The sequence below is a fragment of the Panicum virgatum genome, chromosome 5K, assembly GCF_016808335.1.
Source record: "Panicum virgatum strain AP13 chromosome 5K, P.virgatum_v5, whole genome shotgun sequence".
Classification (NCBI taxonomy): Eukaryota; Viridiplantae; Streptophyta; class Magnoliopsida; order Poales; family Poaceae; genus Panicum; species Panicum virgatum.
The window spans coordinates 39035354-39105740 of record NC_053140.1 but is presented as its reverse complement, the minus strand read 5'-3'; the positions used below and the strand labels follow the sequence as shown (position 1 = coordinate 39105740).

Sequence of the window (70387 nt, the reverse complement as noted above, 5' to 3'; positions counted from 1 at the left end):
GGGTGTTGTGCAAACTATGCAAACTCTAACGGAGGCCACAGGATCCCCATCTGTCCAGGGCCCTTGGATGGGGATCCCGTGGCTTCCATTGGAGTTTGCATAGTTTGCACAACACCCTTGGTTTCCATAGGATACGCTGCCTTAATTAAAACCCCACAGTTTGGGACTTACCACATGTCTCAAGGCCATGCCTTAATAGCCCCATTAATACTAGTCATCCTGGCATTCAAATTTTGTCCCATAAAACATGTCATTCCACCTTTTAGACAATACTATGGGCCCACAATTCATAGGGAATTCATCTACACAGTCCCGTGATTTCCGTCGCACGGCTTCCCCTTCCAACTACCGCTCAATCTGGCTGCAACAAATCGACATGCACATGTGCTTGGCGCTAGAAAAAAGGGCCGCAGTGCATGGCGCCAGAAAAATTACTAATGACGCAGCGGCGGCTGCATGCAGCCATGCCGATCTCCTCCAAATGATAGGGGCTACTTGGTCATTTTACTCCCTCACTAATATGTCTGAAATTTTCCAGGGTGACTAGTATTCTGGGACGGAGGGAGTATTTGCTATCAGCCTTCATATAGCATCATCCTATTATCCTTCAAGCATACGAGGGTAGCCGCAACGGGCGTTAGTGTCTCTCTGTAAGATTTCCACGTCACTTCCTGAGCTACGTGGAGGGGAGAGAAATGAGGAGAGAGAAACGGTTGTTGTTGAGTCCGATAAGAGCCGTTACACGTGTTGGGGATCGGACGAACCGAAACCAAACAGAAAAGGTAAAGAGTGGCCAAAGCTCAACATAGTAACCTCAAGTAAGCAAAGGGACAAGAGAGCAAGTGATCAAAAGTCCTCATCTCCACCCCATGAGGTGCTATTTATAGGGAGGAGGAGGTGGTTGTTTATATTTATTCTATTGGCAGGGTCAAATATTACAAGAAAGTTCCTGAAATTTACAAACTAGTCTCTGGACCTCACAAACAAGCCCTTAAATCACTATTTGAGGCCTCTTTCGTACACAAAGGTGTGCTTACCCCTGCAAACTTAAGGCGCACCCCCAACAATACGACTTCCCACACCAAGCGGGTCCCGCCGTATGTGCCCGTTTCCTCTCTCAGCTCCAGCAACAAGGACCGAGCGTCCACCGGAGCTCGGCTGGGCCGTGAGGGACTCTCGTTCGTCGTTGGCGCCGGTCGGAGCTTGGTCGTGCCACACAGGGCACCTCCAAAAGCATTCGTCGGAGCTCGGCCGCGCCGTGCGCAGCTCCGCGGCGCTGCTAGTGTTCTCGGGGCTTGGCCCCACACCACGAGTCAACATGTACCACCAGCGCAGCGGCGGGAAGGGTGTGCTGTGGCTGTCATGGTGGGGCGAATTGGCGTGTTACAGGGGTTGAGCGGGCGGTCACCACCGCCACCGGCTATAGGGAGCACACGTACGGGGAAGGATGGCCGGCGGCGGCGCAGGGAAGCATGCGGTGCCGGTGTGGCTGCCTGCGACAGCTGGCATCTATACGGAGCTTGAGCAATGGAAATTGGAATAGTTAATGATTGTTGCTAGATGGGGAAGATAAGTATCACACCTGGGACCCATAGCATATTGAGTGTTGTGCTTTAGAGTGGGCATAATTAACTAAGAATCGAACCGAATTATCCGAAACTGAAAAATTCGGTCCCTAGTTCTTATTAACCGAAATAATCTCGATTTATTTGGTTCTGGGCCTCAAGTAACCAGAAAAACCGAAATACCCGAAATATACATGAAGGCCCAACAAACAATACAATGATTAGTCCAACCTAGCCCAAAACCATCCATATCCTACTTATATAACCAGCCATTCCCAGTTCCCCACCAGCCACCAGCTCCCTCTCGATCCTCCACTCCTAACCCTAGCCGCCGCCTTCCCATCCCCACCTGAACGCTTAGTGGAGCAACGGCCCACGCGACTGCGCGAGCAGCAGCGTCCACGGCGCGAGGAACGCCAGCTCGCGCGCATGCAGGAGTTGGCGGCGGCGGAGCATCAGGTCCGCGCGGTCAGGGGCGAAGCCCAATAGTGGCCCGTGGGTGCCCAGGCACCCCCCAGAATTCTTGAAATCCTTTATAGTACGTAGATCTCGGCCCTATTGGCACCCCTCCGGCCCAACACGAGGCACCCCCCATGCCCTCCATCCTCAAGCCCAGAAAGTCAAAGGCCCATTGCCATCTCACGCTACGCCAACACGTTAGCTTTCGACGGAACACTCACACCGCAGCCCTCGCGCCCGCGAAGCCACGACTCTGTGCCTCCCCGTTGCCCGCCCTTTTGTTTTCTCTAGTTGAAACGATCGAGCCTACCATCGCCTCGCTTGCCAGACGCCATCGCCCATCGCCCATCGCCCAGACGCTTGTGATTCCACGACTCGAGTGACCACGCGCCCACGCCGCCGCCGGCCGCCCCTGTGTCCCTGTCTCCCGGCGTCTGTGGCCCGTCTCGAACTCTCGATCTCGTCGTCTGCTCTCTGTTTAACTGACGGTGTCTGGCGTCTCCAGTGACCATCTCCCTAGATTGTGAAAGGCGACGTCAGTTAAGCACCTCTTCCGATGTCAGTTAAGCAGAGACCATCAGAGGCATCTCAAGAACCGTCGTCTCACCTCTCTGTTCGCACAATAGATTTCCCTTTGCAAAAGGTTGGAGACAAAGAGAAGCAAAGAAGATTTATTAGAGAATGGTTTGATGAGTTTGGCCCTTGGCTTGAATATAGTGAGAAAAAACATAAAGCATATTTGTTCGCTAAATAATTGACCTATTTGTTCTTTTTTTCCTTTAGGTTGGATCATATATTTTGCTATATGGAAATTCTTTTGTTAATGTTTCGGGCTTTTGGCTAAAGTGATCAATGTCGTGTTTCTTTATTTATTTTGCCTATCTAATGGGGAAGTCGTTGGCGAAGTCACAAGGCCCTCCACTTTTCATTATAAAACCGATAAACCAGAAAAAGATGGCTATATATGGCGACTGTTGGTAAGTGTTGTTACCATATACTCTACCTATTTGTGTATGTATAATATATTGACTGGTGACTAAAATGATATTTGCCATTATTGAAGTTCAATTTTGATGTTAAAAATTGCGGATCAACAAATTGCCTCCCTGCAGCGGCTGGCGAGGCCGGATCTTGGCACCCTCCGGCGGCCAGCGAGCAGCAGCGACTCCGACTCTTCGAGCGACGGATCCTGGCTTCGCGGGTGGTTGGCAAGGCGCAGACGGCTCCAAGAAGTTGGAACAGCGCACGACGACTCCAAGATCCACACTTGGATTTATGATTTCTGTGTTTTTTCATGATTTTTGGATGGATTTATATGATTTTTATCTTTGGACATTCATGAGCTCTGTAAATTTAACGGGTAGTTCGGTCATGACCGAAAATCGAACCGAACTAACCAAACTTGAATTCCTCAGTTCTGGATTTTCTAAAAACTGATCAGTTTCGAGTTTCAAGTAACCGAACTTTGTGAAAAAATCGAAGAACCGATTGGTTAGGCTCGGTTTAACTGAATGCCCAGGCTGAGTTGTGCCTTAAAGATGGATTACTGGATCATTCGTTGCTTATGTGATGAGAGTTGGCAGTACATGGAGGTAGTATAGAGAGTTACTGTCGATAATTGTTGAGGGTGCCCTAACAGCTTGAAGTGAAGGAGCAAAGCCGCCCTAGCTAGAACATGTGGCCATAGTATACCCAAACGTCAAGAGTTGGATGACCAGGTACGGTACCAATTAAATATTCTCTGGATGCTTATCGAAATCCACAGTTGTACGGGTAGCTTACTTAGAAAAATAATGTAACCCTATGATCAATAATAGGCTATATATAGTTGTGGCGTAAATATTTTTAATTTTTAAGGCAATTCCCTTTATATCATTATAAAAGTTCTCTATTTCCTATATACCACTGAAACAATTGTTGCTCCTACCCTATCATCAACATAACTTTCTATCTGGACTCCCGTGCCATCGCCGTCTATATTTGCTTGATGGCAACAAATGGCTAGGAAAATTGACTATTTTACCCTTTAGTTCAGCCATAGCGTAAAATCGGATTTCTTAAAACCTGGTGGCTCCTACTCGCACCACCGCAACTCACGGAGCTCCGATCAACAAAGGTAGATGAGAACCAGCACCCACAAGAGCACATCAGGTACCATGCTGTGGCCCCCTACCTTATCTGTTTCCCCTCCTCACATGCATCGGTTTCCGTATGATGTATATATCCTAACATAAATTGCTCTATTCCACAAAATAATTATTCAAAATAAATTTTGATTGCACCATTGTATTTTTTTCATTGAGACCTTCAAAATAAAACCATACTTAACTATTTTTATAGCATATTTTAATTTATTTCAAAACAACTTTTTACCTGCCCAGCACAACAAAGCATTTCTAAGGTATGGCGCATTTCCCCAGCACCATGTAGTCTAGAATGGTTTGCTGCTGGCTAGGCACTCAGAAAAACCAGGGCACAGTAAAAGCTAGGATTGAGCTGAATGAGCGGTTCTTTGTGGCCAATGGATCATATACTACTATTGGCCCATATTGTTAGATCTAGAGGCTACTCCTATATATTTGCAATGAGCTGGTCAGCTCAGAGAGCAACGCAACAACCGCATTAGTGCCACACAGCTATAGGGATGGTAGCATATACGGCGTGGCTCCATCTATGTGCAGCGTGCTCATCCCTCCGTTCCAAACGGCAAGCAAACGATGCATCTGTTCCTGGAACATGTAGCCGGCAGAAAAAGGAAGAGACAAGAGGCCGATGGATAGTGTCATGAGTCCCTGGGCAGGCAATTGTGTCATCCTCGTGACTGCAAGCTATGTTACCTATTACCCCTATTTAGCATCTTGGTACTTTACTTTTATTTGAGTTAGTATTCTATAAGCTATCTACTAAAATATTTAGTAGCTACTAATGATGATCACCAAATGACATATGGTTTGATAGAACCTACGGGCTCCATGTGCCGTAGTCTCGTATAGATATTGTTAAGATATTTGCAGGAGATATTATTATAAGTTTGTCATTCACAGAAAATTATCTTAGCATTTCTTCAATTGCACAATACTTATATTTATATAAATAGTAAAAAAAATTTTGTTGATAGGTAGTTACCGCCTTCGGCGCAACGACTCGGAGCTGCTCGTTTTGGCGGCAGTAGCTGCTATATACTCCCTCCGTTCCGAAATATAGATCGTTTTGACTTTTCTAGATTCATATATTTTGCTATGTATCTAGACATATGTTATATCTAGGTGCATAGCAAATACTATGAATCTAGAAAAGTCAAAACGACCTATATTTTAGAACGGAGGGAGTATACCAAAAGTGGTGGCTCTAGCTAGCTTGTTCGCTCATGCATGCGGCAGCGACAACAGCCATGCAGCTGCCTTCGTTGGCGGCGGCCGTGGCGAAAATTGAGGAGCAGTACGTCGGCGGCGGCGATGGCACAGCCGCCACGCATGTTCTATACCTGTGCAGGTTGTCGCCGCACGAAGCTAGCTGGCTTGGCTAGTTTGCGCGCTACGGCGCTAGCTTGTTAATTATACACACACACCGTACACACGTGTACGTACGTGTAATGATTTTATCAACGTATGCCTGGCGGCTTAGCTAGCTCTGATCTACAATTGGTTGACCTCCAAATTTCTTGGCGTGTTCAGAAACTTATGCCGCCGACCCTCCAGCTAGCTTCATCAACTGCAAACATCCGCTCGTGCATTTGAATGATCTTTGATTTTCTCGCTTGTTTGAAAAATAATGCAGAAAATACAGAGGAACAGATAGTAGAGACTTCTTAATACTAGCTATGATGTGTACTTAATTGTACCAATCAATACTGACGAACTTGGACGCAGAAAAACGAAAAAAAAAACACTCATCATATGGAAAAAGGGAGCATGCCGTAATCGGGAACATTTTTGGAAACTATACATATATATGTAAGGGAAAAAAAGAGATATATATAGATACGGCCGGGTCAATTTTAGTTAAGTCTATGCATCACTGATTTAATTTGAAGAAATGTAGCTGCATCATTGTCGGTACCCTGAAACAGTGATACTCACTCATACTGCAGCAAGGCAGGACTCGCGTAGTCATCCGTAACTACGCCATGAGGGGCGGAGCAGCCAGGCCCCACGGGTCAGGCTCTTTCCTCACCGGGCCAACGGCCCCGGACCCGCTCCCCGCTCTGGGACGGGTCCGGTGACGCCACGTGTCCCTGAGGAGGGGAAGCTCCGAGCCAACAGCCGAGGGCCGGAACCCCCCCATAGGGGTCCGGGACCTCCTCGCGCCCGTCCGGACCTCCCACGTGCGTAGAACCAGCATACCGCCGGGGCGGGGTCCGGAGGCGCCACGTGTCCTGCAGGCTGGAAGACTCGCCCACCCACCGCATTCAATGCGGGTGGTTGAGGCGTGCTCTGCCGCCGCCGCACGCGGGGCAGCCTTTGTCAGGTCTCACTGTAGACCGCGTATTACCGAGGTATACAGTGCAGCCGCCTGCGCCGCATCCGCGCAGAGCCCGTCTGCCGCATTAATTGGATACGACGGTACGACACTTTTCCATCATACCGCCTACGCTGCAAGCTACACGGCCCGTTCAGCTATGCTGCAGGCAACGCCGCAAGCTACACCCTGGCGCCGTTTCGACAAGACAGGGCATGGATATGCTGGACGGAGGAATCCCGCGGGCAGGCAAGGAAATCCAGGAATGAGATCTCCTTCGCCTGCAACGCCATAATGTATGAACAGTATGTTATTTTATACTACATCGATTGGGCCCACCTGTCGGGGACTCAACGGCCATGTACGTGCCTGGCACTGGCGCATCCGCCGCCGTCGCGTCGGGTGTTGCTGCTCCTGGCGTTGGCGCATCCGCCGCCACCGCGCTAGGCGCCATCAGGTTAGCGGAAGCCGCCGCACCCGAGCTCCCCGCACCCGCCGTCGCCGCCGAGGCCCCGGTCGCCTAGACCCCCGCTGACGGGCTAGCGGCGGTGGAAGAGCTGCCTGGGCGAGAGGCCCTAACAAACAAAGAGAAGAAGCCTTCAGCAAAAAGCGAAGCACCGAGAATAAGGGGAGTGAACGGAAGAACACTTACCCCGAAGCGCCGGGTCTCCAGCGCCCACGGAGGCTCGGCGACTGTTTCTGCTGTTACTGCTGCTCCCGAGGTAGCGGCGGAGGCGCACCTCGCGGCTGTTGCTGCTGCTGCTCCCGAGGCGGCGGCGTAGGCGCAACCCGTGGCCGCTGCTGCTGCTGTTGCTGCCGGGGGGTGGCATCTCCCGGCGGTGGTGGTGGCGGCACGGCTACTCCGGGGGTCCCGCGAGGGCCGGGGGCCCAGGAGCTACCCTGGCCCGCGTCCTCAGCGGTCCTCTGACGCTTTGCAGCGGGCTCCATAATAGGGGTCCCGTCGCCGCAGTGCATCCGTGCAGAGCCCGACTGCTGCATTAATTGGATACGACAGCACGACACTTTTCCATCATACCGCCTACGCCGCAAGCTACACGGCCCGTTCAGCTATGCTGCAGGCAACGCCGCAAGCTACACTCTGGCGCCGTTTCGACAAGACAGGGCATGGATATGCTGGACGGAGGAATCCTGCGGGCAGGCATGGAAATCCAGGAATGAGGTCTCCTTCACCTGTAACGCCATAATGTATGAACAGTATGTTATTTTGTACTACATCGATTGGGCCCACCTGTCGGGGACCCAACGGCCATGTACGCGCCTCCCTTGAGATATAAAAGGGAGGCGCTCGCTGCACACACAAGACTCTTCGGACACACACAAGCTCTCTCAGACTCTCTCCCGAGACTGAGGGAACACACGCAATACAACATATAATGGACGTAGGGTATTACGCTCCGGCGGCCCGAACCACTCTAAACCGGCTGTGTTCATCGTGTTCTTCCAGGGAGATCGAACTAGTCCTAGCTAACCCCCGAGTACTCACCCTCTGGGCTTAGGTGGATGCATTACGCCACCCGGCTGTGGTTTACCACATCACAACATTTGGCGCGCCAGGTAGGAGACATTTAGCTGGGTTTAGTTCATCTCTTGCTCGTCTCCATGGTTTGGGTGGCTGAACACTCCCACCACCACGACGACGTGGAGATGATGGAGGGTGTGGCGTCATCCGCGTCACACGCCTCTCGCCTTCCTGCTCCAGGGGCAACCGTGCCCGTGGAGCAGCCACCGTCGGAGGCGGCGCGCGCTGCACGTCGGCAAGAGTCAGGGCGCCCGTCAAGGGCCCCCTCATAAGCTGCGAGTGGCGGAGCGCTGGCGGCAGCTAGGGAGTTGCTTCGCAACCCTCCGGCTGCTGCAGCCTCGCCAGACGCCCTGAGGCAGTGGTGGGACCACGTTGACCATCTCCTCCATCTGGCTCAGGCCTCCCCCAGTTTTGCAAGGACTGGGCAATGACCTCCGCCTGGCAATGCGGTGGTACCCTACCACCGGCGCCAGGGTGGTGCGTCGGTGTCCGTGCGCTCCCCCACGGTGAGGGGTGCACGAACAGAAGACCTGCGGGCGGAGCTCAACCGCAGGCGTGCGGGTGAGGATGCCCGCATCTCTGTGGAGAGGGCACGAGAACGCCGCCTCAATATTGAGGGCCGCAACCTCAACACCAACTTGGACGCAGAGGTACCCAAGCCTCCGGTGAACGCTCGGATTCAGGTGGGTACCCCGGTGGCTGGGGTGGGCTGCGCTGCGCTGGCGGATGACCTCTGCGCGGTGGCATGGCCGTCCAAGTTCCGCCCACACCTGCCGGAGAAGTACGACGGTACCACTAATCCGTCGGAATTCCTGCAGGTGCACGTTACCGCCATCACAGCAGCTGGTGGTAACGACGTCGGCATGGCAAGCTACTTTCATGTAGCCTTGACTGGGCCAGCCCGGACTTGGCTCATGAACCTCACTCCTGGGACGATTCAGTCCTGGGAGGAGCTCTGTGCGAGGTTCACTGCGAACTTCGCCAGCGCGTACCAGCAGCATGGTGTGGAGGCTCACCTCCACGCCGTGAGGCAGAAACTCGGAGAGACGCTCCGGGCATTCATCTCGCGCTTCACCAAGGTACGGGGTACCATTCCTCATATCTCTGACGCATCTATTATCACTGCTTTCCGCCAGGGGGTACGTGATGAGAAGATGCTCGAGAAGCTGGCGACGCACGAGGTGGAAAGCGTTACCACGCTTTTCTCCCTAGCAGACAAGTGTGCCAGGGTCGCTGAGGGCCACGCATGGCACTCAGCCCCCTAAGACGGAGACGCCAAGGCTGGTGGCTCCGGGGCTACCGCCCAGGCGGTGGCAAGAAAAAGAAGAACAAGAACCGGAGTCGCGGGGAGCCACATGCCGGCGGTCCAATCGCTGTAGCAGCAGCTGTGGGCCAGAATGCGCATGGCAAACGCCCGCGCCCTCAAGGTGGCAGCGGAGGTTCATGCCCAGTGCATCCCATCGCTCGCCACAGCGCCTCTGACTGCCGCGAGATCCAGAAACTCGCGAAGCGGGTCAGTGGGCGGCGTGAGCAGTCCTCCAAGGACGGCTCACCCCCTCCTCGCCAGCGGTCTGGCAAGGAGAAAGCCTCTGACAGCGAGACCGCTGCCGGGGAAAAGGAGCTGGGGTACCAATCCCCCGCTAGGGAGCTGAAGGGCGTTTACCGCCACGACAACTCCAACTCCGACAACGAGGAGCGCCGTAAGAAGCTGTACGTAATGTACGGCGGAAGCTGGGAGCTTGTCTCCCAGCGGGACGTGAAGACCCTTCACCGAGAGGTCCTTTCGGTGAAGCCGGGGGTCCCGAAGGCGGCGCCGCACTATAGGTGGATGAACACCACCATCTCTTTCGGGCCATCTGACTGCCCGGAGAACATTGCCGGGGCTGGTGTACTACCTCTAGTCACCGCCCCTGTCATAGCCAACATCAGGCTCTATCACATGCTGATAGACGGTGGGGTTGGCCTCAACCTCATCAGCTATGCAGCGTTCAAGCAGCTACAGATCCCGGAGTCCAAGCTGACTCCCTCTCGCCCATTCTCTGGAGTGAGCCCACATCCAGTGTTCCCTCTGGGGAGCATCACTCTGCCGGTCATGTTCGGGACCGAGGAGAACTTCCGCACGGAGAGCGTTCAGTTCGATGTTGTAGAGGTGAACCTCCCGTTCAATGCCATCATTGGCCGGCCGACACTCTACCGCTTCATGGCCATTGCCCATTACGAGTATTTGGTCCTGAAGATGCCTTCCCCTGCCGGTGTCCTCACCGTGCGGGGTGACCGCACCGCTGCCGTTGCAACAGTTGAGAGACTGCATGCTCTGGCGGCAGAGGCTGCACGTTCCGAGGAGGACCCATCCACCTAGCGAGCCAGGGCGCCCGCAAAGGCACCTAAGATTCAGCCATCTGATCCGGACGACGTTTCCATGAAGATGGTGCAGATCGGAGCGAACTCCTCCAGGACCACCCGCATCGCGGGAAACCTGGAGGAGAAATAGGAAGACACGCTTATCACTTTCCTCCGGGCAAATGTAGACGTGTTCGCCTGGGAAACGTCACAGATGCCCGGGATCCCCAGGGAAGTGATCGAGCACAATATGAGGATCTACCCCGATGCCACGCCGGTACGCCAGAAGCCTCGGAAACAGTCCGTGGAGCGGCAGAACTTCATCCGTGAAGAAGTCCGCAAGCTGCTGCATGCTGGCTTCATCAAGGAGGTCCACCACCCCGAGTGGTTGGCCAACCCGGTCGTCATCCCAAAGGCCAACGGGAAGCTTCGGATGTGCATCGACTACACCAGCCTCAACAAGGCATGTCCTAGAGGCCCCTATCCACTTCCACGTATCGATCAGATCGTGGATTCCACCTCCGGGTGCGACCTTTTGTCTTTCCTAGATGCATACTCTGGTTTCCACCAGATTCAGATATCTAGAGAGGATAGGAAACATACTGCTTTTGTAACAGTGGATGGACTTTATTGCTATATTGTCATGCCATATGGTCTGAGGAATGCCTTACCCACGTTTGTATGAGCTATGAACAAAACTTTATGTAATCTAATTAGAGATATTGTTGAGGTGTATGTTGATGACATTGTGGTCAAGACTAAGGTAGGGTCAACACTAGTTGAGGACCTGTCCCTCGTCTTCAACCGGCTGCGCGCCACGCGCACGAAGCTGAATCCCGAGAAGTGCATCTTCGGCGTCTCGGCAGGGAAGCTGCTGGGTTTCCTGGTCTCACATCGAGGCATCGAGGCAAACCCAGCCAAGATCAAGGCAATCGAAGCGATGAGGCCTCCTGGCCGCATCAAGGTTGTCCAGAAGCTTACTGGATCTCTGGCCGCTCTTAGCCGCTTCATATCGAGGCTGGCTGAGAGGGCCATCCCCTTCTTCAAGCTATTAAGGAGGTCCGGTCCATTCTCTTAGACTGAAGAGGCTGAACAAGCCTTCCAGGAGCTGAAGCAGCATCTGACCTCACTACCAGTATTGGTGGCTCCAGAGCCAGGTGAGATGTTGTTTTTGTATCTTGCTGCGTCAACAGAGGCGGTCAGCATGGTGCTGGTCGCCGAAAGGACGGAGCAAGCTCGCCTGGGGGACACCAGGGTCTCCCCGGCCAAGGATGGTGAGCTGGACCCCGGACATGGGGGTCCGGCAGTCACTCCTCTGTCTGAAGGTCCGGACCCTAGACAAGGGGGTCTGGAGGAGCCTCGTCCCAGTGGGAACCCAGAACCGCTGGGGGCCCAAGGACAAAACGTGGTGGATAAGGGCGAACCGGACCCGGTCACCAGGGTCCGGACCATCCAGAAGCCAGTTTACTATGTCAGCGAAGTCCTCCATGAGGTAAAGGCCATGTATCTTGAGACGCATAAGCTTATCTATGCCATACTTATTGCGTCCAGGAAACTGCGCCACTACTTTTAGGCACACCGAGTTGTCGTAGTGACCTCTTACCCGCTAAGAGCGATCCTGCACAACTCCAACACCACAGGCAACATCGCCAAGTGGGCAGCAGAGTTGGCTGAGTTCCAGCTGGACTTCCAACCCCGCCATGCAGTCAAGAGCCAAATCCTGGCTGATTTCATAGCAGAATGGACCCCTTCCCCAAGCAATTCTAGGGGTCCGGACCTCAACGCCGGATCCCCGGAGTCGGAAGTCAGGACACCAGTCTTCACCGAGCCCCACTGGACACTCTTCTTCGACGGGTCCGTCCGCAAGCAGTGGGCCGGAGCTGGTGTGGTCCTCATCGACCCAAACGGAAATTAGCTGAAGTACATGGTGCACCTTGAGTTCAAGGCCACCAACAACATGGCGGAGTACGAAGCTCTGATCTTTGGCCTGACACAAACCGTGTCTCTGGGGGTCCGGTAGCTTCTAGTGAAGGGGGATTCTCAGCTAATCATCAAGCAGGTCCGAGGGAATTACAGCTGCAACAATCCCCAGCTCGCGGCATACCTCATCCACGTGAGGAAGCTCGAGAAGGACTTCGACGCCTTGGAACTGCAACATGTTCCCCGCGAACTCAACTCAGTAGCAGATGATCTCTCCGTGAGAGCATCTACCTGGGCATCTGTGCCCGAGGGTGTCTTTGAAAGATGGTTGCTGAGACCTACCGCCCAACCTGCCGAACTGGGTGAAGGGGATCAAGCTAGCACCTCGAAGCTAGCGGTCCCGGCGGCATTCCACCTGTGGTGCCCGCCCTGGGTTGTGTGCCCTGTTGAGGATCCTGGAGACCTCACAGAGCCACTCTCACCTGTTCAGGGAGCTCCCGATGCATGGATCTTCGAGATCCGGGACTACCTGAAAGACAATATCCTTCCAGATGACGATGCGTCCGCTGAGCGCATAGTACGATTGGCTAAACGCTACGCGGTGGTAGAAGGGGATCTCTACCGCTGTGGTGCTAATGGTATCCTCATGCGGTGCATTTTCTAGGGAGAGGGCCGCGAGTTGCTCGCGGAGATCCATGGAGGCGAGTGTGGAAGTCATTCCTCATCTCGCATGCTTGTTGGCAAGGCCTTTCGGCATGGCTTCTACTGGCCGACAGCACTCCAGGATGCGGCTGAGCTGGTAAAGTCCTGCAAAGCATGCCAGTTCCATGCAAAGCAAATACACACACCGGCTCAAGCTCTGCAAATGATCCCGCCCTCATGGCCATTCGCCGTATGGGGCGTGGATATCCTAGGGCCGTTCCCCCGGGCCGCCGGCGGGTACCGGTTCCTCTACGTCACCATTGACAAATTCACAAAATGGCCGGAGGTTACCACTGTGGTGAACATCACCAAAAAATCAGCAGTCACATTCCTTAAGTCCATTGTGTGTAGATTTGGCGTCCCAAACCGCATCATTGCGGACAACGGGACCCAGTTCAAAAGCAGACTCTTCCAAGAGTACTGCGAGGACATCGGCATCCAGCTATGCTTTGCGTCCATGGCACATCCCCGCAGCAATGGACAGGTTGAGAGAGCGAATGCAGAGATCCTCAGGGGACTCAAGACCCGCACCTACAATTGCTTGAAGAAGCATGGTGCCAAATGGGTTGATGAGCTTTCGTGCGTACTATGGGGCAACCGGACCACACCCAGCCGAGCCACCGGGGAGACCCCATTCTTCCTGGTCTACGGGGCTGAAGCATGCCTTTCCCCGGAAATTCACTTGGGCTCACCACGGGTCCAGGCTTTTGACGAATCCATGCAGGAACAGCTACGGCGTGACAATGTGGACTTCGTTGATGAATGAAGGTGGCGAGCAGCAATCCGAAATGCACGCTACAACCAGGCGCTCAGGCGCTATCATCAACGGTTCGTGCACAGTAGGGAGCTCCAGGCTGGCGACCTCGTCCTGAGGCGGATCCTGAACCGAGCAGGGCTCCACAAACTCTCCCCCAGCTGGGAGGGGCCCTTTAAGGTTATAGAAGTATGCCGGCCCGGATGCGTTCGCATTGCCACAGAAAATGGGGTGCCGTTGCCCAACCCATGGAATATAGAGCATCTGCGTAAGTTTTACACTTAGGCAAAGCAGGGAAATGAATTTTTCCTTTGTAATAAGATAGAATTATCGTGCGGCCCAGAGCGGTGGGGGTCCGTCCTCGTAAACCCGGCCTCTGGCATCCATCGCACCATCGGCTAGCATTAACGCGCGGCCCAGAGCGGTAGAGGTCCGCCCTCATAAACCCGGCCTCCGGCATCCATCGCGCAAGCCATGTATATCAAGTTGCAAAGGAAAGATTTCTTCCCAGTTCTGTCTTTGTGTCAAATTTTATTTCGCATTTCGATTCTTGAGTTTTTACCTTTCTAACCCCCGTGCGGACTTCCACTCTTGTCGCTACAGCTAAGATCTGTATTGAGTTGCTGGACTGCCGTACAGGTCCGGACCCCCTTTGCTGCTGGGACAGGGGTCTGGACCCCTAGGGACCCACTCTGGAGAGGGGGGTGCTTGTTTCCTGGGGTGGTCCGGAGTCCTGTGTAGCCGCTTAGCCGGTTCCGTACCCAAAGCCTACACGCTCCACCACCCTGTAACGAGTGCTCTAGTACCCGGAGCTGGGTAATTAGGGGCCCGGACCTCGTTCTAGCTCAAGGGTTGGCTTCCTAAGTCCTACACGGCAGGTCCAGCTCCATATCTCAAGGGATTGAGTACGACAGAATGACCTCACCCACTGCTAGGAGGGGTCTGGAACATCAGAACCAGGTCCGGTAAAGTCGTGTTTGTTTCCTGGAGTGGTCCGGAGCCCTGTATAGCGCCTTAGCCTGGTTCCGCACCCTAAGGCTACACACTTCACCACTCTGTAACAAGCATTGAGCTGCCTGGACCTGCGTATCCGGAGCCCGGACCTCATACTAGCTTTGGGGCCGGTTCAGAATAAGTCTCGTAGGCCTGCTACTAAGTTTCGACCTTGACTGGTATGCAGGTTAGCCCTAGACTGGTGGTAGCTAACCTCAAACCATTGAGCCTACCTACCAGGGGGTCCTGGCATCCGCCTTAAGACTGCATGCAGATCGAGGTCCAGTCTCGGTGGTAGACAGACTCAAAACAATTGAGCCTGTCTCCCAGGGGGCCCGGAGCGTTCGCTTTGAGCCAGACATCACGGATCGATTCTGCATGTGTCAAACAGCTAAGTTGCAGTATCATTTTTACCATACAAGCGAGTTTGATTTTCCTCTCTGTAGTTTTTTCTGCTATACAGGGAATAAGTCGCTCGTTCGAGTTGCAATTTATGCTACACCTATGCCCAAGGACGCTTGCTCAACCTCATACGGGGGTCCGGAGTGTCTTCTTCGGCTCTGATGGCAGATAGGTCCTAACAAATGAACCTATCTACCAGGGGGCCAGGGTGCCGGGGTGCTGCATACCGCAAACCACAACAACTGACAAACAGGCTGTTGAAATTTTCTTCTATTTAAAATTTCAACAAGTACAATATTTTTACATCTACAAAAAACAAAACAAAAGTGCTACTGCTGTGATGGCCCAGCTCCGGAATCTGCAGGCTCACGCTTGAAGTATGCAGCGACGAAGTCGACGACGTTCCGCACGCTTTCTCGAGCAGAGGCCTCCGTCTCCGCCACTGGACCATCGACCACGGGGGCTAGCGAGATGGCTGGGTCGTGGCTCCGGAGGCAGGTCAGAATGTGCTCCGTCACCATCCGGATCAGCTCGCGGCCCTCGGCTTCAAGCTGGCCAGCAAGGATTGGCTCCAGGCGCCGGAGTCTATCAGAAGAAGAGTTTAGCACTGGGAGGGCGTCAACAATCGAAGCTGGCGGCTCCGCCACTTGGATTGGACTCATTCCAAGTGGCACCAGCGCTGAGCTCGCTTCGCTTGCCCAGTCGACGATCCGCTGGCCCCCCTGAGCTGGTCCTCCTGCAACTTCCGGACCGCCTCCTGGACCGCCTCCTGCACCCGGGCGTCCAGTGCTGCCTGGGCCGCTTCCACCTGGCGGGTCCTCTCCTCGAGCTTGGCCTCCTTCTTCGCCGCCGACTCCTTCAGGGACTTGAGAGCCTCGCGCTGACGCGCAAGCTGGAGCTCCATGTTGGTGGTGTGGGATTCCCGCTTTGCAAGGGACTTCCTATCCTCCTCGAGCTCCATCTCGGCAACAGCCTACTTGCTCGCGGTCTCCTGCGGCTGCTCGCGCCATCCATGCAAAGTCTCAGAGAGCTTGTCGAGCTCCTTCTTGCGGACCTCGAGTCCCTGGCTGCGGGACTCGAACTCGGACTGCCGGGCCGCGAGGCTGGCCTCCTCCTTGGCAATAGCCTCCTCCCGCAGCGCCATGGCCTTTACCCGACTTGCCACCGCAAACTCCCGGTCGAACACCTTCCGAAGATTGGCTCGGTAGGACTCAAGGTCGGCCTTGAGTTCGGACTAAACACGCGTTGCATGGGAGGCTTCGGCCTTCGTGCGCCCCTCCAGGCGGGTGTGCCAGTCACCGAGGCGATGGCGCTCGCTCTCCAGAGCAGCCCACTCCCGCCGAAAGGCCGCCTCGGCGGTAGAGGTCGCCTCCTCTATCGTCTGCCGGACCGGACCAGCACCTAGGGGAGGGGAGCCGCTTCCTCCTCCGGGGGACCCTGCAGGAGCCGCCTACCAGAGACCTCCTCCAGCTCTTCCTCTGCCGCAGGTTAGGCGCTGGGGGAGGGGACGTCCGGTACAGGCGTCGGGACCTCAGGAACCGAGGTGCTCGCCGTTGCCGCCCCCCTGCCGCTGTGCTCGCCATTGCCGCGGCCGCTGCCGCTGCGCTCGCCGTCGCCAAGCCCGGTGTCGGCGCGACTGCCGCCGTAGCTGGGGGCTCGGGGGCCACCGCGTCGGGTGAGGCTGCGCCTGGCACTGGCGCATCCGCCGCCATCGCGTCGGGCGTTGCTGCGCCTGGCGTTGGCGCATCCGCCACCGCCGTGTTGGGCGCCATCAGGTTAGCGGAAGCCGCCGCACCCGAGCTCCCCGCACCCGCCGTCGCTTCCGCCGTCGCCGTCGAGGCCCCGGTTGCCTGGACCCCCGCTGACGGGCCAGCGGTGGTGGAAGAGCTGCCTGGGCGAGAGGCCCTGACAAACAAAGAGAAGAATCCTTCGGCAAAAAGCGAAGCACCGAGAATAAGAGGAGTGAACGGAAGAACACTTACCTCGAAGCGTCGGGTCTCCAGTGCCCACGGAGGCTCGGCGACTGCTTCTGCTGTTGCTGCTGCTGCTGCTGCTCCCGAGGCGGCGGCGGAGGCGCAACCCGTGGCTGCTGCTGCTGCTGTTGTTGCCGGGGGGTGGCATCTCCCGGCGGTGGTGGTGGCGGCGCGGCTACTCCGGGGGTCCCGCGAGGGTCGGGGGCCCGGGAGCTACCCTGGCCCGCGTCCTCAGCGGTCCTCTGACGCTTTGCGGCGGGCTCCATAACAGGGGTCCCGTCGCCGCAGTGCATCCGCGTAGAGCCTGTCTGCCGCATTAATTGGATACGACGACACGTCACTTTTCCATCATACCGCCTACGCCGCAAGCTACACGGCCTGTTCAGCTATGCTGTAGGCAACGCCGCAAGCTACACTCTGGCGCCGTTTCGACAAGACAGGGCATGGATATGCTGGACGGAGGAATCCCGCGGGCAGGCAAGAAAATCCAGGAATGAGGTCTCCTTCACCTGCAACGCCATAATGTATGAACAGTATGTTATTTTGTACTACATCGATTGGGCCCACCTGTCGGGGACCCAACGGCCATGTACGCGCCTCCCTTGAGATATAAAAGGGAGGCGCTCGCTGCACACACAAGACTCTTCGGACACACACAAGCTCTCTCAGACTCTCGCCCGAGACTAAGGGAACACAAGCAATACAACATATAGTGGATGTAGCGTATTACGCTCCGGCGGCCCGAATTACTCTAAACCGGCTGTGTTCATCGTGTTCTTCCAGCGAGATCGAACTAGTCCTAACTAACCCCCGAGTACTCATCCTCTGGGTTTAGGCGGGTGCATTACGTCAACCGGCTGTGGTTTACCACACCACGACAATCATCATTACATGTGTATAGGAAGAGATCGAGGTGGTACACCAAACTACCCAACCGAAATTAAATGGCAACAGATAAACATTTCCGCAATCCGCAGATAGGGACTAATTAATTAACCTACCACTATGTATTGAAGTTGAATCTTGACGCTACAGAGAATAGTAAACTTGAACCGGTACTTTTAATCAAGCAATGCTGATGAAAAAAAAGGCAAGACTTTAGACTTGATCTCTTCTCGATCCCGTTGTCCGGTAAAAGGAGCCTCTGTATCTGTATGTAGGGGTGTCTTCAAATTTCTACCCACAATGACTCAGACACCAGTTTACTTAGTCCTAGCTAGCTAGTGGTGATCGAAATCCTTTCAATCGTGTATGAGATAATATTCTGGTGTTTAGCGATAACTTCATACGCACAGATGACTAGATGAGAAAAAATTTACTTGGTCCCTAATGGGTTGTGAATCGTGACTCTATCAAGTAGGCAGCAATGTTTGAAAGATTGCATTCTTGTTTTGACTTTTGAGTGAGTGTGACTTTCTAGCATGGATGTAGCCGGTAAAATGTTGTTAGAGATTTGGTCTTAGAAAAATGTGCTCTGTATATATAATATATACCAGTTTGTGCAGTGAATATACATTTTGCATCATCTCTCAGATTTTGATGAATTCCATGGATGGATATGCTGGATACACAAGAAAATTCAGAAGATCAGCAGATTTTGTCCCTCAACTTTATTCCGAGGGTTAAATTTGTCCCTCAACTTTAAAATTAGTGAATATAGTCCCTCAACTTTTGTTTTAAAATCAAACTCGCAAAGGCATTTTGTGGGTTGTTTGAAACACTAAGCATGTGAACTTCGAGTGATACCAAATCTTAGCTGTTCATTTCTCGCAAAAAGGAAAAGCAAAATGCAATTTTATCGATCGTAGCGGAATTGTATATTATCACTATCTAGTCAATTAGGACATGTTCTTAAGAATTCACGTGACTGTAATGAACGGCTGGCTTTATGTCTGCTGGTCATTTTTAACTTGCAGTTAGTTGCTAATCTGCCCATAAATTTCAAAGAGGTTTATTTGTAAGAAACATGGTCCCATTAGGCTATTATTGTGATTTTGGTGATTGTGTCTAATAATGATCAGTGGGACTAAAAGAAATTACAAGTGCATATATATTTGTAGGATTCCAAACCATATATCTGCTAAGTCATAGTGAAAATCCAGAGAGAATATTTTAGGGGTGTTCAAATAACAGCTGAGATGATTTGGACAAATGTCAGCAGAAATCCGGCATCCGGTTAAACTGACGGCGAAAATCAACGGGTCAGTACAATGGTGAAAATGCAACGACGATCTAGTGCAAAGAAAGCTACCAGCGTCAGTTGAATCGACATGATGGAGTTTAGGCGTCTGTTGATAAATTGCAATTATTGTTTGCACAAAAGCTCCAGAAGGTTTTGTCAAAATGTGCATCAGCACCAAATGAATCAACTGTGCAAAAGAAGACATCGGTGCAAGAGTTTTGGCTCCATATGGGTTTCCAAGAAAAATCTTTAATTAGCACCAGTTAAACCAACACTTGTCAGTGCCATTACGTCAGAGGGGGACAGCTGGAATCCAACGGCTAGCATGCACGCGTAGAGTGGCCAGTTAAACCGATGGTGGCTACCAGTTTAACCGACGCTTAAGCTTTTTCAGGAAATGGCTGGTAACAAGTATGTTCGAGTTCCTAGCCTATATAAGAAGATCTCTCGGACCATTTGAGGTTGCTGGAGTTCAAGAGAAGCATATAAACACTACAGAGGATATCTAAGCCATCCATAAGTGCTAATTGATCATATCCATAGGCTTTAGCACATGCTTTCAAAGTATTAGTGCTAGGTTAGGCCTAGAGTGGTTAGGCCTAGAGTGAGTGAGAGAACAAGGTGTTGTTGCCTTGTGGCTAGTTCTAGAGTGAACCACAGTTCTAATCATGGTGTGCCGGCCCTTTGGAGTCTTAGTGGCTCGCTGACAAGTTTTCAACCCTCCGCTTAGTGTGGAGCGGCGACGACAGCTTTATGCGGGGGACGATGATACCCTCCTTCGTGGAAAAAGCTTCGTAGTGAAGGCGGAATCAAAGCGTGACCAGAAACTTGGCGTGCGCCTTTATGACAAGTCAAAGGGTGTTTCGGAAGAGACTTGGTGATCGGGAAGCAATACACTTAGTAAGTGCTTTAGCAACGTGGACTAGGAGTGGCTTAGTACCTACCGATATCATTGGATAAATCATCATGTCAAGAGTTTGCTTTCTCTCAACCCACTCCTTTACGTTTCCACAATTCTTTTTTTTTGCATCTTACATGCCTTTACTTTTTTAGAGTATATCCGATTGTCTATAGGTTGCAAAACTTTTTGGGTTGAGTTGGAACACTAGAAGAACCCTAGTTGCACACCTATATAGCATATTTTAGTTTATATTATGGACAAACTAGTTTGAGCCATAGGTTAAGGTTTTAAGTAAGCCTATTGAAAGGGCAAGCAAGTTGAGCTTGTCCCATTGTGAAAGGCTGAAAGCCATGTTTCATTGAATATTTTCATGTTCAGATCAAACCAAATTCGAGATAACCGTGCCTGCCAACTTCCATTCACTCAGGAATCAGGACCTGAGTAAAAACAATCAACAGTTGAAAGCTTACACTTTAAAAATATAGGTGCAGTGCATACAGACAGTGCTGTTCCTTTTCTGTTGCCCTTTAACATTTACCTTCCAATAAACTTATGAAACGTAATTGATCGATGAAGTATGTTTGAAGTAGTTCCTTCCTTGCACATTCGACCATTTCAGCAGACAATATTGTTGATCTTACACCCAAAACAAGAATTCTGCACACCTGAGTGCATCATGCTTTGACATATCAGGTTCAAGTATCTGAATGATTTAACTGAGTTGCACGGCGAGGATTAATTAATTACATTTCTCTTGAATGATTCACTCATTGTTGGTAGCTACTCCCTCCATTCCAAAAAATGAAAACAAGTCATTCTAGGATTTAAAATTTGTCATGAAAAACAAGTCAACTTACCATATTTAGAAAGTGCATGCTACATGAAAGAATCAATTATTGTCAAATATGGGTAATAAATAGGGACAAATATTGTTATTTTACCTTCTTGTTAATTTATCCTAGAATTTCTAGAATGACTTGTTTTTTGGGGTGGTGGGAGTGTGTGCCTGTGGCCAAAGAGAACTTACTGGCTGGTGGCTATTATAGCACACATATGGTCAGTGAAAACATGCTTGGAGGTTATGAATACGCCACAATTGTTGTTCATATTCTTAGTGACATTGGGGATGGGGATTTGTTTAGACCACTAGTAGAATGTACGTGCGACACGCACGTGGTTGAAAATTGCATGCTTATACGACCTGATCCGGTGGTAAAACATGATCTCAAAACACTACTACAAAACAGGTCTTTGTTTCCACACATTTATCCCGGCTATGTTTGAAACCGGGACAAATAGAGTCTTTAGTCCCGGTTCTAAAGTCTAGAACAGGTGAAGAATAAAAAAATAGCTTTTGTCCCGGGTGAACTCTCCAACTAGAAATAAAAAGTCATCTTTAATCCCGGGTGAAGTCACCAACCGAGACCAAATGTTTTAGTCCCGGGTGGTGACTTCACCCGGGACTAAAGGGGACTTTTTAGTCCCGGGTGAAGCGTCCACCCGGGACAAAAGTGAGTCCCGCATTTATTTATCCGCACAGCGCCGCTCCTCTGTATCATTCTCTTCTCCCTCGATCCAGAGCTTCTTCCGATCGATCCCCTTCCTCCCACCCTCACTGCCTTAGCTCTAGCAGCCACCGCCGCCGCCAGCGGGGCCGGCGAGCCGCCAAGCGGGCCCGGCCCGGTGAGCCGCCGCCAGGCACCGGCGCAAGCGGGGGTCTGGTGAGGCGCGACTGCCCGGCGCGAGTTCGGAGGGGAGGGAGGGGTGGAGCTCGACCGGAGCTCGGTGGGGAGGGATGGGTGGAGCTCGGGCCGTCGGGCGGGAGCGGTTGGAGCAGAGCTCCATCGGAGCTCGGGGTGGAGTGCGGGCGGAGCTCGGGGCGGAGCGCGGGCGGATCAAGGACGGACGACCTCCGCGGCGGCGGTGCGGCAGACCGAGACCGAGCCGCAGGAGGCGCGGCCAGGCCCAGCGAGCGGCGGCTTCGCGTGGAGGCGCGGCCGGCAGCCAGCTACCCCCGGCGGCCAGCTACCCCCGGCTGGAGGCGCGGCCGGCGGCCAGCTACCCCCGGCGGCGGCCTTGCCAGGCTTAGTTTTTTTTTCTTTTTTTTTCAAATATGTATATATGATTGGGATTGATTTGTGAATGAATATTTTTGTGGTTGTGATTGATTTTGTGACTGTATTTGATTTTGTGATTGCATTTGATTTTGTGATTGTGAGAAGCTCCCCGCGTGCGTAGACGAGCCGAGCCCTACGTGTGCAAACGAGCTATTTTTTTAATGAAAAATCACATTTGTCCCGGGTCTATAGCTATCGGGACAAAAGGTTTTGACACATTTATCCCGGCTACGGTATCCCGGTTGTAAAACCGGGATAAAAAGCAGTTGGCAACCGGGACTAATGTCGTGTTTTGTAGTAGTGAAAGTACTCACATTTCATAATACAACTGATAAACCTTACAACTAATAAACCTCATATGTTAATATCACGTTAACTTGTTCTCACAATATTGTATTAATATAAACAATAGTTTCTTCGTTTCAGTAAAAATAAACAAAAAAAATTCAAATACGCCATCGCTGATAATATCTTCTACGTGTGTATCTCGTATACCAAACTCCTCACATGCCTTTTGTAGCTCATCATGAGTAATGTAACCACTGCCATCTTTATCAAAGTAGGAGAATGCTGCGAAGAGATCATCTTCTCGTTCAACTTTGTTCCGATGTAAAGTTGCAACAAGGAACTCTCCGTAATCAATGGAACCACTGTTATCGATATCTGCCTGAAAGTTGCACAGCATATATCTTCATTCAAGCAACGCCCAAAACTTACATGTGCACTGTTAATTCTCCTAGCAACAAATTCCTTTGCAAGAATATAAAAGGGTCATTCTCACAATCTTAGATCAATAAGTTCAGATAAAAACAAATTTAAAAACTAAAAAGGATGCTATTAATGCACCTACATCAGTTTGATATTTCAGGAACTCAAATTCAAGAAAGAGTGTTCTTGAGCTCATTGGGCACAGGAACCTTTTGAAAAGATATGGAAACAGGACAAAAATATGTAAAGTTGCAGCACGCACGTATTTTTCAAAAACCAGGTGAAATAAAATTTATATTTATAGAAAATAATATGTAAGCATGAGAAGGACGTGTATTTTCGAAAATCAAACAAGCAACTACAATTAGTATCACATGAATTAAAATTATTCAATGAGAAAAAACAAAAGTCAAGCCCCAATAACCACAAAAATATAGATGTTGAATTTCTGTAAACTCAAGACTAGACTACCTTCAAAAATAAAAATATTATTCAATATAAATACTTTAATTGATTGTTACTTTTCGACAAATTTTGACACTGTTTCATAGGCGAGCGGTGAGTTAAGATCCTTGCCCTTCCATATCCGCCATTTTTTGTTGATCAAGAAAGTGCCAGTCTCGAAATCTCTTAACTATCTACAGAATCCAGCCGATGAAATGGAGTTCTTCAAGTTCCAAATGAGTCTAGACAACTTAACTGGTTGTTTCGGACAACATGTTGAACCCAACTTTGGCTTAGAATCAGATTTCAATCCCATGTGAACGTGGTATACGCAGATAAAAAGATTGGTGAGTCCAATGCTTCTGCATTTGCTCTTCCATCATAGCAGAATTAGGACAATCAGCAAGATTGCACTCACGGACATAGTGTAACCTCATGTGCCCTCCCAAAGCACGCCCTGGCCTTAATAACTTCCCACAGACCTTGCACTGGTGTCTCTTGATGTTAACTGCAGCAAAAGGAACACCGGACTGCAAATCCTCAACTGAAATATCAAACCCTAGCTTTATGAACTCCGCACCTGCATCCAGCCCATGATCAAACGCCTTCGGAAGCACCTCCATCTTGTGAACATCAGCAACCAAATTCAAAGTATTCTGCTCACGGTGTAAGTGTATCGTCATGTGACCGACAGTGACTGGCTGATCAAACTCTGGAAACCACAATAAGTTATTCCTTTTTTTCACAAAATGCCATGCCCAAGGGCCCGCTGAATAATGAAGAGTAACAGATAAGATGAAGAAAGCAATGGTCTAGCTTATGCCAGGTTCTGCACATACCTTGCATGGTCATCCATACCAGCGGCTGTAATAGCATCAAGTACTTGATCACCACTCTTAGCCATTTCTTGTCCTGATTCTAATCATTGGTTACTTAACTGTCAAAGAATGAGAAGCTGTTTGATATAATAATTTCTGATTAAATCATAATTCATAGAACCATAATAATGCTTAATTGTTTGATAAGGATCGGTGATACTTAGAAAGGGACACCTTTCAGTGTACCAAGATTTCAAATTCTTCTAGCTAACTTGAATATTCTAAACTCTAAAGTAAGATAAACCGTAAACTGTCTACAAGATTACTCAGCCTTGCAATTCAAAAACTTAAGTAAAAAACAGAAATTATAGTAAGCTTTTCAAAAAAAAATGCTCGTGCAGAATCGCTAAAACTTACAAGTCGCACAAAAAATGGATTTCTAGACTACGGAGGCACATAGTTAAGAGTACATGGAAAATGAAGATACACATCTTATCGAGAGTTGTTTTGGGTGGTGGTGGGGGGGGGGGGGACAGAAAACAGAAACTAATGATGACAAACCTGCAACTTTCCTCAACTAAATGATTTTTTTAGAAACAAAGTAACATCAGCAGTTCAGGAACTGTAGACGACAACGAATCAAAGTTTCCCTGCACTTTTTGAACAAAATGTCTTCAAACTTCTACTGGCTGGTGGTAGATATTACTGTTTACATGGTAGAAATTATTGAATATAGCAATACAAAACAGAACCGTGATTTTCTATTCCCAATTAGACAAAGGTGGGCACTCCCCATTTAAATCAAAGCAACAGAATTTAATAATCGATAGTAACCATGCCCGCGCGACACGCGCGTGCTATATGTTGAAACGATACTAAGTAAATTTTTGATATAATAGAGTGCATGCCGTGTTTATAAAAACATATTAAACGCATGTATAAATTCATCAAACCCATATAGTAGTGCTGATTTTTTTTCTTTCAGTCGACGTAAATGACAAAGTCAAATAATACGTCTAAACATAGGTGCTTATAGATGACATAAAATCAAAGCAAACTATCTTCCATCACGGTTGCATTCCAATTATTTGCCATGAATACAGCATATGACATCAAGCATACAGCATATGACTGTAAGACCACCTATTTCCTCTAGTTTCTTGCGGCATGATGGCATGTGGCTTGCTGACACGTTTTCCCTGTGAAGGTCGAGGCAGCCTATCTGGTATGTTTCTACTTGTAAATGGAATGGCCAATGTCGTCTGAGTTGGTGGCTGAATGAATAGAGGACCAGTATGGGGCACAAAGGTTTCTTCTTCATATTCATCATCCTTGACTGGTATACACATTGAAGTACTTCTTAGAGGAAATCTTGGAAGCTCAACATTTCTTAGCAACATAGGAACATCATCTCTCTCTTGATCAGTCATTTTGTAACCCTGCAACGAATATCAATTACAAGCACATCACTTTCAGATGCGGTGAATTTAATTCATGGGAAGCAAGTAATTTATGTACCCTTTTATACACAAAAGATGCTATTGGTTGGATGCCATGGGTCGAAATTACCATTAAGCACATGTCTTTTCAAAAAGCAAACACTTACGAATCACAAAGTCACCTGCAAAAACACGTAATCATTTGTGACCAATGGATGGCTGTGCAAATAAGTTTCAGATGAGAGAACTAACATATATGGAACCATATCATCTTCAACAAATTAGAGTTAGACAGTACTTCCTATTCATTTTGTAGAAGTAACTTTTCTTTTCAAATTACATTGTTCTGATAAAATTGTGAAAACTTAAAGAGGACAAGCAGCAATATTGTTTCTACATCAATTTATCATTCCCAAATCAGACAAATTTGAAGAGTGTGTAAAATGCATGGTATAAGTTGCCTACCTCTGTTACCGGAAGAGCCTTCACTAACTCACATATTCAAATAAGGAGAGCAGTTGGAGGAAAACAGTATACAAGCACTGCAAGGGCCAATATGTTGCTTAGACCGATTGACACCAAATCTGGGTATACCTTTGATTCGAGGCCATTCAGAAAAGCAACTTTTCCACGAATCGCAGTGAAAAGCTAAATGAAACAAACAGCATGAGTCCTTGCGGTTGCCTCCACGATTTCAATTTTGAGCCAATTCAGGTGGCAAGCTTTATCCTTGCAATAAGCCGATAACACCATTTCAATCTCTATAGTCTCACATATACAGGTATCCAGATATTTGCAATTTGACAATATAGAATAAGGAGCTATCATACATTAGAGTCAAAGCGTGGTACCTGCACAAAAATGAAGCACACACACATACACATCAGTGGACCAGGCAAGCAGCCATTCCATTTAGAAAGAGAAAAATGAACCAGAACCACACAATAAGTAATGTAGAACTAAAAACATTAGAAATGAGCACACAATTAGCAGGGTAATTCAAAAAAGAGCAAGCTGCAGTTACACTGAATCAATCGATAGAATTGCAGTGCAGAGATCAACAGAAACGAACGCACAACTTACTGATATAGAGGTGAAGTTGGTGAAAAATTCAGAGCCCAGCAGGACCCGAACAACAGACCCAGCTCCACATCAATCTGCCAAAACTCGATCTAAACAACTCCAATTCACAAGACATTTAAACCAAGAAATGGGAATGGTTCAGTACATACATAGAAGTCGAAGTGTGCATTTCTCATCCACCGGTATTTCTGAGACTCAATATCTATGTCCGCCACCAAACCTAAGACTTTTTTTTTCTCAAAAGTTAATCATACAGCTACCAGAAAAGTTCCTTAGAAATTTGACACTATCTTATAAAGTTTGTTGCGTGCCCCAAGTCATCAACAAGACACTGGAAATTTTTTTCTCCCCTTGCAAAATGGTACAGACTTCCAAGGGCTGCTTGTGACCTGTGTGTAACAAGAAGTTTGTGTTCCATAAGATTCTCCATAGGAAATCCCCATTATTCTACATCAGTGGTGTGATACTAACCTGACGAGGACACCATCGCCACTAATGCAGACAATGCCGTCGGACATTCCAAGGTCATGGGAAGACGCCACCTCCCGAGCATGTCCCTGACACTTGGTCTGTGAAACAGATCACGGACAAAAGGGATCGATATAACCGCAAAAACCATAAGAAAGAAATAACAAACTTGGTAAAATTCATGGGATGCCATCCACATTAGCATGCTGAACCTTGCACTGCGATACTCACACCAGCACCTTCAAACAGAAGCTTGACTTCCGTGTCGGAGATCTTCTTTCGTGCATTTCCTGCTGCCAAAGGGGTTACGAAGACGAACAATCTCTTCGGTTGGCTTGTGGGTGAAATTCAGCACAGACGTGAAATTGCACCAGCAAATATCAAAAATATGTAGCACGGGCCTTGTCCAATCATTTTGAAAGCATGAGGATCAGTAAAATTTGCTTAATTGTATCGAGCAGCAGTCCATAAGATTGCACTGTCCAATGAAAGCACCATCTTTTAGTCCAAATTAGCTTAGATTCTCTCTTGAGGTCTCTAAGCCGATGCAAAGGTTAAAGAATGCAAAGCCTAATGTAAGTAGGCGAAGCAAAGCAGTGAACTGGATGCACTTGAAAAAAAAGGAGACACTTTTTTGCTAGATGTGCACCTGGGTATTGGCGAAGACGCCGAATTAAGCGGTAGCGCGGCCGCCGGCCTCTGCGATATCAACAAGTACGACGACAGCGCTGCCGGGAATCGCGAACGGAGCCGCGTCGAGCGTGATGGAGATAGTATCGAAGGCGCCGAGGCGATGGAGGCGGTCGCCAGCCGCCGCGGCGGCGCGCACGAGGTCTCGCACGGTGGCGGCGCGCACGAGGTCCGGGCCCACAACAGCCTCGAACGTGGCGCGCCGCGTGCGGGCGCAACCCCAGATCGTGACCTGGTACACCCGGATCCGAACCTCATCCGCGGTGAGCCGCCGGAGCACGGCCTCGTGGCGCGCCTCCTCGGACGGGGACGCCGAGGGCTCGTGGAGGAGTTGCAGGCACGACGTAGAGGAGCGAGGCCCCGCCGCCGTCCCACGCTCGCGTCGGCCCTGCCGCCGCTCCGCACCAGCCCCGCCACCGCTCCGCGCAGGGGATCGAGCAGGGGAGGGAGGAGGGGTGTGCGGTGGGGGGAGGAGGATCGAGGAGGGCCGGCGCAGCGAGGCAGGGAGGAGGGGAACAACACCGCAGGGGGAGGGGAGGGATCAAGCAGGAACTCGACGCTGCAATCGCTGCAATCACGGAAGAGGCGCGGCGATATGGCAGGAATTAACGCTGGAGGACCAATCAGCAGGCGGGTACGGAGGGGAGGGTAAATCACCCAGCGGTGAAAAAAAACCGTCGGAGGGGGGCGCGCCCTCGCGATTCAACAGGGGTGGACGGTGTTTTCAGTCTGGCTGGTTTCTCGGTCAAACTTTTGATCTTACACGTGGATCTGATAGTGGTGGTGGATCTGATAGTGGTGGTTTATGAGGTGAATATAGATTAATCTTGGTGAGAATGGTTTCAATTTCCATGGATCCTTATAGTATAAGTATATATATATACATACACATACGGCAGCGCTATAACCCTAGGTGTAGAATGGGATTCTACACCCAACGACCCAATAAACAACCCCCTCGTAAGCCCAGCCCAACTACAAACAGCTTCCATCTGTTCCGGCCCGACCCACCCGTCAACTCAATTAGACCTCGCAAGCGCGAGCCGCGAGACGCGCGGAGCGCGAGTCGCTTCCTCGTGGCACGTTAGCTTCTACGGCGGAGCGAGCGGCGAGGTGGGAGCAGCAAGCAGCGCGGCGAGGTGGGAGCAGCAAGCAGCGCGGCGAGCGGGGGATCGTGAGGGGTACCCGCGTAGCTTCTGTGCGCGGAGCGAGCGGCGGCGGCCCGGTGGTCCAGAGAGCAGGCGCGGTGCCTGCCGCGCGGAAAGCACAGGCGACGGCGGCGCGGCGAGCAGCAGGCGGCGCGGGGGAGGCCAGGTCTGCTGGGATTGGTGGAGTGAGATCGGTAATTGAGCTCTCTTCTCAACCATAATCTCTCTACGCTAGTAATTTGTTGACATTTTGGTCGATTCGTGGAGGATTTTTGGTGGATTGCAAGTTTTTGATAACCTTACATTGGGATCTGGAAAATTACTGAAGACCGTGAAATCTTCTATTTGTGCCTTGCACATTGTTCAGTATTTGGCCTATTACTGAATTTCAAAGAAGTGAAAGTGTCAATTTCAAAGAGAAATTCTGCGGGACGATGACTTCGACACAAAGAAGTGAGAGTGTCAATTCTACCGTCAAGCATGGTTATTGTGACAATTCAATGGCAATACATGAGTTTGCGAAGTCATTCTTGGAACTTTTGGCGCATAATAAGGAGAAAGAGGCAGAAGAGGAGTTCAATTCGCAGGTGAAAACCTAAGTCCAAAGAAATTTAGAAAAAAATGTGAACTTCCAGTAATTTGTGCGTTAACAAAATGATTTTTGCTGTTGCAGGCCCTGGTTATTGCCTCAACATTTTATGGCTACGACAATCAGCTTAGCAGAGTGTACACCAGAGCTGTGTACAAGGTGTTCGCGAGTAGACTCAAATCAAGCACTGCTTTCCGTGTGCGTCCAGACCCAGACAAGGCTGGTTACTACCTGGTGAAGCACACAAGGCCCCCAACTGATTTCCCTTGGTTATGTCATGAATTTTGGGTGAAAGCTGTAGTGAATGAGGAAATTCCTGAGGAATCAGAATTTAATTGCGAGTGCATGAGAATTGAGCACACGGGTATGTTCCTTGCAGAAAAATGTTCCTTGTGTTTTCTCGTTCGTTGCAGAAAAATGTTTATCCGCTTTACTGAATTACTGAACTTGCAGGTATGTTTTGCCCGCATCTTTTGTGTGTGCTTACAAACCTGCAAGTGGCGCATATCCCATCCCGGTATATCCCCAAAAGGTATACAAGGAATGCCAGGGAAGCTACCCTCTTTGATAGACACGATAAAGTATATGTTGGACCGAGTGGAGACACTAAAGCAAGCCGCATGCTGGAGCTATTACCTGATTGGTGTGCACTGCAACAGAAGTCTGTCATGTCCAGTGAGGTTAGAAAAAAAATTCTGATGTTTGGTGCTGTATTACTGAGTTACTAAGTATGCTGTTGACACTCTCTTATATTAATGGCCCGGGGGGGTGAGCGCGAATGGGGGTGGCGTGGGCCTGCGGGGTGGGAGCTGGTGGGTCGGGCCGGAGGTGGTGGGCTGGTTCGGTTCGGTTGTGGCTGAGTGGGCTGATTTGATGTGGCTGGGTGTAGATTGCTATTCCACACCTAGGGTGTAGATTAGCACATAGGTATATATATATATATATATATATATATATATATATATATATATATATATATATATATATATATGAAAATCTTCTCACCCTATGAGATGCCATAGGATATATATGTTATTGCTTGACCTCGATCTAGTAAGAATTATCTTATCATACTAAGAGTTCAACTCCAAGATGTGCGTAAAAACTTGGTTATTTACATTCTTCAATTGTCACTGCAAAATTTATTATGCTTGACTTTTTAAAATGCCACCACCACTATTACAGAAACGATTTTTGGTCCTTCACATTTGTTTCGGACACCGTTGAACCCGAAACTAATGAAGACATTAGTCTGCGTCCAATGGCTAGGAGTCGGAAGAGATCTTTTGTAATGCCCGCGTTTTTCAATCCATAATGTCACTCTCTAAACCACTCGTCGATTTGCAAAACCCTTTTTTTTTCCGCCGACCGTACCCCTCCCTCTTTTTCCTCGCCGCCGTCCCATCCCACGTCGCTCGGCTGCCTGTCGCCCGCGCACGACCGCCGACCGCGAATCTCGCTGGCGTGCTCTCTCTCTCCCTTTTTCTTCTTCTTCATTTTCTTTTTTTCTTTTCACACCTCCTTCCTTCTCCATCTTCCTGCTTCTCTCCTCTCCCGCACGCGCGGCGCGCCGAGCGCGCCCAGCCCGCGCGCCCCGCCTTCCCTGGCCCGTGCACCCAGCCGCGCCGAGCCTTCCCTGGCCCGTGCACCCAGCCGCGCACACGCACCGCCGCTGCCTCCCACTACTCGCCCCGCGCGAGCCGCTGCTGCGCACGCACGCGCTCGCCATGCCCCGACACACCGAGCCGCGCACGCCGCGACACCCGCTCGCCCGCCCGCGCATCTGTGCCACGCCACGGCCGCCTGCCCACGCGTCGCACGCGTTCCACGCAATCCTGAAGCTCGCCGCGCCGCCCGTTGGTCAGCACCACCACCGTCTTCCTATGCCCGCCTTCGTCGCCGGCCGTTCCTGTGCCCTGCCCACGCACACGCACGCACTGCTCGCACAGCGCCGCCGCCTCGCTGCTCGAGCCCGCTCGGTGACAAGCACAGCACATGGGGCCCCTCCACGTGATCGTCTCCCCACCCCTGCGCGCCCTGCTCTGCCGAGCAGCCGCGTCGCCGCCGCGAATCGCGCCGCGACACCGAGCGCCATTAATGGCCACGAGCTACCCCGCCGGACGCCGGACGTGCCCCACCGCCTTACCCCGCCTATAAAGGGGCCCTCGACATCGCCCATCACCACCACAACTCGCCCCGCCACTGCTAACACCCTCCTCTAGCTTTTCGCGGCGCCGCCACGGCACCACAGCCCGCCGTCCGCCCACCGCAGTCGAGCCGCCTTCAAAAGCCGCCCCAACCCGAGTTGAGCACGGGGATGGAATCCCCTCACTCTCCTCTCCATTTCCCCTCTAACCCCGGCCGCCGCCGCGCCCCACAGCGCCACCACCACGAATACCGACCACCGCCCACCGCCGTGGCGACGCCTCCACGGGCCGCCTCCTCCCGAATCAGGGGGGAATCGATCCCCCGCGGGCCCCTCTCCCTTTCCCCTCTAGTTCCGGCCGCCCTCTAGTTCGTGGCCCAGGCCGCCGGCGAGGGCCACCGCCGGCGCCCAGGTGCGCCTCCCCTGTTCTGCGGGAAGGGAGGAGGAAGAAGAAAGAGCTATTTTGCCCAAAAGCCCCCCCTTTCCTTCTATTCTATTAAGAGTCCTTCCACTCTCTAATCTTTTTGTAAAAGAAACCCTCTCATTTATTATATTCACAAATAAACCCTCCACCATATAAATGTATTTATAAATAAACTCCTACCATTTTTCAGAATAGCCCGAACATTCCCCAAAACTCCAATCAAGTCCTTTCGCAAATTACAAACAAGTCCCTGGACCCTTATCTAACCCTAACCACTCCTCTAACCTATCATTTCATGTGCCAAAAATACTCCAATCGCCCCAAAACTTTACCATGCCTTTCATAACATAATTTTTGCCATGCCATTAGAAAACCACCCAAAAATATTACTCCTATCCCCATATCTTAATTGTTTCCGATTCGAGCTCATTGATAAAACATTTATTTCTTTTTCTTGATTGTGTGCTTTCTTGTGTGCGTCGTAGATCACGGTGTGAACGAGGGAGAACCCGTCGACGAGCATTACTGCGAGCAAGCAAACGAGGACCAGTTCCGTGACCCCGAACCCGAAGGACAGTACCTCGATCAGGACTTCCTAGAAGGCTTTGAGAACGGCAAGTTCAATCCCATCCTTTGATGCATATTTTGTCCCGATTTTATAAACACAACCTATTGGCCTGTTTTACAAAACTGCATATGTTTTGACTGCTGAAAATATGGTTGGATAGCCACCCCTTGATTTTTATAATCATTCCTTGACCACCAAGATTAATGTCTGAATGTGACTTGTTTGGACGTTAATCGCTGCTAGAACGCTTAGGACCTTAAGCACGGTACAACTTATTTTATAAAAAGAAAATGTGTGAGTGTGTGTGGGAAGGGAAAATGTGGAATTTCTGAAAGATGAGTTTAGACGGGATGGATTGCACTTCTGTGTGAATTGCCAAATGGTGTGCTCGTACCTGTGTGGTTGAGCAAGGAAGGGAGATATCCATCTTGTCACAATTAAGGACCGAGTTGGTGTGTCATCTTGCCTAACTCCACTATCGTGCAAACCACTCGACCGTTGTATGGGCACCGGCTTAGCATAAATCCCACTAGTTAATCTGATAGCCATCAGGAGAGCTGAGAGCAACGGGTGACCATGGAGAAGAGATAAGCTCTGTGTGACTGATGCCCCGATTAAACCTCGGTGATAGGTCAATGGCCCCTTGGTGGATCCCGTGGTGGCTAGTCAGGTCTAGCTAAGGTGGGTAATGGCTTTGATGGGATCTGCACCGACACTAAGGTGATCGTGCTGGGGTACCCCGCTTGTGGGTAAAGTTGCACACCTCTGCAGAGTTAAAATCTATTCGAATAGTCGTGCCCACGGTACTGGGCGAGTTACGGTATGGTCACACAACTAGTGTTTCTTCTGGGAATTGATGGGTTGGCATGAGTTGTTTTGGAAAAGTGTCCGGCAGTTGTGCCGTGTGCTACGGCGGATGAGGAGTCTGGTAGCAATCTAAAACTTGGATCCTGTGTGGATCAACCCTACGTGTTATTCAGTGCAAGATAATTGCTTTTGAAAACTCCTTTCTTTCAAATAAACCCCTGCATAATAATTGGCTTTCCGCAAATTAAACCCTAGCCTTATACCCCTTGATTTACCCTATGCATTAAATTTTGTTTATACCCCCTGTAAGCATCTAGGCCCTCAAGGTATGTTTCGGTGATTAATGACAACCATTATTGTGACTAATGAGTTTGTGCAGCTTAATAGATCATTATCACTCATTTGGTCATATGTCAAAAGAGACCCCTCAATTTCATTATTCAAAAAGGCGATCTCGGTCTTCAACTCAATTATATGTCAAGACTAAGGATCTTTCTAGTCCTAAGTGTCATAAGATTGAGAAGGACACTTAGGTTAGTATAGGTTTTATAGTTTTGTAGTGATCGCACTATTAAGAGGGGTTAAGGCCAAGTAACTTGAGCATGGACATGGTCAATCAAAAATGGATGCACACTATGGTCACTCAGGTTTACAGAAGTTCAAATAAGTGGTTTTCAACTTATATCTCAAGAATATTTGGATTTCATTCAAGACTCAAATCAGAAAAGGCAAAATCAGGAAAAAGTCTATACACCGGTTTAACCGACGCTTTCATTTTTCTATACATCGGTTAAACGAAGTCAGCAGAGTCTGGACAAGTCAATACACCGGTTAAACCGACGTGTTTGAATTTAACGTCAGTGCATTAGTCCAGAGTTGGTTTTTCCAGGGTGTTTCAAGGTTCTATACACCGGTTAAACCGACACTGTTTGAATTGGGACGTCGGTGCAATTGGCCAGTGAGATGGTTTTTCCAGGGATTTCTGAAGTTGTTCTCACCGGTTAAACCGACGATGGTTTTGAGTTAACGTCGGTGCAGTTGTCCAGAGACTTGGTTTTTCAGTTGATCAGTGGACAACTACACTCACCGGTTAAACCGATGATACGTCGGTTAATCTGCCCAAGTTGTAACGGCTAGTTTTCAGAAGGGGCAGTTTACATTCATCGGTTAAACCGACGCTGGCTATTGGAGGATTGTCGGATTAACCGGCGCTACGCAGTTTTCTGGCAGCTTTTCTCCAACGGCTCTATTCGTGTGAGCTGCCTATATATACCCCTCCAATGGGTCATTTTGCCTACTCTTAACACCTGGACACATTCATACACTCATACATTGTTGAGAGCCACCTTGAGCTTCATCTTTGACATACTTGTTTCATTCAATCAATCAAGAAGCAAGACTAAGGACTTGAGTAGAGAGAAGCTTGTATGCATTCGTTCTTGGTGATCGGTTCTTGCTCAAGTGAAGGCCCTAGCTTGTTACTCTTGGTGATTGGCATCACCTAGGCGATCTTGGTGATCGAGGTGTTTCTCGCGGAGCTTGCCAAGGATTGTGGGAGCCCGGAGAAGAAGATTGTACGTGGCTTGATCTCCACCACGCCGGGATGGTGAACGGAGACTCTTAGTGAACACCCACGTCTCGGTGACATGGGAGGTGACAAAACTCTTTGTGAGTGTCACAACGTGGATTAGGGGTGTGTGCCAACACATCGATACCACGGGAAAAAATCCGATCGTCTCTTGTCCACTCTCTTTATTCAAGCATTTTCTTTCATGCAATTTATTCATGTGCTTGACTTAGAGATCATAACTTAGCTCTACCTTACTAGGCTCTACTTCTCGTTATTTCACTCATAGCTTGTGTAGGTAGCTTAGTTATCCGGTTGGTGAATTGGTGCCTTACTAGCATTGCATAGGTTAAGGTTGCTTTATTGTGTTTTGAAATTGAAAAAGGCCCAATTCACCCCCCCTCTTGGTTCATCGATCCTTTCACCCCCTCCGTGGGTGTGGTTGGACTTGCTGAGTACGTTTGTACTCACCCCATTCTTAATTTTTACAGAGAAAGATCCAGACTTCGTTCCCAAAGACGTTGAGTAGGGGTTCCGTCCTGCACCCAACCTTGCCTGTGGATAGGGTCACCCGCAGGAAGCTCCGTATGGCGCAAGACTTTGATGACCTCTTTGTAGTTAATGTCGTTGTGTGAGTTTTAGTTGTTATCCTTGCGATAGTGGTGCTTCACTGCCCATTACCGCGTAGAGTTGTACGGTGATGTACCATCTGTTGTAATAAATGTGTTATCAGCCTCCTGTGACTGATATTTGTATCATATTTTAGTCTTCTCTTATGAGGGGACGTTTCAGGTGGTATCAGAGCCGTAGGTTGGCTGTAGGACGTGACCCTAGGATCGAGACCCCTTTTTCGAGCCTTACCATATTAGGACTTTTCTTGCTTAATCTTTTTTCCACTCATACACTCACCATTGACTCTTGCCCTGTTCCAGATGGCTGACAATGGATGGAGTGGCAGAATCTGTCACGCAGAGCCCGGCCTTCCTAAGTTATTGCTACTCAGCCTGAAATGCGCCGGAGTTGTGGACCCACCAGAGTACGTCTACCGGGAGTACGACTCCAGGGGCACCCTTCGCTGTGACATGATGATCTTTGTGGGAAAGAGCACCCGCTACCCTGACGTGGACCCCTGGTTCATCTCCACTACTGGCTTTCGCTTCCCTGACACCTACCGAAAGGCCGCCCGAAAAGCCCTGCGACGCCTGCGTGTGGTCTACAAGCATCATCTTCAGCGGACTCCTATGGGATTTTTCCCGCCTACTGGAGGAAGAGGATGCCCATGAATTTCCCGGATGAGAGGACTTGGGAGAGAAGAAGAAGACCTAGAAGATACGGTCTCCCACCTATCCATCTACCTCACCGGCCTGGATGAACTCTACCGCGAACAGGCGGAACAACTGAAGCACCAAATCCGCAGGGCAGAAAAGGAAATCCAAGAAATGGAGGAACAACGGACAAGAGCCGTACGAGCCAAGTATTCCCTATCCGCTCTCCAAGCCCAATGGCAAGAACACGAGGCTCACAGAGGAGTAGGTGGGTGGATAGGGGTACTCAGACCGAAGATGATGTGATGGAGCAGTGTCTTCCACCAAAGAAGCACCCTATCCAGATCGAGGAAGAGTCCCCATGATAGGAGTAGCACTCCAAGCTAGAACCCCTATCCTAATAATCGTGTATCCATGGAAACTGTACCCCATCATGTTGTAATAATAAGTACCATCTATCCTCTTTGTACCCAAATATTTGTGCAAGCATGTTCACCCTATCTTTGTTTTCAGATGGCTGAGGAAGGATGGACCCAGGGCAATTGCCAAGCTGCACCTGGCTTCCCCAGCCTTTTGATCAACGCCCTAGAAAGCCTTGGCGTTACGGAACGTCCAAGGTATTATAGCAGAGAATACGAACACCATGGTACCCTCCGCTGCAGAGTGATCCTGGTCATCACTAGAAGTGACCGCTACCCCGACATCCAGCCATGGCGAGTGACCGCTACAAGGTTTAGACACCAATACACCTATCCCTTGGCCGTCAGGAAGGCACTCTGTTATCTGTGCCGGATTTTTGAAGGACACCTCGCTCCCACACCAATGAGGTTCTTCCCTCCGGCCATTAGAACCCCAGTTTGGGAAGCTCGTATGAGAAGCCTAGAACGGCGCCGCCATGAAGAAGACCCCCTGTACCAAGTAGCTACCTACCTAGCCTCCTTGGATCAGCTCTTTGACGAGCAAGCCAGCATCCTGAGGGAGCAGACCCATCGAGCCGAGCAAGCAGAGCTCGCGGTAAGACTGCAACAGATCCGGGCAGCCCAAGCCGAGGCAAGAGCCGCAGCCGCGGTCAGCAGCGAAGAGGTTGCCCAGGAGAGCCTCGGGCAGGCCCGGGACCGGCGCATGCAAGAATGGACCAGAAGTGGAACGCCGGTCCCGGCAATTGGGGAAGATCATGTTCTTCTTAGAACGCCCGTCATAGGATGGGGACCACTCTTGAGAACCCCACAAGCCCCGGCCGAGAACCCTGAAGGGTCTACTGCCGCCGCTGAAAGGGAAGCTACTGGACAACTCTTGGAAAATGGGAACCTAGAGAACGGCGAGCAAAGACTGCTCGTTCCCCTGGAAGCACACTCTGAAGATGGCTCGCCCCGCGAGTAGCATGCCCCGAAGTTACCCCAGCCCCTTTGGCTTAAGTTGTACCCTTAAGTGTGACCCTGTACCTAGACGTGTAGTACGCGTTTAGCTTTGTCCCAGTGTGTACCCCCCTTGATGTAATAAAGTTGTGTGTGCTTGTTGTTTGCTAATTTATGTGCTTGTTGTTAGTCTGTGTACTTTTTGGCGGAAGGTAGATTCTGCCTTTTCAAAAATATGAATTAAACAACTTAAAAATCACTTACTCCTAATCCCAATCTCACAAAAACTCTACTAATCTACAGATGGCTTCCCGAAGCGGTACGAGGGCCTCCCACAACCGGACCCCTGCAGCCACTGGCGCGGGAGGACAGCCTAATGGACAGAATCCTCTTCAGCAAGAGCAGGAAGTGAGCCAGAATGGAGGAGAAAACCAAGGAGAAGTGCCACTGCCACCACCACCACCCCTCGGGGACCTGCCATAGATAATACATAATCAGACACTCATACTGGAAACCCTGGCCAATGCCCTCGTCAATAAGCGGCCAAAAGAGCAGACCATGAATGACAAGCTGACAGTTTTCCTGAGAACCAAGCCACCCACCTTTGCCGGATCCAGCAACCCTTTGGATGCAGACGACTGGCTGCGTGTGATGTCACACCCGGTTTTAAGAAGAAAACCGAATGCATAGCTATATGTATGCCAGGATCAAGTTTCATACATATAAAAACATCATAACTGAATATTCAGTAACAATATCACGTAAAAGCAATAATTAAAAGATTATCAGAGTTATACAGCTTATCCTGGAAACGATGGCTTCAACTTCACAGGCAATCGACTGGGGGTTGCGTACGCCTAGAACTCAGCATCATCTTCAAAATCTATATACACCTTCTCTTTCTGAGCAGCAGTAAGCAAGGGTGAGTACACTTATGGTTGGTACTCAGCAAGGCCACAAGAAATAACCAGAATGTGATTTATATCCATCTTTAAGTTTATTAATCATGTGAGGGTCCAAGCCGCTCTTGACCGTGATCACGGCTAACCGGTTAGTTTTAACTCTGCAGAGGTTGTACACTTTCACCACAATCCACGTAAAAGTTCCGAAGAACTTTGAACCCAACCACGCAATGTGCTAGCTAGGCACAATACCACACTTCCGAGGTGTGATTGCATAGGGACGCTACGAGGCTTTTCCAAAGAATCACTATATGTACGCACTGGTCCCTTGCTTTCTGCGGTACCTCAGAAGACGAAGCTTCCTTCACCCGCTCCTCAAAGCTCGATAACCCAAATATCCACCAATCAAACGCCCCTTGCACGACATATAGATCATCTAATTACATAGCCAAGACCAGAGCCATATAGTATTGTGGTTGTACGGTTTTCTTGGGTGGTTCTCCATGTTCGAATTAAATCAAGCACTCTTGTATATAAGCATAGATAGAAAGATGGTTAGGGTCACTTGCCTTTCTCCAATGAAAAGCTACTCCTACTACTCTTCAGCTTTTGCTCACTTGGAACTCTTCATCTTCAATCTTCGAACGGCGATCCTTCTATTCGGAACAATCATCGGGCAAACATACAAAGCAAACAAGAAGATACATCTAAGAACAATACACGAAAACAAAAGAAAGACTTTAAAAGGGCGCACTAAAGGATAGGCGTCACTGCTACGGTTACGAAAGTGCAAGAAATGCGAAAAACAGAGCTAAAACGATGATTCTATGGGTTAAACGGTGAGTCAGGAATTTATTAGTCACCATTAACCAAAGGGTTAAGGACTAACAGAAAAGATTTGCAAGACACAGAAAACTATGCTCATAGAGGATAACAAGGTCATAAAGCTATCGCACACGTTGCAAGGATCACGTGAGCGCGAGAATCGATGAAAACGGAGTTGAAACGAAGAAGTTATGATTAAAATAGGGTTCTAGGGACTTATCTGCGATAGATTTGATAGAAAAGGGGCTAGCTATAAAGAAACCAAGGACTAAAACGAGATTAAACCTAAACTATAGGGGCTAGCTTGCAAAACTACGCACTAAGGATGGCGGGTTCTATTTTGGAAAAGCTCAGGGTGTTTTCCGTAAAGATTTGGACTAAAACAGAAATAGTTTTGAACTGCGATGGACGGAGGGTTGATTTTGGAAAAATGGAGGGGTTTATTTGCAAAAATGACCACAGTTGACCGGTATTTGGTTTAGTTGACTCGGGTCATATTAGATCTGGGAGAATATGTTCAAGAAGAAGTGGCCCGATATGCACCAGAGGAAGTGGGCAATGACGAAAAGAAGAAGGATATGTTCAAGAAGGGACTGAACCCAGAGCTCCGGACCCTGCTTACCCCTCAGATCTACCCGGACTTCAACACTCTGATGAACAAGGCCATTCTCATAGAAAGGGCCAAAGCTGAAGAAAGGAAGGATAACAAGCGCAAGTTTCTGGAAAGCAAGTCCCGCCAGCAGGACCGCTTCCAGAAACCAAGAAGCTTCAGCTACACTGCACCAAGATCTCAGGCCCCAATGCAGTATAGGACCCAGTCTCAGGTGACAGGCCCACATGCCCGTAACACACAGTTCAGGAGCCAGAACACCATGAAGGCCCAGCAGAGCAATGCAAGCCAAGTCACCACCAACAACAGCAATGCTAGGGCCTGTTTCAACTGCCGTGAGACATGGCATTTCATTGCTAACTGCCCGTATGCCAACAACAAGCCGGCAGCCTCAGCCTTCTCCAACTCAGTGAATAGACCAAGGTCAGTTCTGTCAGGTTCCAACCGAGTGCCCATCTGCAACAACAACAACACCAACAACAACAGTCAGCAGGTGAGGCAGCCCCAGCAATCATTTGGACGAGCCCGCGTCAACCACATCAACGCGCAGGAGGCTCAAGGAGCTCAGGGCGTAGTGCTCGGTGAGTACCTAGTCAGCTCAGCTCTTACAACAGTATTATTTGATTCTGGAGCATCACACTCGTTCATATCCTCAAGTTTTGTGGAAAAGCACAATATACCTACAGTACTACTAAAAATACCCCTATTAACCCGGACGCCTGGAGGTGACATCAAGTGTCAACTAGGTTGTCTAGGGGTAAGGATCAATTTAAGTGGGGTAGAATTTTTAGCAGATTTAGTAGTACTAAAGTCCAAGGGAATAGACGTGATCCTTGGAATGGACTGATTAAGCCGACACAATGGTCTCATAGGTTGTACTGACAAGGTGGTACACCTAACGAACCCAAAAGGAGTACGAGTGACCTGCCATACCCGGGGAAGTGGATCCGACCCAATGGTGTTTAGCATGGAAGCCAAGTCCTTGGAAGAAGTCCCGGTAGTAAACGAATACCCAGATGTTTTCCCTGAAGAACTTCCTGGAATGCCACTAGATAGGGATATAGAGTTTGCCATCAACCTTGTCCCTGGAACCTCTCCTATAGCCAAGAGACCCTATAGGATGGCAGCCTCTGAGTTGGCAGAGTTAAAGAAGCAACTGGAAGAACTAGAATAAATTGGCTTCATTAGACCAAGCCCGTCGCCTTGGGGAGCCCCAGTCCTATTTGTCAAGAAGAAGGATGGGAGTATGAGGTTGTGTGTAGATTATCATGCACTGAACGAAGTTACCATCAAGAATAAGTACCCCCTCCCCAAGATTGATGACCTTTTCGATCAACTAAAAGGAGCCAAGTACTTCTCCAAGATTGATCTGAGGTTAGGATATTTTCAGTTCAAGATTAGAGAAAGTGACATTCCAAAGACAACTTTTGTCACCCGTTACGGGCAGTTTGAATTTACGGTGATGTCTTTTGGACTCACCAATGCACCTGCTTATTTCATGAATCTCATGAACAAGGGTTTATGGACGAGTTAGATAAGTTTGTCGTAGTCTTTATCGACGACATACTTATTTACTCCAAGAGTGTTCAGGAACACGAGCAACATCTGCGGGTAGTATTGGAAAAGCTGAGAGTACATAAACTATATGCCAAATTCAGCAAGTGTGAATTCTGGCTCGAGAAAGTAGCTTTCCTTGGTCATATTCTGACCGCAGAAGGAGTAGCTGTGGACCCTGAGAAGGTCGAAGCAGTCTCCAACTGGCAACAACCGACCAATGTTAGTGAAATCAGAAACTTTCTTGGATTAGCTGGGTATTATCGGAGGTTCATTGAAGGATTTTCCAAGATAGCCCGACCCATGACAGAGCTGCTCAAGAAGGATAAGAAATTCACCTGGACAGAGTCATGCGAAAGAAGTTTTCAAGAATTTGAAGAATAAGTTGACAACCGCCCCAGTGCTGACCCTACCAGATATTCATCGGGACTTTGTCATCTATTGCGATGCATCCCGACAAGGATTAGGATGTGTCCTCATGCAGGACGGGAAGGTAGTGGCTTATGCTTCCCGATAGCTCAGGCCTCATGAGCAGAACTACCCAACACATAATCTGGAGTTTGCAGCCGTAGTGCATGCCCTCAAGATTTGGAGGCATTATCTAATTGGAAATAAGTGCGAGATCTATACCAACCATAAGAGTTTGAAGTATATTTTCACCCAGCCAGATTTAGACTTAAGGCAAAGAAGGTGGTTAGAACTGGTTAAGGATTATAATGTAGAAATTCATTACCACCCTAGCAAAGCTAATGTGGTAGCCGATGCCTTAATCTGGAAATCTTATGGACCCAAGGATGCCCATCTGCAGGAAGAAATGGCATGATTGAATGTGCACATTGTCCCTCAAGGTTTCATTCGCAAGATGAGCATTCAACCCACTCTGGAGGACAAAATTAGAAAAGCCCAAAGTTCGGACAAGGACTTGATGGAAATCCGAATGCAGACTGGAGAAAATAAGGCACCAGATTTTAGAGTGGATAATGAGGGAACTTTATGGTATAAAAATAGGATTTGTGTGCCCCAGGAAGGAGACTTCCGGCAAATAATCATGGATGAAGCCCATAACTTGGCCTACTACATCCACCCAGGATCCACCAAGATGTATATGAACTTAAAACAAAAATATTGGTGGGAGGGAATGAAGGCAGATATTGCACGGTTTGTCGCCCATTGTGATACTTGTCAAAGGATCAAGGCCGAACATCAGAAGCCAGCAGAATTGTTGCAACCCCTACCCATCCCAGTTTGGAAATGGGATGAGATAGGAATGGATTTTGTAGTGGGTTTGCCCAGAACACAGAAAGGACATGACTCCATATGGGTAATAGTGGACCGACTCAGTAAAGCGGCTCATTTCATACCCGTGCGGACCAATTACGGTGGAGAAAAGCTAGCTAAGCTTTATGTGGAAAATATAGTAAAGTTACATGGTGTGCCTAGCAGAATTGTTTCAGATAGAGGGACCCAATTCACCTCTAGATTTTGGAAAAGATTGCATAAAGCCATGGGCAACAAATTGGATTTCAGCTCCGCTTATCACCCATAAACGGATGGCCAAATAGAAAGGGTAAATCAGATTATAGAGGATATGTTGAGAGCATGTGTGCTTACCTATGGCAAGGATTGGGAGCAGAGTTTACCCTATGCGGAATTTTCATACAACAACGGTTATCAAGCAAGCCTGGGCATGTCACCATTCGAGGCCCTTTATGGGAGAAAATGCAAAACTCCCCTGATGTGGTCAGAAGTTGGAGAACGTGCCCTAGTCGGACCCGCACTCATAAAGAAAGCAGAAGAAAGAGTGGCCGAGATTAGAGAAAAGCTGAAGGCCGCCCAGTCTCGACAGAAGAGCTACGCAGACAAAAAGAGACGAGAAATAAGCTTCAACCCGGGAGAGTTCGTGTACCTTAAGGTTTCACCCATTCGGGGAACCCGAAGATTTCAAGTACAAGGAAAGTTGGCCCCTCGGTACATTGGACCGTACCAAGTTCTGAAGAAAGTCGGAGCCGTAGCATACCGTCTGGAGCTACCGGAAGAAATGTCAGATATACACCCAGTGTTTCATGTCTCACAACTAAGAAGGTGTTTAAGGGTACCCGGGATAGAACACGTACCAGTAGAAGTGACAGATTTGCAGCCAGACCTACGATACCAGGAAATACCGGTCAAGATCCTGGACACTGTCACTAGGATGACAAGAAACTCCGAAGTACGGATTTGCATAGTTCAGTGGAGCAGACACGGAATAGAAGAATCTATATGGGAACGTGAAGATGCTCTGAAGAAGGAGTTTCCCCATCTCTTTAGGAGCCAGCCGAATTTCGAGGACGAGATTCCTTTTAAGTGGGGTAGGTTTGTAACGCCCGCGTTTTTCAATCCATAAAAAGTCACCCTCTAAACCACTCGTTGATTTGCAAAACCTTTTTTTTCGCCGACCGTACCCCTCCCTCTTTTTCCTCGCCCCCATCCCATCCCGCACCGCTTGGCTGCCTGTCGCCCGCGCACGACCGCCGACCGCGAATCTCGCCGGTGTGCTCTCTCTCTCTCTCCCTTTTTCTTTTTCTTCATTTTCTTTTCCCCTTTTTCTTTTTTTCTTTTCCCTCCTCCTTCCTTCTCCTTCTTCCTGCTTCTGTCCTCTCCTGCACGCGCGGCGCGCCGAGCGCGCCTAGCCCGCGCGCCCCGCCTTCCCTGGCCCGTGCACCCAGCCGCGCCGAGCACCCCCCTGGGCCGTGCGCACGCGCGCGCACACGCACCGCCGCTGCCTCCCTCTGCTCGCACCGCGCGAACCGCTGCTGCGCACGCATGCGCTTGCCCGCGCGCGCGTCTGTGCCCCGCCACGGCCGCCTGTCCATGCACCGCACGCGTTCCACGCGATCCCGAAGCTCGCCGCGCCGCCCGCTGGTCAGCACCACCGCCGCCTTCCTGTGCCCGCCTTCGCCACCGGCCGTTCCTGTGCCCTGCCCACGCACACGCGCGCATTGCTCGCACAGCGCCGCCGCCTCGCTGCTCGGCGACAAGCACAACACCCGGGGCCCCTCCACGTGCTCGTCTCCCCACCCCTGCGCGCCCGCCTCTGCCGAGCAGTCGTGTCGCCGCCACGAATCGCACCGCCGTCGCGCTGCGACACGGAGTGCCATTAATGGCCGCGAGCTACCCCGCTGGACGCCCGACGCGCCCCACCGCCTTACCCCACCTATAAAGGGGCCCTCGACGTCGCCCACCACCGCCACAACTTGCCCCGCCACTGCTAGCCGCCTCCTCTAGCTCGCTGCGCCGCCGCCACGGCACCACAGCCCACCGTCCGCCCACCGCAGTCGAGCCACCTTCACAAGCCGCCCCAGCCCAAGGTGAGCACGGGGATGGAATCCCCTCACTCTCCTCTACATTTCCACTCTATCCCCGGCCGCCGCCGCACCCCACAGTGCCGCCACCACGAACACCGACAGCCGGCCGCCGCCCACCGCCGTGGCGACGCCTCCACGGGCCGCCTCCTCCCGAATCAGGGGGGAATCGATCCCCCGCGGGCCCCTCTCCCTTTCCCCTCTAGTTCCGGCCGCCCCCGTGGCCCAGGCCACTGGCGAGGGCCAACACTGGTGCCCAGGCGCGCCTCCCCTGTTCTGCGGGATGGGAGGAGGAAGAAGAAGGGGCTATTTTGCCCAAAAGCCCCTCCCTTTCCTTTTATTCTATTAAGAGTCCTTCCACTCTCTAATCTTTTTGCAAAAGAAACCCTCTCCTTTATTATATTCACAAATAAACCCTCCACCATATAAATGTATTTACAAATAAACCCCTACCATTTTTTAGAATAGCCCGAACATTCCCCAAAACTCCAATCAAGTCCTTTTGCTAATTACAAACAAGTCCCTGGACCCTTATTTAACTCTAACCACTCCTCTAACCTATCATTTCATGTGCCAAAAATCCTCCTATCGCCCCAAAACTTTACCATGCCTTTCACAACATAATTTTGGCCATGCCATTAGAAAACCGCCCAAAAATATTACTCCTATCCCCATATCTTAATTGTTTCTGATTCGAGCTCATCGATAAAACTTTTATTTCTTTTTTCTTGATTGCGTGCTTCTTTGTGTGCGTCGTAGATCACGGTGTGAACGAACGAGAACCCATCGACGAGCAGTACTACGAGCAAGCGAACAAGGACCAGTTCCGCGACCTCGAACCCGAAGGACAGTACCTCGATCAGGACTTCCCGGAAGGCTTTGAGAACGGCAAGATCAATCACATCCTTTGATGCATATTTTTTCTCGATTTTATAAACACAACCTATTGGCCTGTTTTACAAAACTGTATATGTTTTGACTGCTGAAAACATGGTTGGATAGCCACCCTTTGATTTGTTATAACCATTCCTTGACCACCTAGATTAATGTCTGAATGTGATTTGTTTGGACATTAATCGCTGCTAGAACGCTTAGGACCTTAAACACGGTACAACTTATTTTATAAAAAGAAAATGTGTGAGTGTGTGTGGGAAGGGAAAATGTGGAATTTCTGAAAGATGAGTTTAGACGGGATGGATTGCACTTCTGTGTGAATTGCCAAATGGTGTGCTCGTACCTGTGTGGTTGAGCAAGGAAGGGAGATATCCATCTGGTCACAATTAAGGACCGAGTTGGTGTGTCATCTTGCCTAACTCCACTATCGTGCAAACCACTCGACCGTTGTATGGGCACCGGCTTAGCATAAATCTCACTAGTTAATCTGATAGCCATCAGGAGAGCTGAGAGCAACGGGTGACCATGGAGAAGGGATAAGCTCTGTGTGACTGATGCCCCGATTAAACCTTGGTGATAGGTCAATGGCCCCTTTGTGGATCCCGTGGTGGCTAGTCAGGTCTAGCTAAGGTGGGTAATGGCTTTGATGGGATCTGCACCGACACTAAGGTGATCGTGCTGGGGTACCCCGCTTGTGGGTAAAGTTGCACACCTCTGCAGAGTTAAAATCTATTCGAATAGTCGTGCCCACGGTACTGGGCGAGTTACGATATGGTCACACAACTAGTGTTTCTTCTGGGAATTGATGGGTTGGCATGAGTTGTTTTGGAAAAGTGTCCGGCAGTTGTGCCGTGTGCTACGGCGGATGAGGAGTCTGGTAGCAATCTAAAACTTGGATCCTGTGTGGATCAATCCTGTGTTACTCAGTGCAAGATAATTGCTATTGAAAACCCCTTTCTTTCAAATAAACCCCTGCATAATAATTGTCTTTCCGCAAATTAAACCCTAGCCTTATCTTTGATTTACCCTGTGCATTAAATTATGTTTATACCCCCTCCGTGGGTGTGGTTGGATTTGCTGAGTACGTTTGTACTTACCCCATTCTTAATTTTTACAGAGGAAGATCCAGACTTTGTTCCCGAAGACGTTGAGTAGGGGTTCCGTCCTGCACCCAACCTTGCCTATAGATAGGGTCACCCGCAGGAAGCTCCGTATGGCGCAAGACTCTGATGACCTCTTCGTAGTTAATGTCGTTGTGTGGGTTTTAGTTGTTATCCTCGCGATAGTGGCGCTTCACTGCCTATTACCATGTAGAGTTGTACGGTGATGTACCATCTGTTGTAATAAATGTGTTATCAGTCTCTTGGGACTGATATTTGTATCACATTTAAGTCTTCTCTTATGAGAGGACGCTTCATCTTTATTAGTCCCAATTGGTGTTACAATCCGGAACTAAAGATCCATCTATAGTCCCGGTTGGAGGCTCTAACCAGGACTAAAGGACCCTTCCCCAACCAGGAGTAAAGGGGGTTCCATAAGTTGCTTTAAAAAGAAAGCATCCCAAGTAGAATCACATGTGTTGTGTAGATTGGGTGGTAAGAAAGTTACACACTAGGTAGAAGGTCATGAGTTTGAGTCTTGGGTGCAGAATTTTTTTTTTGCGAGAAAGGACTGTAACTTAGGCCCTGTTTAGTTCTCAAAAAATTTCCTACAGTACCCGTCACATCAAATTTTTGGACATATACATGGAGCATTAAATGCAGTTGAAAAAATAACTAATTACACAGTCTAACTGATTAGCACGAGATGAATCTTTTAAGCCTAATTAGTCCATGATTAGACATTATTTGTCAAGTAACAACGAAATGTGCTACAGTACCAAAACCCAAACTTTTTCGCGAACTAAGCACAGCCTTATATTGAAAACAAAGGCACAGCGCAAACCTTTCTTACAGAAAGGACCCTGAGGCACCATGAAAATACAACAAGGTCCCTACCGCTACTATTAATCTTCTTTCTTAGAAGATGCATCTTCCTTAAAAAAACGCCGCCACCGGAAGTCCACCATGCGCTAAGAGTGGCATTTGAGCTTCAACACGCCATTCATCACCTTTCCAACTCAAAGAGTGGACTTACAACCTTGGTAGGCTGGAGGAGATACTTGATATGCGAACACAGCCGTCAGCTCCTTCGAATCGGCCCTAAATCCGCTGGCTACCACATCAACCGAGAAGACAAGAACAACTCCCCAACTCCGAGGAAACCACGACAGACAACAACTCCGAAGAACACACATAATGCCCTACCAACCTCACAGGCCAAACCAACGAACCAGAGGTTACCTGGAATGACCTGGAGAACCAAAATCAACTCCGACTCATCGCCGGCGGCGACAGGAAGCGAAAGGAATAGCTGCCTAACCCTAGTCCGGCGGTGGAGCTAGGGTTTGCCGGTTGCATTGCACGGGTCCTTTAGTCCCGATCTGGTTTTGGAGCCAGGACTAAAGGGGTTTGGAACCGGGTCAAAAACCCTACCGGTGCACCTCGCTCTTTCCTTCCCTTATTATCTTGCAGCAAAAAAAAACGAAGGTTCACATGTGCTGAAGATCGTAGATGGATCAGCTAATCTATTACCTACTTTCAAAGTTAAGAGAACTATAGTTGCTCAAAAAAATGAAGTCAAGAGAATTATGCATACCTAGGGGTAGTTTTATGTTACTTGACAAAAAAAAGTTCATGCGAGCCCGTATTGAACTTGCAATAATGTCTATGTAGGGTACTTCGTTATATGGATGTTTGATCGTTGTTAAATGCACTTGCTTGTAATACAAGTTTCTCTCTTCTAGTGAGGGCAGTAATGGCCTTAGTTTTTCTTGATTAGTACAGAAATACTCCCTCCGTTCCAAATTATGAGTCAAACCATTTTAAAATTTGACCAAAACTATAGAGAGAAATATAAAGATTTATAACATCAAATAGGTGCACTACGAAAATATAGCTAACAAAAAATCTAATGATACTTAATTAGTATTATAAATATTATTATCTTGTCATATAAATTTGATCAAACTTGAATAACTTTGACTCTCCAAGATTCTTGAAATGACTTATAATTTAAAACGGATGAAGTATTAGTACAAATTAAACATCTATGTTTGTCAAATTGATGAAAGAAGCCCCTCTTCGTCCTTTTTAACATGATAAGAATACATCATTGTATTCTATAAATGATAAATACATTTCCAAATAGAAAATTTATTAAATGCAAACTAATATTTTCGTGCAAACTATGAAAACCGGAGTACTCAGATAGCACTCCAGAGGTACCGACAGACGAGAAAGCTGGCGGCTTGCTTGTCTCGGCTCGGCCAAACCAGCTGTAAGCATCTGTCCGTTCTCCGTGGCATTTTCCGAAACCGTCCAGAGGCCCAACAAAGCCCATGTGTCCGCCCGCCCGCCGCCTTGCTATTGCTAGGGTTCGATTCGCCGCCCATCCCCCCACGACCACAGTCCAGCGGGACGTGCGTGCGCGAGAGACACAGCCGGCTGTCATCACTCATCACACGCGCAGCACTCGGAAGGAATCGCGCACCCCCCCCCCCCCTCGTGATTTTCTATCCGCGCCGCTGGCTGCCTCTGCCGCCCCTCCCGCTCGATCGAGATCTCCACCGCAGCCGAGATCCATTGCGCCGCGGCCGGCGAGCGCCGCGGCGGCCGAGATCCGCTGCCTCAGCGCGGGGGAGCCGGAGCCCGGCAGCACCACCGCAGAAACAGAACCCCGTCGGAGCTGAAGCAGAAGAAAAAAAAAAATCCAACCTCGTCTTCTTCGCCGGGCCGGCGGCAAGGGCCCAACCCCGCAATCAATCCTACAATGGCGGCGCCCGTGTCCGCCCTGGAGTCCGCTTGGCAGGTATGCCCATTATCCTCTCTCTCTCCCTCTCCCGCTCCGTCTGCTCTCTCGGCTCACGCCATATCTCTGCTCTCTCTCTGCTCACTCCGCGTCCCCGCTGTTCGGGAAACGATGCGTGCAGCTCGTGATCGCCAACTTCACCGAGTTCCAGCTCGCCACCGTCGTCACCTTCCTGCTCCACGAGTCCGTCTTCTTCCTCTCCGGCCTCCCCTCCCTCCTTTTCGAGCGGTTCGGCCTCTTCGCCAAGTACAAGATCCAGGTAGTCCTTTTTGTTTCGCTGCAGGCAGCGCCCGGGCTGTAGTGTGCGCGATCTGTAGGACCTTGCAATAGTATTGCTTCTGCTGTTCACGAATCTAATTTGGCCTTCCCTATCAATCGGCATTGACCTGTTCCATACGAAAGTAGGCACCACCCAGCACTAATCCTATTTACCGAGAATTTCTGCTACGATTTGCACTGGAATGTGATGCCTGGATCTCACCGTCAAAGAGAACATGCATTGCTATGAGATTTTGGTCCCAGTTTATAGCGTTCAAGAGTGACTTGTCCTTTTCTCCTTTATTTTTGGTGATATAAATAATGTTTCATGTGTTGGAGCTAAGTAAAATCATTGAGCACCTATACTTCATATCTTGCTACTACTGCATCTGGCTTCCTCAACAAAAAATTGTGTGCGTGTTTGCAGAAGAAGAGCAACACCTCTGCTTATCAAAACAGATGCGTCCTGCGTCTCATTCTCTACCATGTCTGTGTGAACTTGCCTGTCATGATTTTCTCCTACCCTGCCTTCAAATTCATGGGCCTTAGGAGCTCTCTTCCTCTTCCACACTGGTAGAGATTCATTCCCTCGTCCTTTTACTCAGCCCACATTATTATGCATCAGCATCAACTGGAAGAACAAAATGTTTGACATGCTACCTATATTTTCTGCAGGACGGTTGTTGTATCTCAAGTTCTTTTCTACTTTGTACTCGAGGATTTTATATTCTATTGGGGGCACCGGGCACTGCACACCAAATGGCTGTACAAGCATGTCCACAGTGTCCACCACGAGTAAGCAATATTGCTTCACTACACTACATCTTAAGGTACTGTTTTTGTATCAGTCAGTCTATGACACAGCAAATCTGTGCAGATATGCCACACCCTTTGGGTTAACTTCTGAATATGCCCACCCTGCTGAAATTTTGTTCCTGGGATTCGCCACGGTTGTTGGTCCTGCTCTTACTGGCCCTCATTTGTTCACCCTATGGCTTTGGATGGTGTTGAGGGTATTGGAGACAGTTGAAGCTCACAGCGGCTACCACTTCCCATGGAGCCCATCAAATTTCCTTCCACTGTATGGCGGGTAAGTAAGCTAGAGCATTATCTCCCATGAAAGTAGTTGTATCGATGGTACAGGAATTGTTTGAATTTCAACGTTTAACACTACTGAAATTTCATCATGAACAGCTCGGACTTCCATGACTACCATCACCGTGTGCTCTACACCAAGTCAGGGAACTATGCCTCGACTTTTGTTTACATGGACTGGTTCGAATCTGTTTCCATTAGCATTGTTATGCCGAGTCGAATGAACTACCATACATGCGGAGCCCTTTAACTGTTGTGTTTCAGGTTGTTTGGGACAGACAAGGATTACCGCAAGGCAAAGGCTGTTGAGGAGAACGAAGGGAAGAACCTGTAGATCGCCAGACATCAGCAGCACTGGTAGCTAGCCGCCATGCAGAGAATTCAACGATTGAGACTGCTATATCTGTGTGTATGGCTAGCCTGTTGTGCATGACCACATGGGCAACAACTTTCCGTCCAGAATCAGCCGCATGCATCGCATCAATGATGTATTCCCGTATGCATGTATGCTTGCGTGTTGCAACTTCTTAGGCTAGATCAGTGGTGCTTGATCGGTCTTCGAATTAACTCAACTGTTTCAGTTTGTTGGCTGCTGGTTCTTTTGCAAATATTGTCACTTGTACCGAGCAGAGGCATCTTTGTCAGACCTAGCTATAGTACATCTGTATAATGTATCTGATAGATGTACTGGGCTTGGCAGAGAAACTATTGTCATGCAGAACCCATCCATTTAAAGAGTGCTAATGTTGTACATGCCAGTTATAACATTTCTTGCGCTTTTACAAACTTGATGAAGATTCACAGTGAACAGCAGAAAAAATAAATGCAAAAAGAAAATAAGGTATATATGTACAACTATACTGCAAAAGAAACTGAGGACAAAAGAACGAAAAAGAGGGGAAGTTCAGACTTGTTATCCGTGCTCCTTTGGTTCTGAATTTTACCCTGCCTCTGCCGCCGAGGCGATCTCAAGCTCAGCCAGTAAAGACTACTGCTGTCTACTCCATGCTAAGAGTCTGTTTGGCAGAGCTCCGGCTCCTCCAAAAATAGCTCTGGTTCGGGCTTTCTCTGGTGGAGATGAAACTGTTTTGAAAAATGTTTGACAAAACAGCTTCTTCAGATTGTTTATAATACGTATGAAAGGTAAAATGTCCATACTATCCTTCTTTTTCTATTTTGTTTTTTTCCTTTTTTCTTTCCTTTTTTACTTTTCTTTTCTTCATTCTCTTTCCTCCTTATCTCTTCCCCTGTGTTGCCTCCTGCGGCCTGCTTCCTGCGCCACGTCGTCACATCCCTCCCGGCCGCCCGCAGCCTCTGTCCGCAGTCGCCGCCAGCCACCTTCTCCCTGCGGCCGTCGCCGGCTACCTCCTCCCCGCGGCCATCGCCAACCCCCTCCTACTTGCGGCCGCCACCAGCCACATCCTCCCCACTGCTGCAGGCCATGCCCCCGCGGGCGCCGCTAACCACCTCCTCCCCGCGGTCCGCGGGCCGACGGGCCCCGCCCGAGGCAGGGCTGGCAAAGGACATGCTGGAGCCGCGTGGAGCTACGTTTCCTGGCGCAACGGTAAACCGAGCCCTTGACTCGCGTCTTGATCGGGGACGCCCAGCCCAATAGACGACTGGTGGGCCCCTGTCGCTCAGCACCATAGAGGAGGTGGAGACCACAGCACAGGTCATGAGGTTAATCCAACCGCCAGTCCTCAAGTCCTGAACCCTAATCCGATCTAGAGAGGGGGCGCTGCCGCAGTGGGAAGCCCGCCGACGCCAGCGTCCTCACCACAGCGAGGATGTTCCTGTCGCTGGACGTCACTGCGCCTCACCGCCGGTCGCCACTGCACTGCACTGCACCGGCGGACTCCATCCTCGCCAGCGCTCTCGGCATCGCCATCAGCCTCGTCGCCGACCATGGCCGGTTTCTTCTTCAAGAACCAGTTTGTAACCTTTCCAATCTAGTGCTAGACGGTCCTAAAGGTTCTAACAACAAGCCCTAGCCATAAAGCACACAATATTTTCAGGAGATCGAATCATTTGATCACTCTGTACCAAAAGTTGCCAGATGCCGATTTGTGAGTAAGAATACAGCAGATGAGAAAAAAAGCTCATCAATAAGCAATGAAGCTGCCCTCGACGGTGCCCCCCCTGAATCATTTGCCGGCATTGTTGCCGAAACATCAATGTCTCGCCGGCTCGCCGCCGCCGCAGATGACATCGACGCGAGCCAAGGAGTGACGGCACGAGTACGTCGCAGGCTCGCGGTTGCATGCATCTACTGATCTCCTCCAGATTTAGCCAAAAATAAATAAAAGAAAACTCACCGGCTTTGCTAAGCAGGAGGAAGCCCCTGGGAGGTTCTCCGCATCGGTTAAGCAATAAGGAATTCAGGATTATATATTATTAAGATACAAGTACTTAGGGAAGTCAATCAAGGGAGCGGTCAGCCAGGGTGGCCGTCAATCAGCCAGATGGACGTGTGGTGCCAAACTTCTACCATTCGAAGCTAAGTATAAAATTTTAAAAGAACTATGATTTGAAATTCTTTTAGAAGTAAACTTTGACATTAGCTTCCCTCAGATTAAAATATATCAATTGTTATTACCTTTAAGACATAGTACTAAATGTCAGTATCGGATTAAAAGATATTTACAAAGTACAATTTTATAAACTTTGAAACATTAGCATGCATATTATTTAGCGAATTTATAAAATTACAAACTCTAACTACTCGAAACTTAAAATAGTGCATTTTCTAATATTGGTATTACAAATAGCAAACATTTAGACTTTTTCAAAGTTAAACGTTTTCAATTTTAGCTATTAATAGCAAAATAATCATACAGGCTAATAATATAAAAATTATACTAATAATGGATTCATCATGAAACCAACTATTGTAACATGTAACCTTTTTTGTTTGAAATAATTTTTTTAGAGATTGGCTAAAGTTGAAAAAGTTTGATTTTGAAAAAAAAACTAAACGTAGCTATATTCTGGGACAAAGGGAGTTTCTTTTTCTAGAATCAATAGTTTTTTCTGTTTCAAAAATCACTTTTATCCTTAAAATTGACTTTTTCTCCTATATGTATAGCAACGGGGCTTATGCTTTTTTTGCTTAAAATCTGATTTATAGAACTTAACTCCTTCATTTGTTGATCGATGCTGATTTATACTAGCCTACTCTAGGACTACATTATGTAAGCATTTTTCTTGTTCTACTATATATACGCAAACGTGTATATATAATACCGAACATGTGATCCATTCAGGAGCAAGGGAAGCAGACGGCGGCTAAGAAGGTTCATGCCCGGGATCGATCGATGTGCCACTTGCGCAGACGTTATCTATTTATTTATTCATTTGTTTTTTGCAAGGGATGATGATCATGCCCACGCATATACCTCTCCCTTCAAATCACGGTACCCATACGATGGCACGTTTTTAAAAATCGAACATTATGTTGGCAATGGAATGTTTGTACCAAGAAGTCGATCATCTTAGAGCATCAGCAGTGGTCGAATGAGTTCCTGGCAATTCATAGGTTCCGCACAAGTCACGTAAGATCGGAATGAACTATCAGTGCATGCAGTAGTATAGTGGTTACAAGAGCCTCAGTAGCACTTCAGGTTTTGGGTTTGACTCCCCACGGGAGTGAATTTTCTAGGATTAACGGCCTTGTGCTTTCAATGGTAGGTGATGTTCTTGTCGACAACGAGACGATTGTAGTAATCTCGTCAATCTTGAGGATTTGACGACTCAGTCTTCGAAGATGTTCATAAAAGTAGGGTTTGTATTTGTGCGCTCTTAGAGCTAAGTGTGCGTGTGTTGTGAGTATCTGGGTTGTACTGTGTAATCTAAAAATAAAAAATAAAAAACGCTGCCCACCCAATCAACTGCTAATCGGAACTGGTTCCTCTGCGGTACTGAGGGGGGACTCGGTGCCACTGAGGCACTGACTGGCAGGTCCCACCGCTACCACCACAGCTCCTGCTAGCTTGTGCACGGCGGTGGATCAACTCTCAATTATGAGTTGACTTCTTTCTCTCTCCTTCAGGATTGTATTCTCCAACTGTTGCATCGACTTCTTCGGATACCTTGCCGATCGGATGAACATTCAATAACTCGAGGATTGCCTTAAAAGTCTTGGCATGCATGCATTTTGGTCATCGGGCTCCCTCATCACGCGCTCCTTTTTTCTAATGATATTGGCTTTGCTCGTCATGCATGCACTGAACATGCCTCGTAATTAAATCAGGTTGGGATTACTTGATTATTAATTTGTGTTTTCATTACTTGATCTGGCCCACAACCATAAAATTAATTATATATGAATATGTACTGGGTTTTAGAGATGGAAGAAGTTTTGTTATGTGTTCCCGATCGATTGTATTGAAATGTTCGGGAGACGGAGGAACTGAGGAAGTGGATCGAAGGAAGTTTAGTTTATGGATGACAGAAGTAAGGCAGATCTTTGAGGTAGGAGTATGTGGGGGCCGGATGTGCCAACAGCGCAGAGGCACCAGTGCATAGGAATACTTGGGAGGGGGGCATTATACTTGTTATGCACAGGGGCACCACTAGCAAGTCAGTACTAATTAATCTGGTCATAACTCTGAATATCAAGTCAATTTAACTACTCCCCTGTCGTGGTGTGCAAACCCACAGCCGAGTGGCGTAGTGCACCCGCCTAAACCCAGATGGTGAGTACTCGGGGGTTAGCTAGGATTAGCCCAATCTCGGTGGAAGAACGCGATAAACACAACAGGTTTAGAGTGGTTCGGGCCGCCGGAGCGTAATACCCTATATCCACTGTGTGTTGTATTGCTTGCGCTCTCAAGGGGTTGAGAGTAGGGTTGTTCAGAGTGAAACCGAGCTTGTGTTGTGAGAGTCTCAGTGTGTCTGGCCTTCCCTTGGCCTTAGCTAAGTTTAGAGTGTGCAGCGAGCGCCTCCTTTTTATATTTCAAGGGAGGTGCGTACATGGCCGTTGCGTCCCCGACAGGTGGACCCAACGATATAGTATAAAATAACATACTGTACAGACATCATGGCGTTGTAGGTGCCGGAGATCTCATTCTTGGATTTCCTTGCTCTGTCCATGGGAGTCTCCCGTCGGGCATAGCCATGCCGTGTCTTGTCGAAACGGTGCCAGGGTGTAGCTTGCGGCGTTGCCTGCAGCGTAGCTGAATGGGCCGTGTAGCTTGCGGCGTAGGCGGTATGATGAAAAAGTGACGTGCCGTCGTATCCATTTAATGCGGCAGACGGGCTCTGCGCGGTTGCGGCGCATGCGGCTGCACTGTGTACCTCGGTAATATGCGGACTACAGTGAGGCCTGACAAAGGCTGTCCCGCGTGCCGCGGCGGCAGAGCACACCTCAACCACCCGCATTGAATGCGGTGGGTGGGCGAGTCTTCCAGCGGAAGACTCGCGCCTGCGCCTGCGGGACACGTGGCGCCCCCGGACCCCGCCCCGGCAGTATGTTGGTTCTACGCGCGTGGGAGGTCCAGACGGACGCGGGGAGGTCTCGGACCCTCGGCTGTTTTGGCTGAGCGTCCCCTTCTCCGAAACACGCGGCGTCACCGGACCTTTCCCTAGCAAGGAATGGGTCTGGGGCCGCTGACCGGGTGAGAAGGGCTTCGGACCGCGCGGGTCCGGCTGCTCAGGCCGTCAGTGCATAGTCAAGTATAACTACGAGGCTCTCGCCTAGACACAATGAGAGGGGGTACCCTAGTCCAGAGGTACCGACATCCCCAAATTGAACTACTTGCTCCGCGGGTAGTTCAATTTGAGGAGTAAATTTTCATTTCCTATGTTTTACTTATACGAGTTGCATTTTGGAGTAATTTTCATTTCCTATGAAATTTCTTGAAAAATAATTGTGAAAATCTTCAAGTGGTATCTCTGACAAAGGGAAAAGAAATCCGTGCGGTGCCAGGTCGGATCGACGAGAGGTCGGTTCTGTCGGACGACTATAGAAACAATATATTGGGACCTGGTGCCATCCTGAGCTATAGCTTGGCCCTGAAAAATAGTGGATAGCGCAATGGGATGCCCGCGGGAAGTGGAAAATGATACCATCCCCATTGGATGAAGATCGGTAATGGTTGTCGAACATTGACTGAAAAAAAAAACAAAATTTAATCGATTGCCGCCTATTCCGTCCATGAGGAGCGGAAAAACTCGGCCCGCAATTCATCACCCAATTAAATGTACTTTTCTCTCATTGGAATTAAAACAATGCATGCTGCTAGCTATAGTTTCCTATAAATACATACGTGCTATACGTTCCAGTAGGACATCTCGAAAGAGCAAAGTAAAGCCACACACCACTTGCCCAGTTGCCCTAGTAGCTCCCTTCTCAAAAACTGGCTCGTGGCGCCACAGATATGGATTGGGCAGACCAAGCCAAGGCCACGAGGGACACAAAGTTCTCGAGCTGCCGTGGCGTCTCCTTCGAGCTCAAGCCGTCGCCGGCCAGCTCATCATTCACCTTCTAGGCCACCGATCGTCGTCCAGTCCACCAGCCGCCGCCCGCCGCCCCGATGGCCCAACGGTGGATATCGTTCCCTCCACCATTCGGCAGTGCATCCTCTAGGATCTCTGCTGTGGCGCCGGGTTCCCCCGCTTTTGGAAGGTCACAGAGCCGCCCTAGCAGCCACTTCTGCGACCTCGACGACGAGGAAACGGACGGTGAGTCAGTCAGTGCCGACGACGAGCTGGGCGTCGTCACGGCAGCTGGGGTCGCTGATGACACGCCAGGACAGGCCCTGGCTGGCGCACGAGCACCGGCGAAGCCAGCGCCGCCCGCGCGCTCGGGGCTCGGCGTCATACTGCTCGACCAGGGCTTGTTCACCGTGTACAAGCGCCTTTTCGTGCTGTGCGTCGCGTCGAACGCGGTGGGGCTTGCGCTCGCGGCGACCGGGCACTTCCCTTACGCAAGGGAGCGCGCCGCCGTCGTCGCCATGGGCAACATCCTGGCGCTCACGCTGTGCCGCTCCGAGGCGGTGATGCGGGTCGTGTTCTGGCTCGCCGTGGCGCTCCTCGGCCGGCCGTGGGTGCCGGTCGTCGTGAAGACCGGCGTGACGGCCATCCTGCAGTCGCTGGGCGGCGTGCACAGCGGCTGCGGCGTGTCGTCGCTGGCGTGGCTGGCGTACGCGCTCGTGCAGGCGCTCCGGCACCGCGACGTGACGCCTGGCGAGGTCGTCGGCGATACTCGGCCTCCTGGCGCTCTCGTGCGTGGCCGCGTTCCCGCTGGTGCGCCACCTCCAGCACAACGTGTTCGTGCGCACGCACCGGTTCGCCGGCTGGAGGCGCTCGCGCTGCTCTGGCTCTTCGTCGTGCTCTCCGCTGGATACGACCCAGCGACCGCCTCCTACCACCGGTTCACCGGCGCAGCCCTCGTCAAGCGACAGGATCTCTGGCTCGCCGCAGCCATCACCTTCTTCACCTTCCTGCCATGCCACGCATCGGTGTTAACCTTCCAGGGCGGCGTCCAAGGCGGGCTGCTCGGCCGCATCAGCCGCTCTCCGCTCTCGGAGTGGCATGCCTTCGGCATCATCTCCGACAACGGGGACACGCACGCGATGCTCGCCGGCGCGGTGGGAGACTTCACCCGGTCCCTCATCTCGGACCCTCCAAAGCACCTCTGGGTGCGCGGCGTCCACTTCGCTGGGCTGCCCTACCTCCTGAACATGTACCGGCGAGCGACGATGGTCGCGACGGGCTCTGGGATATGCGTGTTCATGTCGTTCCTGATGCAGCCCGGCCCGGCGGAGCTGTCGCTGGTGTGGATGGCCAAGGGCATCGAGGCCAACTACGGCGAGGAGATGAAGGCGGCAGCTTGCTGCAGCGAGAGGCTGCGCGGGCGGGTGATCGTGCACGACACGGCGGTGATGGGGCGGCCGAACGTGGCGGCGCTGGCCGTGGACGCGGCGCGGCGCTGGGGATCGGAGGTGGTGGTGGTGACGAGCAACCCGGAGGGGAGCAGGGACGTCGTGAGGGGCTGCAACAAGGCCGGCATCCCGGCGTTCGGGCCTATTGGGATTCTTGATCCCGCATTGGAATAATGGAATGGACAACCGCTAACGATCGCACTGTGGCAGAACGCATGACAGTCAGGAGCCCGAAGTCCAAATTCTGTGAAAATTGGATACGCACAAATTGAAGTAGTTGCTTCCGTGCCAATTGGACCATTTCAACAGAATAGTTTAATTTTGCACCCAGAATTAAATTCTGCTTATCCCAGCGAATCATGCTTTGACATATCTAAACCGTCCCAAATGGCCACGTTATTGGATTATAAGAGCAACTCAAAGAGATTCTCTATTTTCATCCCAATTGTTAAGAATAGAGATTTTGATAGAAAATACCCTCTAAGAGTTTCTCTAAGTGGTTATTCAAATATAGCCATCATCTATTCCGAATTTCTCGCTAGTCAAAGATAGATAGCGAAAATGGCTCTCTAGAGTGTAAACAGGATATAGAAAAGCTGTTGGAGAGTGAACATGTATAAAGAATATTTTTTATGTAGATGACTCTCCAAATGATAATTTAGATAGTGAAATTTAGGTTATTAACTTTTGGATAATGGCAAGCATCTCCAAGAGGCTTTCTAAAATCTACTTTCTAATTCATCATTTAAAGTCATTTGAGTAAAAATCGCTTTTGATATCTTCGTGTTTTCCAACAGTTTTTCTATATCTTCTACATAGTCTAGAGAGTCATTCTCGCCCTTCATCTTTAACTAGCGAGAAATCCAAAATAGAATATATCTATATTTAGATATTCAATTGAAGAGCCTGTTGGAGGATATTTTTTCACCAAAATCTCTATTCTTATAAACTAGAGAAGATATAAAGGTTGTCTTGGATCTCTAGTTGGATGCTAGAGATCCTAGAATTTGGTCTTCAACTGAAACAGGGCATGATGAATCAAGTGAGAGAGAATGCCAAGCTACATGCATTATATGCTTGCTGTCAAAAGGCAATTGAGCCCATACATAGTGCTGCATACATTGCCCTCAGGAACTGAATCGCAAATCTAGTTTCCTAGAGTATTACCACTTGCAGAGACTGTAATCTTGTGTTTTCCCTTTCATTTCCTATCACAGTAAGCTGCTAAAAAAAAGTAGAGTAAAGCAATGCAGTCAACAATTGTGAAGTTCTGCACTACAAAATCTCCTTTCTTTTTACCCTTCTAACAGCAGCAAACGTGAATCGACCTACTACATTCCGGATCACAGGACTTCTCAGCTTTGAGAAGTGTCCAGGATGCAAGGACCTGCAACATCTATACTGCTCATTATGACTCTAAATGCACCTCTTTTTTTACCAGAACTCTAAATGCACTTGAGCTCAGCAGATCAAATAAAAGAGCTCAAAGCATTGTATGTTACAGTGTTTGTTGGATTATCTGTACATTGGTGAAGTTGGGAGACTTTGAATTCTCCACCCTTGCAAGTTTCTGAAAGAGGAGGAATGGCATAACCCCCTAGTACTCCTTGAATGACAACTTTGTAACTCGCCTCTGTGAAGTGTAGACCATCCCATGAGATGTACTTTGAAGGGTCAGAGCACACTGTAGACCCAGGACGCCCACACAATATCGATGGGGAACAATTATAAGGAGCATCACTTCCACAGCATGCGTTCAGTGGGACTGTGAAGCCTGCAACAGCATTAGTAGTTGCTTAGTGAACAGTAAATGTAAATAGAACAGTATTTTTTCTGTCACTAATTGCGCTTCTCTACATTTATTACTTCTGCTGCATTAGTACAGCCTGTTGGATAAATTGAGCTTCAGAGGCATCATTCATTTACGTAGCATGTGGATGCCTAGATATGTTCCATAGGTGTAGGTAACAGAAAATAAACAAAACATAGAGGATGGGTGAATTACTATATAACAGTGGCAAAGGGGCTTTAGCCCGGTTGGTAGGACATCCAGATGGGAACCTCCAGGTCGGGAGTTCGACTCCCGCTTTGCACAATCCCCTCGCCTGTTTCCATTTCCAAAGCATAGTTTGGGGTCCGGCCTAACTCGCAAGGCAACGGGCCACTATGTATGGGTGGGGACAGAGGTTCGTGGGTTTTCTTGACCTGTGTGAGAAGGTCTTCTTAATACAAGACCGTGGGGGCGGTATTTCTTTCCCCCCGCAGGTCAAGTTTTTTTTACTATATAACAGTGAAATTTTTGTTGAATAAGATAGCAGAAGTAGGGTCAGATTCTAACCAACATGGGATGATTTGCAACTATTTTAGTTAAGCAGCCATTGTAATGAGAGCTAAGCATAAGTAAGAAAGTCTTGAGTTAACTGCAAAATAGTTCCAAGTTTAATTCAAAGTTTGCCTGCAGGTATAAGACTGGATAGACAAGCAATGGAAAGATGGTGGTAGTTCAGGAAACTAAACATTTGACCTTCAATCTAGCACAGGCAAAGCAGTTCATTCAGTCTAAGCATTGCTTAGTTTTCCAGTTATATGTTAATCAACAAAACGATGATAACATTATCCACATTATACAGAGGCTCGTTTTATACTTCTATATCCAGAAAAATATGATAAGTCAGACTTCGTAAAGCTTGTGTATCATTAACTGATGGCTCTAACCACAAAAAAAAAAGGTAAGTAGGTTCTACCACTTGAGTAGAGTCAAACTTTCATATCTATCTGTTTATAACCATTAACTATCAGTTGTTCCTTAATTGAAGCTCATTCATGAACTAAATATAACAGTCCAGATTCAACCTGAAGGTTAAACTAAGGCTAATGTAAATCAACCAGACAAAAAATAAATGTTCAAAGACCCTAAACATCTTAGACTATGTTTTATGTTTTGAGAAAAACTGTTTGAACACTAGAATCTTTGAATATATCAAAAATCATTAAGAAAACCGTGTATATACATTTCAACATTTGTAAATTTAAATAAATAAATATGGCAGCACTTGCAAAACAGAAAAGAACATACAGAACAAGAATATATAATAAAAAGGTGCGTGCTAGAGGCCTCTTTTTGGTATGTGACATAACATCTTTGCACAAGTGAATATGTTTTTCAAGAGTTTTGCAACATTTTTTCATATCCCAGCTGATATAATAGGGGCAGTTATCCCTTAGAGCAGAAAGTCAACATCATTTATATTCCATGTTTTGGTTTGTTTTGAAGTGGTACTCACCAAACTGGAGTGGGGCACGGAATATGTTCAATGAAGCACCATAATAATCAGCATAAATGATGGTCACATCAGGGTGAAGATTCCTGAGCCTCTCCAACTCCTCCTGAAGCATCTTATTATGGTACTCGGCAAATTCATTGAGCCACTTAATGCAGCCTGTTTGTTCATCATAGTAATCCTCCTTTTGGCTTGGGAAGATTGCAAGATATAATGGGACACACCCTATTGGAAAGTTCCCTGGAACAACTAATTTATTTGCTCCAAGACTTATAAGCTCCTGAAATTTATGATGATTCTTAATGTAAAAACACAAAGGTTCGGAAAGTCACATGAATGAAAAGAGACACATGGTCATACCGTGATGGCTGAGCTTATGGCACCAACAACATTAGGAACAAGCTCATGTAGCTCATCAAGTGATTTGCACCTCACAATTAGATGGTTGTAATCATTTCCGCCAACCTCTCCCACAAAGAAAAGCGAATTGGACATCATATCACTTTGTTCTGCACAAGTACATAATTCAGTGGTCGTATGTTCCAAAGTATGCACCATGTGAATTGTACTACAGAATGATACTAATTCGGTGACAGCATATATGGAACACGGTGTCGATTCTCATAAATTTTTGAGGGGTGACATCCGTTTCAAAGCTCAGTCAATATTTTCAGCTTTGCTCTAAAAATCGATAAAAGTTTCTAACATATTTCTTGGTGGTCGAAACAAACATAATCTCAACCTATGTGCTTATTCAAGTTGAAAGCATCAGCTCTCAAAAACACAGTGCTTTGCTCAAGTTGAAAACAGTAGCTCTCAAAACAGTAGATCACGACCTATTCATAACATAAGCAAAGCACAGTGCTTGCTCAAGTTGAAAACAGTAGCACTCAGTTGGGCAGTCAGCCAGCACATCTTTCAGCATGCCTGTCACTATTAATTGCCACTATTTAAATAACCAAGGAAGGCGCATACCTGTCTCTGATGGCGCAATCGATGGGAGAAGCTTCTTGAACCACTGCATCTGCTCATCAAGGCAGTGTGGCGTCCATGTAGGCTCCACGCCACGTTCCCGGAAGAACGAACCTTTGAGGGCAGTGGCCCCGCCGACCGCAAAGTTTGCACCATATTGGAAGTCCCCACCGCCAAGGTACGGCGGCACGAATGGAATCCCAAATGCTTCCGCTGCACATAACAAGACAACAAACATGTCAAGAAACGGGTTAGACCACGACAAGTGATCAGATGCAGAATCATGAAGAAGCCCAAGACAGTAGGGAGAAGTGGGCAACGAAAGGCTGACATACAAGTGTTGACCACGTGATGATGTGATTGCCACCAATTGAACTGGTAGTTGGAGCTACCAATCGTGTGCTAGTTCAACGACATGATGCCACCAGTGTCTAGTGGTTGGGGAAAACTCGGGAAGGCAACCAACTTCTGCTGATACCCCCTACATAAGCTGGATATATGCCCTTAAATGTTTCTTCCCACATTTTTCAAATTTCCCAATTTAGTTATATTTAAGCGTATAACATTAAAAAAGGCTGATACATGGTTGTAGCTGCTTATAATTCATGATATTTTGAAACCGAGCATGTTCTCCCATGTGCTTAAAAAACAGTTACTTGACCCCAGATAAACATTTGTATCCACAATAAGAAGCCAATTTTGTGAAACCCCCAGTTGACGAATTTCCAACCTCAATAGCAGCAACATGTTCTAGCTGGTGACAGAGGGGCAAAATAAAATAGCTGAACTGGAGATAGTATATTTGCCTCGCCACCACGGCACTCGTGGCGGCTCCTAAAAAGAATCGATGGCAAGTCCATCGCGTGAAGAAAAATCAAAGGACCCCCATCCCCTGTCATCATACGGTGGACGAGTACGCGGCAAGACAGGAAGCGAAGAGGAAGCTAATGAATCTAATTAGGCACGACAAAGACACTGCCCAACTTTCTCCTAAATCGAACTAGTACCGTAGGGGCCAAATCCACGGAGTAGCACGTTTGAATTCGCGCGGAGAGGGCCTGGAGATTCCGTTTTGTCCCCATTAATCAGGACGAGGGCGAGGGGGAGGAGAAGCAAGCGCGCGGTAACGGACACAGAACGCAACGGGAGCGGGGGTTGGGCGGCGGGCGGAGGTTACCGAAGAAGTCGAGCAGGTTGCGGCCGTCGGAGTAGCGTCCGGATGGGCGGCCGAAGAAGGTCTGGCCGTAGGGGAGGTTCCGCGCGGGGTCCGGGAAGTCCTCTGGCACGGAGAGCAGGAAGTTGCCGGTGTCCGTGAGCGAGTCCCCGAAGCTGAACACCCGGCGGAAGCACACGCTCCCTCGCCCTTCCGCCGCCGCCGCCGCCGCGGAGAGCCCCAGCATCACCAACACCCCCGCGACGAGCAGAGCCACCCGCGACGGAAATGCCATGACGAGAGCGGCGGGCCGCGCCGATCCGGAGCCGACCGCGGCTCGTAACTAGGCCCGGGAGCTGGGGGCGGGGACGGAGTCCGCCGGGAGGGCCGTTGACATGCGGGAGGGAGGGGGTGTGTGGGTGGGGAGGGGAGCGAGGAGGAAGAAGACGAGGGCGAGGGGGGGGCGCGGTTTTAAAGGGACGGATCCATCCATTAATATCTCCCCCACACACGCTTTTGCAGTTTGCTCCCCCGATTTTGGAAAATATTTTCTTCTTTTTCTTTATTTCCTTCGTGCCTCGTTCCGATTTTCAGGAGCCTGGGATTTGGAGGCCGATGGCTTGACTTCTATACTAATTTTTACCGTACCAATTTTAAGACATGCCACTAAAATTTGACTATTAATTAATCTTATATCTAAAAATTGGTTATTTAAAATTTATGACCAAATTATAGTAAATTACTAAAAAAATTAAACTTAGTATATTTTAGCACTAAATCAAATAAATATCTAAATTTCTTACAATAATTCTTAGCATATTTAATTTGGCGAAAATTAGCATTCAACAACAATCACGCTCATAGTTTCTCCGGCTGCCATCCATATCCCTCCTTTCTTTGTTTTTTTTGTTTCACCCTTTCCCCTTCCGGGCCCACTCCCGGGTCCCGGACCCGTGCTGCGTGGCGGCCGCCGGTTGGCCGCGCGGCGAGCGCTGCCTCAAGCGTCAGCAGGTCCGTCCACCCGGCTCCGGCGCTCGGCGCGGCGCGGTCGGGTTCTCCGCCCTCGCTGCTGGCGCTTTCCGCCGCGGCAGCCGGGGGCGTCTCGATGGATTTGGCGTTTCCTTTCCGGGTTTGGGTGGATCGGATCGTGCCATCTGCTACAGGAGCTCGCCGAGGATTTTTTTTTCTTTCTTTTCTCTTCTTTGTGGCGTGTGGCGTGTCCTTCGTGTTCGTGGTGCGTGTTCGCCGCTGCGCCCGTTTCCTGGTTGTCCGCTTCGGTTATCCTGCTACTACCAGCTCCAAACGCCCCTTTTGCGTAGGGGCATGCCTGCCATACAACAATCTCAAACATCAATATAGTAGAATATAGTTGTCGGGTACCACGATTAGGGGCACCCTAATTGGGGTACTAAGATCGCTTTAAAAACACAAACATCTGTTTAGGCAACTGGGCCCACGAAGGCCCACGGCCTGCTTCCCATCCGGAAGAAATGAAAGGACTCAAAGAAGCCCACCATGCGGTCCATTCGCATCCCCCTCGAACCCGCGAAAACGATCTCCGCCTCGCTCGAGAGTAGCGGACCTACCCTCGAGCGGGTGACTCATTTTCCGTCTCGCTCGAGGGCTCCCATCGGGACCCTCGACCGCGCAACACACCTCCGCCTCGCTCGAGGGTAGCGGATCTACCCTCGAGCGGGTGACTCATCTCCGCCTCGCTCGAGGCCGTCTCTCGGCACAAGGGACAAACGGCCCCGCTGCCCAACCGACCGCCGTACGAAGTCATTAAAGGACAGCCACTCCGCCACGGCTCAAAGGACTGGCGGCGTCAGACTGCCACTCCCACAGTGGATGTGACCGGGGTCCCATCCGCTGACTTCGGTCACCGCTCCGCTGCCCCAGTTGCTATAGCAACGCCGTGGGACCAGTGATACGGGACAAGACAGGTCCGGCACTGCTCCCGTACCATTCTGCCGACATCGACCATCCGGACTCACCTCCCCGCTGGGGAAGGGGTCCGGCGATGTCACGTGTCCTTCCGAGAGGGGCACTCAGCACACACGGGCGGGGCCCCGGACCTCCCCCCTTCTGGAGTCCGGGACCTCCGCGCGTACCCCGGACCTCCTAGTGTGCACGCCCGCACTCCGACCAGGGGGTCCAGGGCCGCCGCGCGCCCCGCTACCACTGCCGCTGATGCATGCAGGCCCCTAATCCGTAGGGCCCACCGAATGCCACCGCGCCATATATAGGAGACCATACATCAGCGACGACCACGCCGCCTACAGGGACACTGCAGGACGACCGACGCGATCCTCGCAGAACCAAGGACGAAATCCAGGACGACTGCGACGCGCGCCGCCTTCCCACAGTGTACTTCCTACAGTATCCAACCACTGTACCCCGTGATTCAGGGGAAAACGACGACTTCTATGCCCCCACTCATGTACCCCGCCCCTCCTTGTGACTATAAAAGGAGGGGGCGGGCTTCCTTTAGCCGAGGCTGCGGGCTGGTTAGTCTCTCTCTCTGGCTTCTCTTTTCCAAGAGGACGTTCAGGGACTACTGAGCACTCATCTGAGCCGACTCCACTTCTAGCAGAGACTTGGGGGCTTCCCTCCCTCTCTCGCCTTGCTTATATCCCCTGCTACAAGCACTCCGGGTGCAAGATAATACAGTGCCCTCGCACATCCCCTTTGCTGGACGTACGGCCCCGCTGCCGGAACCAGGATTAACCACGCGTTACTGTGTTGCCTCTTGCATCATCATCTGGGACGAGGAAGCACGCCGCATTTACTAGTTGGGATCCGGGCCCCCTGGGTCAGGACACCGACAGTTGGCGCGCCAGGTAGGGGAGCGGCGTGACATTTTTCTCTCTTTTTCCCATTTGATCTCCAGGGATGGCGGGCAGATCCAACCCATACCCCATGGGCGTTTCGGATCCGTTTCCAGCGGGACGCGTGATCTCGTTTGGGAGTCTCGAGTTCAGAGCAACCGGCAACGGTTACCTCATGCAGCTCCTCTCGCCCGGACGCAACCCCGTCACCCCGACTTCACCAGACCGGCGCAACAGGCGCTCGTTCAACGTTCGCGATAGGCGCGGGCGGTGCGGCGTCGCGCGGCATGCCACAACTCCCCCACTTGGGTCGAGACTAGCATGTCGCTGCTCAACATCACGACTAGCGGGGCCACCACCTCGTCATCACGTGCCTCGGCGTCATATGTGCCGACATCGTCACCTGCTGCAGCATTAGTGCCTCCCAGGGGGGTCTCGACTTCGGCATCGCCCTTCCCCTTTGGGATGTGCAACGCTGCCGTCCACGCCTCATCAAGCAGCGCTAACTTCATCGAGCATGAGGATCTGCCGTGTCATCATCTTCTGCCGATCCACAGCCTCATCGCGTCGTCTTCTGACGAATCCTACCCCGAGACGGCGAGCTCGATCGCCGACGACGTCAACTTCTTCATGAACAACTTTACGGCCGAGAAGGCCGAGGACTACTCCGGGGTCCGCGACCCTGACGCTCTCCGCACGTTCCAGCTGGCAACGGCTTACTGCCTCACCTGCTCCGAAGACTCCAGCGAGGGGGATTTCGATCCTTCCCGAGTGTGCTTCATGGCGGACCTCGCGGACGAGCAAAACGACAATGCCCCGAGCAACCACGAGGACGGCGGGGCGGACGCGCAGGCAAACCCACCGGTGGTGCCGTTTGCAGCCCCTTCTTCGTCAAGCTCGGCGGCGCGACAAGCTCAGCTGGCACAGCTCAATGAGCTTCAAGCCAAGCTCGACGAGCAGCGTCAACAAACCCAGGCGGCAGGACGTGTTGCACGGGAGCGCATCCTGGCCGACCACAACGTCGACAAATCTTCGGAGCTGAAGACGGCGGGTGAGAAGCTCGTCACTGCGGCTTACCTACTCCAAGCTATGCCCGAGCCATCGACACCTTCGGGCCGCAACCTGCACCGCGAGGCACAGGAGCTCATCGAGCAAGCTGCCGTGCAGCAGGCCGAGAGTTCTGCGTCTCGTATGCGCTAGAAAGCCCCGGAGCAGCGCGATGGGACCGCGCATCAGGACCGCGAGGTTTTTGTGCACACACCCCCAGTGGGGAAGGGCAAGGCAGCCGTAGCGCCCGGTGCGAAGGCGCCCTCGGTGCACGAGCGCATCGGGAGAGTTCCCGTAAGGGAGCGAGGTACACCCCTCGACGGGGTGGACGCTTCGACCCTGAGCACGACAGGGGTGAGTCACCGGAGCCTCCGGGCACCCAGGTGTTCAGCCGGGAGATTCAAACTGCATCTTTTCCCCCGCGCTTTCGACAACCCAACACCCTCGTCAAATACTCGGGCGAGACTGATCCTGCAGTCTGGCTCAATGACTACCGCCTAGCGTGCCAGCTAGGCGGCGCGACGGAGGACGCGGTCATCATCAACAACCTTCCTCTTCATCTTGCTGACGCCACACGAACATGGCTCGAGCACCTGCCTGCGGATTAGATCCACAACTGGGCCGACTTGGTCCACATCTTCGTGGGCAATTTCCAGGGCACGTACGTGTGCCCTGGGAACTCCTGGGATCTCAAAGGGGGTCGCCGGAAGCCCCGCGAGTCCCTGCATGACTACGTGCGACGCTTCTCCAAGCAGTGCACCGAGCTCCCTAGCGTCACCCACGTCGAGGTCATCAACGCTTTCCTCGAGGGTACGACTTGCAGGAACCTGGTGCATGAGCTCACGAGAAGCTGACCCGTCAACACCAATGAGTTGTTCGACGCTGCCACCAACTACGCCGCTGGCGAGGAGGCCGTTGGTGCCATCTTCGACGACAAATCGAGCAAGTGCAAGGACGATGCGCCCGCGGAGGGCAGCAACGCCGAGCCCAACGCCCCCGCCAAGAAACAGAAGCGGGGGAGGAAGGGAAAGAAGCCGGTCCCGCCGAACCAGCGTGGGTCGGGGCAGGCAGAGGATTCCGAGGAGGCCTTCGCCGCCGCCCTGGACCGCAAAGGACCTCGAGGCCCCCCCTCGAGGCGGTGGTGGCCAATTCGACGACATGCTCAAGAAGCCGTGCCCTTACCACAAGGGCCCATCAACCATACCCTCGAGCAGTGCGAAATGCTCAAGAAATACTACAACCGCGTCGCACATCGCGACGAGGACAAGAAGAAGGATGCTGGCGACAAAAGTGGAGATGACAAGTTCCCCCCAGTGGAGAACGCCTTCTTCATCTTTGGAGGAGCAACGACGAATATGACTTCTCGGCAGCGCAAGCGTGAGCGCCGCGAAGTCTTTTCCGTCACCAAAGCCACGCCATCCTACCTCGACTGGTCGAAGGATACCATCACCTTTGGCCGTGAGGACCACCCCGACTACGTCCCGCATCCGGGACGGTATCCGCTCGTTGTCGACCCCATCATCGGCAACACTTGCTTCTCCAAGGGGCTCATGGACGGAGGCAGCAGCCTCAACATCATGTACGCCCCTACCTTGGAGCTCCTAGGGATCGGACTGGACAAGCTTCGCCCCAGGAAGTCGCCATTCCACGGCGTCGCACCGGGGAAGCGAGTCCAACCCCTCGGCCAGATCGATCTGCCTGTGTGCTTCGGCATAGCAGCCAACTTCCGCAAGGAGGTACTCACTTTCGAGGTGGTGGGGTTTCGAGGATCCTACCATGCCATCCTAGGTCGTCCTTGTTACGCCAAGTTCATGGCCGTCCCCAACTACACCTACCTCAAGCTCAAGATGCTGGGTCCAAAGGGCGTGATCACCATCGGCTCTTTGTTCGAGCACGCCTACGAGTGCGACGTTGAGTGCGTTGAGCGCGCGGAGGCTCAAGCGGAGGACGAGGCCCTCGCAGCCACCCTCGACAAAATGGCAAGCGAGGCCTTGGACTCCACGCACCGAC

The 70387-nt window shown here is 50.0% G+C and overlaps 2 protein-coding genes, 2 long non-coding RNA genes and 1 pseudogene across 17 annotated transcripts; 2 read left to right on the top strand and 3 right to left on the bottom strand.

Moving 5' to 3' along the window:
* Nucleotides 1-22647: 22647 nt before the first annotated feature.
* Nucleotides 22648-24806, bottom strand: LOC120707395. Its single transcript, XR_005688983.1, has 2 exons — nt 24298-24806; nt 22648-24170 (listed from the first exon to the last, which is right to left on the bottom strand). It is a non-coding gene; the product is annotated as an uncharacterized LOC120707395 (long non-coding RNA).
* A 407-nt stretch (nt 24807-25213) lies between these two features.
* LOC120707394 lies at nt 25214-28514 on the bottom strand. Of its 13 annotated transcripts, XR_005688976.1 has the most exons (8): nt 27916-28513; nt 27498-27744; nt 27270-27367; nt 26948-27187; nt 26799-26872; nt 26181-26566; nt 25795-25897; nt 25216-25715 (listed from the first exon to the last, which is right to left on the bottom strand). It is a non-coding gene; the product is annotated as an uncharacterized LOC120707394 (long non-coding RNA). The 13 variants fall into 13 exon arrangements; XR_005688978.1 differs by having other exon boundaries at nt 25214-25897; nt 27479-27744; nt 27916-28466; XR_005688975.1 differs by having other exon boundaries at nt 25214-25897; nt 27916-28466.
* Nucleotides 28515-49488: 20974 nt separating this feature from the next.
* Nucleotides 49489-51978, top strand: LOC120707392 (very-long-chain aldehyde decarbonylase GL1-11-like). 2 transcript variants are annotated; one of them, XM_039992283.1, is made up of 7 exons: nt 49489-49860; nt 49982-50119; nt 50546-50691; nt 50794-50913; nt 50996-51208; nt 51313-51393; nt 51478-51978. In XM_039992283.1, exons 1-7 carry the CDS (start codon nt 49822-49824, stop codon nt 51545-51547), a joined length of 807 nt encoding a protein of 268 aa, XP_039848217.1. In that variant the 5' UTR covers nt 49489-49821; the 3' UTR covers nt 51548-51978. The 2 variants fall into 2 exon arrangements, with proteins under 2 accessions (XP_039848217.1, XP_039848218.1); XM_039992284.1 differs by lacking the exon at nt 49982-50119 and having other exon boundaries at nt 49550-49860.
* A 5768-nt stretch (nt 51979-57746) lies between these two features.
* Nucleotides 57747-59270, top strand: LOC120709919 (annotated as a pseudogene).
* An 869-nt stretch (nt 59271-60139) lies between these two features.
* On the bottom strand, nt 60140-64959 carry LOC120707391 (GDSL esterase/lipase At1g28570-like). The gene is made up of 5 exons (XM_039992282.1): nt 64527-64959; nt 63353-63562; nt 62738-62886; nt 62381-62657; nt 60140-60870 (listed from the first exon to the last, which is right to left on the bottom strand). Exons 1-5 carry the CDS (start codon nt 64795-64797, stop codon nt 60566-60568), a joined length of 1212 nt encoding a protein of 403 aa, XP_039848216.1. The 5' UTR covers nt 64798-64959; the 3' UTR covers nt 60140-60565.
* Between the last annotated feature and the right edge of the window lie 5428 nt (nt 64960-70387).

Excerpts from the sequence above, each read along its gene's own strand:
- LOC120707391 (XM_039992282.1), bottom strand. The coding sequence starts at position 64,797 with ATGGCATTTCCGTCGCGGGTGGCTCTGCTCGTCGCGGGGGTGTTGGTG. Across the intron at positions 63,563-64,526 it reads CAACCTGCTCGACTTCTTCG|CGGAAGCATTTGGGATTCCA; the intron begins GTAACCTCCGCC and ends TGTTATGTGCAG. Across the intron at positions 62,887-63,352 it reads GATTGCGCCATCAGAGACAG|AACAAAGTGATATGATGTCC; the intron begins GTATGCGCCTTC and ends GTACTTGTGCAG.
- LOC120707392 (XM_039992283.1), top strand. The coding sequence starts at position 49,822 with ATGGCGGCGCCCGTGTCCGCCCTGGAGTCCGCTTGGCAG. Across the intron at positions 50,914-50,995 it reads GTCCACAGTGTCCACCACGA|ATATGCCACACCCTTTGGGT; the intron begins GTAAGCAATATT and ends AAATCTGTGCAG. Across the intron at positions 51,209-51,312 it reads TTCCTTCCACTGTATGGCGG|CTCGGACTTCCATGACTACC; the intron begins GTAAGTAAGCTA and ends CATCATGAACAG.